General features: G+C 43.3%; 7 protein-coding genes, 1 long non-coding RNA gene and 1 other non-coding gene across 12 annotated transcripts; 4 read left to right on the plus strand and 5 right to left on the minus strand.

The window, feature by feature from the left end:
• On the plus strand, positions 3,353 to 10,104 carry LOC8084381 (60S ribosomal protein L18a-like protein). 3 transcript variants are annotated; one of them, XM_021457903.1, is made up of 6 exons: positions 3,355 to 3,684; positions 4,463 to 4,554; positions 7,863 to 8,032; positions 8,354 to 8,486; positions 8,563 to 8,680; positions 9,836 to 10,104. In XM_021457903.1, exons 3-6 carry the CDS (start codon positions 8,023 to 8,025, stop codon positions 9,902 to 9,904), a joined length of 330 nt encoding a protein of 109 aa, XP_021313578.1. In that variant the 5' UTR covers positions 3,355 to 3,684; positions 4,463 to 4,554; positions 7,863 to 8,022; the 3' UTR covers positions 9,905 to 10,104. The 3 variants fall into 3 exon arrangements, with proteins under 3 accessions (XP_002455051.2, XP_021313578.1, XP_021313577.1); XM_021457902.1 differs by lacking the exon at positions 4,463 to 4,554 and adding an exon at positions 7,087 to 7,185 and having other exon boundaries at positions 3,385 to 3,684; XM_002455006.2 differs by lacking the exon at positions 4,463 to 4,554 and having other exon boundaries at positions 3,353 to 3,684.
• Positions 11,871 to 14,095, minus strand: LOC8078759 (alkane hydroxylase MAH1). The gene has a single exon (XM_002457179.2). It carries the CDS (start codon positions 13,692 to 13,694, stop codon positions 12,159 to 12,161), a length of 1,536 nt encoding a protein of 511 aa, XP_002457224.2. The 5' UTR covers positions 13,695 to 14,095; the 3' UTR covers positions 11,871 to 12,158.
• Positions 15,365 to 17,856, minus strand: LOC8084382 (noroxomaritidine synthase). Its single transcript, XM_002457180.2, has 2 exons — positions 16,034 to 17,856; positions 15,365 to 15,930 (listed from the first exon to the last, which is right to left on the minus strand). The coding sequence occupies exons 1-2, from the start codon at positions 17,152 to 17,154 to the stop codon at positions 15,519 to 15,521; spliced, it is 1,533 nt and encodes a 510-aa protein (XP_002457225.1). The 5' UTR covers positions 17,155 to 17,856; the 3' UTR covers positions 15,365 to 15,518.
• LOC8084383 (nuclear transcription factor Y subunit C-2) lies at positions 18,084 to 18,933 on the minus strand. The gene has a single exon (XM_002457181.2). The coding sequence runs from the start codon at positions 18,856 to 18,858 to the stop codon at positions 18,205 to 18,207; it is 654 nt and encodes a 217-aa protein (XP_002457226.1). The 5' UTR covers positions 18,859 to 18,933; the 3' UTR covers positions 18,084 to 18,204.
• LOC8084384 (type IV inositol polyphosphate 5-phosphatase 3) lies at positions 33,100 to 36,661 on the plus strand. Its single transcript, XM_002455007.2, has 7 exons — positions 33,100 to 33,374; positions 33,619 to 33,745; positions 33,848 to 33,919; positions 34,513 to 34,600; positions 34,730 to 34,843; positions 34,936 to 35,940; positions 36,020 to 36,661. Exons 1-7 carry the CDS (start codon positions 33,339 to 33,341, stop codon positions 36,498 to 36,500), a joined length of 1,923 nt encoding a protein of 640 aa, XP_002455052.1. The 5' UTR covers positions 33,100 to 33,338; the 3' UTR covers positions 36,501 to 36,661.
• On the minus strand, positions 36,919 to 36,989 carry TRNAG-GCC. The gene has a single exon. It is a non-coding gene; the product is annotated as a tRNA-Gly (tRNA).
• On the minus strand, positions 39,391 to 44,951 carry LOC8078760 (probable choline kinase 2). 2 transcript variants are annotated; one of them, XM_021455299.1, is made up of 9 exons: positions 44,882 to 44,951; positions 44,392 to 44,468; positions 41,171 to 41,604; positions 40,943 to 41,064; positions 40,655 to 40,850; positions 40,241 to 40,358; positions 40,094 to 40,141; positions 39,900 to 40,000; positions 39,391 to 39,807 (listed from the first exon to the last, which is right to left on the minus strand). In XM_021455299.1, the coding sequence occupies exons 2-9, from the start codon at positions 44,444 to 44,446 to the stop codon at positions 39,706 to 39,708; spliced, it is 1,176 nt and encodes a 391-aa protein (XP_021310974.1). In that variant the 5' UTR covers positions 44,447 to 44,468; positions 44,882 to 44,951; the 3' UTR covers positions 39,391 to 39,705. The 2 variants fall into 2 exon arrangements, with proteins under 2 accessions (XP_021310974.1, XP_002457227.2); XM_002457182.2 differs by lacking the exons at positions 44,392 to 44,468; positions 44,882 to 44,951 and adding an exon at positions 43,159 to 43,379.
• LOC8086449 (probable WRKY transcription factor 12) lies at positions 51,968 to 58,893 on the plus strand. The gene is made up of 3 exons (XM_002455008.2): positions 51,968 to 52,570; positions 52,674 to 53,000; positions 58,181 to 58,893. Exons 1-3 carry the CDS (start codon positions 52,185 to 52,187, stop codon positions 58,353 to 58,355), a joined length of 888 nt encoding a protein of 295 aa, XP_002455053.2. The 5' UTR covers positions 51,968 to 52,184; the 3' UTR covers positions 58,356 to 58,893.
• LOC110433362 lies at positions 68,824 to 69,388 on the plus strand. The gene is made up of 3 exons (XR_002450762.1): positions 68,824 to 68,889; positions 68,977 to 69,093; positions 69,187 to 69,388. It is a non-coding gene; the product is annotated as an uncharacterized LOC110433362 (long non-coding RNA).

Raw genomic sequence — 70,249 nt, forward strand, 5'->3', positions numbered from 1 at the left:
GAGTATTCTCTAGCTCAAAGTATGTCTCAAGTAATCAAATGTGCAAGAGTTGACCTCCCAAAGCCGGCCACCAACTATTTATAAGCCCCTCAAGAAAACTAGCCGTTGGCTGTTTTCACTGGGCTGTAAACGGGGGCACCGGACGCTACTAAGTGAGCACCGGACGCTCGACACCCTGCGTCCGGTGCACTAGAGTTGGCCACGTGTCCTTTCTCGATTTCGCGTGTCAGTTTCTAACGGCTACCTGCAACACACCGGACGATGGGCACCGGACGGTCCGGTGCTCACCGGACTCGTGCGCAGAGAGTTTGTCAAACTCGCGACCTCACCGGACGCTAGGCACCGGACGGTCCGGTGCTCACCGGACTCGTGCGCAGAGAGGGTTGCAAAAACCTTTCACACCGGACGCTAACCACCGGACGCTCTCAGAGTGCGTCCGGTGCTTAACCCTAGCAGGGTCAAGCTCACCGGACGCTGAGGCCAGCGTCCGGTGCCTCTGCACTCAGCGTCCGTTGAGTGTTTCTCAGTGAGAAAACACTCCCGCGACTTCTCTAAATTTCCCACCGGCGCAATAGAAAATATACACTTATTTTTCTCAAAAGCGCCGAATCCCGCCTCGCAAGCTCGGCGGGAGGGAGAGAGAAACCCACACCTCTCTCAACCCTAGGAACTCCACCTCCTTTGCAAAAGTGCTAACACCAACAAGTGTCCACCACCAAAGTGCAAGTGTGTTAGCTTTTCACAAACATTTTCACCAAAGGAGTTAAGTTAGCACTTTACTTGATCCTAATGCATATGCTCAAGATATGGACCTAGTAGCACTTGATTCGAGAGATGACCGTGATTTCCCTTCTTGATAGTCGGCTATCTATCCTAAACCCGGTCAATCACTTCTCTACTCATCTTAGACCGGCAAAAGTAAAACCCTATGTTTATACCTTTGCCTTGATAACTTTGCTCCTCGTCTATCACCATGATCTCCACTTCATGCTTCATCCCTTTGTGATCGTGTGGCCACCTTTCCATGCCACCATGCTCCTTCACCACATGTGTTGCTATGCCTAACTCAAGTCACTTAAACAAAAGGCATTAGCAACTTGGTGTCATTAATTACCAAAACCAAACTTGGGCTTTCAAACTGTCAATCAGCTTCCTAGTCATGCTATTTGTTTTTATTCTTCCAAACATACTCCTAGAGCGATAATTAACACTGTTGATTAACCCATTGATAATTCGACGTAACTACGAGTGGGAGGTCAAATATATTGACAAGCAAAAGTAGTACTTCTTCCGTTCTAAATTATAAGTCATTTTGATTTTTTGGTATATTCATTTTGTTATATATCTAGGTATGATATCATATCTAGATACGTATCAAAATGATTGAATAAAAAAAAGTCAAAGTAACTTATAGTTTGGAGCGGAGGGAGTAAGAACAACTCCAGCACTTGGAGGCCTCAAATCCGCCAAGCCATCATTCATAGGGTCTCTTTTGGAATTTGGACACCTTTTCTTTTATTTCCTCATTGGTGCGATTCCACTTGTGCGTCTCTTGTATGCCGCCCTCGTCATCACTTGTCTCGATTCTGTTCGTCAGATCTGTCCTCAACGTTTGTTGGAATAGAATCCATATCCTCTCCTCACCCATTTCCCTCCTTTGCTTAAGGGATTAAGGATCTTCGGCCATCTTACCCACTCTTGACCACACAAGATCCACCTCACCAGGTCGTTTTTTTCCATGAGTGCCACCTCTTCAACTGCCTTTCTCTCTTAGCATGCACGCCCCACCCCACCAACAAAGCTTTTGAGTGGGCCTTGCCAACACTCCTTTCGTTCAGCTTGCCCTTCCCAACTAGCCAGTTGTCCTCGACTAACGGTGGTAGACAGAGCGATGGTGTGACTTAGTTGTAACCGAGGTCAGCGTCGAAGGAGTTGCCCTTGCGGTCAGGGTTTGAAAAGAGAAAGGAGGACAACGAAGAGGGGTGATGGAGGAGTCCGAGAGGCGGTAGCTAGATGTGGGGAGGGAGTGAGATGCGGAAGGAGAAGATGAAGTAAAATAAATAAAAAGTTATGTCAATTACATATGAAAGTCCCACGTGTCATAACTACTAGAACTGAGTCTAGAAAAAACATGTCCAAATGTAAAAAGTCATAAAAATAAAACTAGAGGCCCTAATTTATGGGCTAATGGTAGAGATGCTCTGACTAGGCATGATCCCAGGTTGCTTGCTCATCATCGATCACCATGTCAATTAATTAAAGGATTACGATCTTGAACCGACCAAATTTATATATAGCCCAATACGCTAATGATATCGTGAAAGCAACATCCGCGGTTGTCTACTAGGCATTCTTCTATATAGGAGTCTGTGAATAATAATATATACTATTATCTTCATTTTAAAACTTGATAATTTAAGATTTAAAAAGTATCCATATTTTAGCTCTTAAACACTTGGTTGTGTTCATATCAGCCTTCTTACTACTACTTTTTTTTTTTCTTTTTTTCCCCCGAAAGAGCCTACTTACTACTTCTGTCTTAGAGAGATGTAGTTTTAGATCGTTAAATTAAACTATTTATATTAATAGAAATCATTATGAACATGACTCGTAGTTCAATTTATAAGTTATTTAACTTCAACACTATTTAGGAATTATATCCTTCGATCGATGGAGAGAGCATATGACAAATCTGCACAGTGGGAAGACGATTGGTCATGCATTAAGCTGATGTGATAGCCCATTGTGCTATAAAATCATGTCACTTCACCGTGTTTTCTTTGAAGGCCATTTCGAAAGGCTGTGTATTCCTATTTTATGGCTTTAAATAATAAAAAGATTTTTGCCTTTTTAACTAAAAAAGGTTGAACGGACATTTTATGAAAAACACCATGCATAAAACGGGCATTGTTTGGAGAAATTTGCAGAATACTCGTGAACTGAAGGAGACACCTGACACATATTCCTTTGAAGAAAAGCAAATCTATGATAAAGCGTTGTACATGTTTGGTTTTGAGATCTAAAGCTATTCACAACTTACGTATAATTTATATTTTTTTTCTAAATATTTATATAATTCAGAGCGCTTGTAACGTATTCATGTACCCAACTATTATCTAATACAATTATATTTTTGTCGAAAAAACCTTTTTAAAAAATCAAGCAATTTTAAATTTAATAAAATATATATAAGATTTACTAACATCTGTTATACCTAATAAAAATTAATTCTAGAATATTTCTTACAGTAAATTTATTTAGAGACATAAATATCTAATACTATTTTTTATGAAGTTTTGTTAAATAAAAATAGCTTGTTTTTAAATATAGAATTGTATTTTTTTTCTTTTTTGGACGAGGGGAGTAAAAGCACAGCGAACGCGCGTGCTGCCCCCGACTCCCCCCCGTCTACTCCATTGAGCTTTCTGAGGCTTCCATGGCCTGATTCATCCTGCGGTCTCCAACAAGCCAAGCAAACGGACAAAAGACCCCGCCGCCCCGCGCTTTCTCCAGTTCCTTCTTTCCCCTCAAACCCCCTACGCCGGGACCGGAGAGAAGGGGGGGAGCCAGAGCCAGACCTGGCGGCGCTCGGCATCCAAAAACGACGCCTAAAGATCCCTCCCTCTCTTGTGGCGTCCATCAACCTGACCGCGGCGGCGCGTGCTGCTTCTTTCCGCTCTCCACGTAAGTCTGCTATCCTTTCCCTACTGTCCGGCTCCTGCCCCCTGCGGGTGAGTTTCTTGGATCCTTTGGTTGTTGGTTGGAAGGCGGCGTCGGGATTGTCTGTTCCCGTTCTTGATTTCTAGCGCGGAGGCGGATTGGATTCGAGTTCCGAGTTTTAGCTTTTAGTAATATTTGTGTGCGGTGGGTCGAGTAATCGAATCTGGACGGTCGTCCTTTCGTGGGTAGTTGGCTGTTGCCTGTTAGCCTGTTTTTTTTTTTTGACAAAGGATCATGGACAACATTAAAGGCAGCAAACTGCTGCTAGGTGATTACAATGTCTTAGGAATACATCTTTCAGAGCCTCAGATAAGAGACATTCAGACTTATGTGTAGAATTGCTACAAGTGAAATTCACTGTTCCTGAGAGGAGTTCAGGAGTTTTAAATGCCTGAGTCGCTAAGGAGTGAGCAGTGATGTTGAGTCTTCTGTCGATTTTGAGCACTCGGATGTCCCTGTCCTTGCCGTTGTTGATGAAATTTTGAGTGTAAGGTTTAATCCTCCAATCTGGTGGAGATTCCAGATTTCCCCCATTAAGGTAGGAGGCAAGAACTAAATTATCTGTGAAGTAATTGATCTGGCGTAAACCCAGCTGAGCGTTGATTTCAGAGGCAAGGGACATGGCTAGAGCTTCAGCCATGAGAACTGAGGAGCAATTCTTCGCTTGAGCTCTGATGAAGAGTTTGAGATTCTTCCTGGGATCCAGAATGAAGATTCCTAAACCTGCATGTCTTTCTTCCAGGGATTCGCCATCAGGGACAAGGGATGCATCTGTGTAGCATTTCACCCCTTCAAGCAATAAAGGGAGTTGCTGTTCAACTTGGCTGCTCTCAGGTGTCACCATGTTGTGATTCTCGATTGCACCTACTCCATTATGGTCACCTGCAGAACACAAATTCTTTACCTGCAATGGGGTGCTTGTTTGCACCACAGCCTCATGTATTTGCTTGTGCTGTTCGCCTTCATTTTTGAGAGCAGAGATCATGGTGTTGATATGAGCTTGTACGGCATAGTGAACCTGCATAACTGACCATTTTTGTTTTCGAAAGCGAAGATCATTACGAGCTTTCCAAATATACCATAAGGTCGTTAGAATTCTGAGCATTGTTTGATCTGAGGTGCAAGGGGTTATTAGAGATTCAAGAGCTACCTGTACACCGTCATGTTCAGTCGGGAGGAAAGAGGATCTGAGAGAAGGTCTAGCAGAGAACCAGACAGCTCTAGAGAAATCACAGTGAAAGAAAAGGTGCGAGTCGGTTTCTGGCATACCGCACTGAGCACAATGGGCCTCTATTTTCGAAGACAATTTTCCTGCTCTTTCTCCAGTGGCAAGCGCCCTTCTTATGAGTCTCCAAAGAAAGGTTTTTATGTTAGGCGAGACGTACCTTTGTTTCCACACAAGCCGAAGAATGTGCATAGCCCCTGGGGTGATGCTTCTGGATCCTTGTGAGGGAAGCTGTACCTGTAATTGTTTGTTGAGGAATTTGAAAGCTTCTTTGGTGGAACATTCACCTTTGGTTGATGGCTTCCACTTGATTGCATCTGCACATTCAGAGGGAACAGGAACTATACTCCTGATGGAGTTTGCAACATGGTCATCAAAAATTTGATTGATGAGGTTAGCATTCCAAAGGGAGGTCCCAGGATTCCAAAGATCAGAGATGTTGTTTGGTAGAGTATCAACAGTAATAGGCAGTTTGAGATGGTTATGAATTTCATTCCAGATATTACACCAAGGAGTGGACCAGATGCTAGAGTTGCCTTTGTGGATCTGAACAATACAATTTTTAACTAAAATGTCTTTAACATGTGTAATGGAGGACCAAAACGCTGATTTGGTATTGTTGGTTCCTGATTTCCAGAAGCTAGTGTGAGGATAATATTTAGATTTTAGGACATCAGATAGGAAATTGTTCTGACCTGTAGCGATCTTCCAGGCCGCATTAAGAAGAAGACTCCTGTTTACTGTCATCAAATCTCTAATTCCTAGCCCTCCCTCATTTTTGGGCCTGCAAATATCTCTCCAAGATCTAAAATTGAAACCTGAATTGTCCTTTTCTTCTTGAACTCCAGACCACCAGAACTTTCTTATGATAGATGTGATCTTCGAAATAAATTTTTTAGAAAACAAGATAGTCGTCATGTAGTAAATAGGGATCGAAGCAAGAACCGAATTTATATAGGTCAATCTCCCAGCATGATTAAGCTTGTGAGCTTTTAACTTAGTTAATTTAGTCCTGAATTTATTGATGATAAAGTTATAAGCCTGAGTTCTGTCACTATGTTTGAAAATCAAAGGATGACCAAGGTAAATAGAGCTAGGAGACATATCCTGAACAGGGAAAATGTTTTTTACCTCCATCTTGCTTTGAGAATCAACATTTTTACTGAAAACAATGGAGGATTTAGCCATGTTTGGGATTTGACCTGAAGCTGCACAAAAAGATTGTAAAATAGAATTTATCTTACTGGCCTCCTCCTTTGTAGCTTGACCACACACAATGAGGTCATCTGCAAAAAGCAAAGAGTGGATTCGAGGGCATTTGGGACCAAGGGTGATACCCTGAATCTGATGGGAGGAGGAATGTTTTTGCAGACAAATTGAAAGCTCATTAACTGCTAAAATAAAGAGGTAGGGAGAGAGAGGACAACCTTGTCGAACACCTCTTTTGGGATGGAAGGAAGGAGCAGGGTTACCATTGATGATCACTGACATAGTAGTCGTTGAGATGCACTTATAAATTAGATCTATAAAATTCTCTTTGAAACCCTGTCTTTTGAGAGCAGAAACAATGAAGTGCCATTCAATTCTATCAAAAGCTTTGGCAAGATCCACTTTGAGTAAAAAAGCTTTTTGTTTCCAACTTTTAAGATTAAAGCTATGAATAATCTCTTGAGCAATAATAATGTTCGATGCTATGTGCCTACCTTGAATAAAAGCAGCCTGAGTAGGGTGGATGATATGAGGAAGGTGGCATTTAATCCTATCAGCCAGAGATTTAGCAATAACTTTATAAGACACATTACATAAGCTAATAGGTCTATAATCTTTGGGAGTGACAGGAGTATTCACTTTGGGAATCAGGGTGATATGGGTCTTATTAATGTCCGAAGGTAAGTTGCCAGTTTGATAGAAAGCAGTGACTAAGTCTAGAACATCTTTACCTGTCCATTCCCAGGAAGATTTGTAGAAACCTGCACTTAAACCATCAGGACCTGGGGCTGCATTGTTTCTCATATTTTTAATGATGTTGTGGACTTCCTTCATATCTGGGGTAGAGTCTGTGAAAGGGTCATCCTCTATACTTTGCACATGATTTAATTCAGCACTCCAAATTTGATATTGATCCCTGCAATTTTCATCAGATTTAAAGATATCCATGAAGTAACTGTTAGCTGTGGCAGCAAGCTGATCATGAGTGGAAGCATAGGTGCCATCGGGATTGATGCCTGTTAGCCTGTTAGGTCTGTGGTCAGTTCATAGCTGTTACTCCGCTCGATGATGTGCAGTGATCTCAATGTGTTCGATGAAATCGCTTACTCAAGTTACCTTATCTAAGGAAGTATTGCTACGGTCAGAATTCTGGTTTTTAGGTTGTAGACTGGCAATTGTGTTTCCAAGCTTGAAATCTGTCTGACGGCAGGACAAGCAAGATAAGTGTGTCTTCAGTTTGGGTATAAAGAAGTGGTCACTTGATTTTCTGTTTTGTTGGTACTTGTAGAATTCAATACTCGTGTTCACTTTGTATTACTTCACTGCCTCTAACTGGTGGACAGTGTGCTTGCATGTGTTCTGTGTTCTGACATTGTCTTTCTAAGACAGGGAAATCACATGTTTATACTGGGAGTTAAAATTCCTTGCTCTGTATTCTGTAATGACGACAGGCAGTAGTGCTAACTCTTGACAGCCTTGTAGGTCTGGTTGTTATTAGACCTTACATTATTAAACTTTTGTGTACTGGTATTTGAAAGTTTAGACACGGCACCTGCTGATGTATGTAGAACTAATTCCTACGGCCCTATCAATTGCAAAGTACATGCATTTGTGCCTATGATCCTATTTGTTACAAATGAATTTATGCATTTTTCATGCATCTGTTCTTATCAATTTGCTCATGTTTGTATATTTTTTCCCACTGCAGCGTCATGAAGAGTCAGGGAAACTTGCATGTTTGATGTACCCAGCTGCTTTCTGTAACAAAAACTCTTGCGATCAAATTTGTTGAATTTACTCACTATCAGGGAGGAATCTATTTTGTCAGTTGTCGGTATTAAGGCTGCTGAACGATATCTGCAGAATAAATGGGAGAAGGTAACAATTTTCAACTTTATATTGTTTTTTGTGAATCAATAGACTGTAGGCACCTTTACAACACTAGAGTTCATCATTGTAAAATTGTGCTTTCTGTTACCTTCAGAACTGGATGTTGGTATGCCTGTCATGTGTAAACATCAGCATGGCATGAGCTAACTTCAATCAAATATATATGGTTCACTTCATGCTCATGAAAATATGCTCCTCATTAACACTTCGAAACAGGATGTAGGAAACTTGCTCTATACATTATCTTAGATTGCCAGGTTTAAAAAGAAACTTCAGTTGCTGATCATATTCTTACTTTGCTTTGCATAGCACACTCGGATGAATTTTGCCACTGCCAAGGGTGTGCTGGCAAGTATACACTGCTCAGAGATGAAGAAAACCCACGGTTGGCAATCTTTGAGAGGCGGCTTCCTTGCTGTGGTTGTGGGATAGGATGGTCTTCGTAAGTATGCTTTACTACTCCAGTCTTCATCTCAACTTTGGTTCAGAATTGCGCGTTGAACATGCTGTGTTTGCAGTTTTCTTTTAGGTTTCTTGTGTCCTTTGATTTGGTACTTTGCAGCCACTCTTTACTGCTGCAAGTACTACAACAAGGATCCTCGAGAGCGCCCTGGTCTAGCTGCATCAGCTGTTGCGGTTTGTCCTAAACCCTGAACATGTTACTTCCCAGTATTAAGAAAATAGATGTTCGATATGTTTCCTTGTGAAACCGCAACTATTCATATCCATAAAACATCATGTGTCCTGGTAGTTGATATAGCGATATGATTTCACTTGTGTTGATTTGTAGTTTTGCTTGACAGTGTGTTGGCAATTTTTCTAATAAATTGAACTCTAAAATATTCTGTATCGAATCTAGGGCCTGGGCGATTAAACTAAATTTCCCTTAAAAAACTGTACTTTATGCTGTAGGTTTTCTCATATCAGAAAGTCCTATATATGCCACGGATGTGTGTAGCTTTTGTTTGGCTGGGTGTGCTTGGCTGCACTTCTGCAGCCGCTGCTGTCACTGTGGTTGCTTGATTTGCAGAGTAATTACTGAGTGACGCAGCTGCAGCCAGCAGCCCGAACAGCGCTGTAAATCAGTACCGATCACTGTGCTTATATGATGCAATAGAACTTAGGCTACGTTTGGATCACTACCAGACATTGACATGCCTTCTTTCCTGGAACATGCAGGAGAGCCGCATGTCATTTCATTAGTAGGTAGAAAACGGTCTGATCACGTGCCAATTCCACGGCTTTGGTTAGTGATTTGTTACAGTTGCACCTTTGAATCTATAGAAACACAATCATGTCCTTTTCGCCAAAGTGTTCTAAGATGTGGCCAACAAGTAGTCAGCTAGCAAGTTCAGGTTAGGGAGGGCAAATTCGTTATTGAATATCAATAGACCCCCCCCCCCCCCCCTCCCTCCCCCCCTTCCCTTTGTACTAAAACTGCTTTTCTCTTAATACAAAAACACGCATATCTTTTGCGTGATCGAGGAAAAAAGGATGTGGCCAACAATGTCTTCACCACACCTTAGGCAAGGTTTCGGCAAATAAATGGGTCTCTGACAGGTGATAACCATACACCCAGCTAAGAAAGTGAGCGGTGCCTAATGTCTGGTGTCACAATGTTAGAACCTGAATCACTGAACTTAATATAGTTCTTTGCATTCTGTACTTTTGTTCTGATGAACTTGGTTGCTTGAAATGCGTGCTCAGACACATGCTCCAAAGAAAATCTTGCTTGCTTCCTGATATAGTTGGATTCCAGTCTAACAGCCTCATTCTGATCGGTCCTTGCAGGCACTCATCTTCACAGTCCTGGCAACCATCGCTCTCTCTGTGGCACTGATAATCTGTGTATACAAGTAGTACCCAAAGCGACGAGGAAAACGCGGTAGCTGGACCTGGCATTCAGAAGGAACTTGTAATTTCAGTGATAGTAGCATGTCTTTGCAGTCATCCTTAATGTATCACTATAGCAAGTTGTGGATTTAAATGCTGGTACCGTCCCGGTTGACCTGTCGGCTGCCGTTGTTTATCAATGAGGATGTTCATTGCTCTATCGCAAACTGTGTGCTCCATGATCTGTGATGCTTCTGAACTCATGCTGTCTTGGCAACCTTTAGAAGCAGTTTTCTCCCTTTTTTTTTTCCCCAGAAGGGGAATGTCAATGGCAAAGAAGCAACTAGCTGGCCCCTCTGCCATGTGACGTACACAACGCCGCATGAGTTGGTGCTGTCTGGCTCCGTCCTGTCGCGGTGCCTGTCTCCTTTCAGTGGTCGAGCACGGCGAGCTTGCAAATTCGTCCACTGCAAAGAGCCTGCTGTGACTCCTGAAACCAACCTGTCGATGAGCGAAACAATCAGGCCTGTAGCTTTCTACGTTTCCTCACGTAATCGGCCTCTCAAACACCGAGTGTCACTCTCATAGCCTCATAGGAGGAAAGAAGCGGCACATCTACTTAGCGCCCTTTGGTATGGCTCCAGCTCTGGTTAACGTCTATCTAAAAAACGGTTTCTTGCAAAGGAGCACGGAGAGACCGGAAATGTTTTTGTATTGAGCCGTAACCGCAAAAATGTGGTTTCTCCCTGCTCCTCACAAATTTTGACACAAATTATTACTAAGCTGACTCAACAGCTGTTTTTGTCAAATATTTTTCAAAATGGTTTCAACTTCATCAAAGAATCCAGAGCCGAAGCCACCACAAAGATCACTTGAGATGAAAGACAAAATTGCACTGTTGGCAAGGAAAATCCCCAAAAAGTTTGGAAACATTTCGTTGACACATAGGGTTGAGGAGAGATGTAATCACATCATTACCTTACTTCATTTCTAAGGCGGAACCAGCACCGAGTAGGATGGAGCCCCTAGCGATGAGGTAGAGTTGGAGAACGGAGGGAAATAGCTCCCATATCATTTGTTTGTAGAGCCGTCACTGTCATTTTCTTTTATGAAATGTCATTCTGTTTCTTTTTTTTTTCTTGTTTTTGAAAAGTTTAATTTATCAAATCTCAGAAGAAATACTGCAATACATATTCCAGTCACAGATACTAAATCTAGGACATCCAAACAATCATCAAAACATATCCGGAAGCCAAAATATATTTATAGAGATACTTTAACATAAATCTGCTCACCACCCCGTGTCAAGTTCTTCTGGCCTGGTCATGCATGGCTGTTGCTGGACGGCGCACAGAAGATGTCGCCATGGGCTGCAGGAGAGCGATGCCTACATTATTTGTGACCAGGCCGTAGAAACGATGAATCACATCATCCTAGGATGCGTCTTCAGTCCGGAGGTTTGGGCATCATTGTCTGAGAAGGTTTCTTCTCGGTGATCTTGTGGTTGTCCACGAGGGAGACATCATGCTGTGGTGGACAAGCTCTAGGAAACGCCTGCCAAGGAAATTTGTCATGGTTTCGACTCCCTTTTCTTCCTAGTCAGTTAGAGAAATAGAGGAACCTTTAGTAGGATTATCGTGTCGCCTATATAGTTATTTGAGTCCCGAGGTACAGACACCTAGGCATGCTTAACTCGCGGCGTTGGTTAGTTTGAGTTGGTTTATCGCCTCAGTCATAAATTGGTTATTATTATGTAATCACAACCACGTGCGAGCTGCGTGTGGGGTAAGGGCAGTAGGTTTTGGTAATCTTTGGATTACTATACCCTCATAGTTTTTGTAACAAAATATTCTACTCCCGCTTAATAAAAAATGTGCCGAGCCACGATCTCGAAGAAAAAAACATAAATCTGCTCAAAGAATTTTAATATTCTAATCATACATAGTTTGAAAGATACCGATAGGCTTTTTTTTTTCTCTAAAATACCAGAAACTTATGCAACATATCATTTATTCATTCATGACCAGAGTAGGAGTATATAGGTTTAGAAAATACCAAAAGTACACATGCCCTTCTCATACAGACTGCACATCTCGTACGTATGCACGTACTGCTTGCAAAGACATATCTTGAGATCGAGGGCGCCGCAAATGTGCATTCCACACGTAAATATATATAAGTATCATGCATGCTTTTGAGTTCTGAAAATAGTTGACCGACGATATTATAAATCGACTAACAGTATTATTAACAACAAAGATTAGTGCAGTGCTTAACATGGCTAAGCTAGGCCATCTTCTTCTCTCTTGTGCACCCTCACCTTGAGGCCATCCTTCATGTGGAGTATGATGGACAGCTTGGGCCGCACCACGGCGCCGGCGTCCACCTCCACCCTGAACCGCGGCAGCACGGCGGCGACCACGGCCTTCATCTGCGAGTACGCCAGGTCCCTGCCGAGGCACGTCCGGGGCCCCACGTTGAACGCCACGAACTTGTACGACGGCTCGTGCCGGAACCGCCCCGCCGCCGTCAGCCACCTCTCCGGCCGGAACTCCGAGCAGTCCTTGCCCCACACCGCCTCCATGCGCCCCATCGAGTAGAACGACACGATCACGCGCCGGGACGGCCCCACGCGCGCGCCGCTCGGCAGCGTGTCCGGCCGCGCCGCCGCCTTGTGCTCGAACGGCACCGGCGGGTACAGCCGGAGCGACTCCGACAGCGCCGCGTGCAGGTACACCAGCTGCTTGAGCTCGGCGGCGGTGCGGTGGCCGTCCGCGCCGGACGACGGCGGGTGCGCGCGGAGCTCCTCCAGGATCTTGGCCTCGACGTCCGGGTGCTTGGTCAGGAGCCAGAAGAACCATGTCAAGGCCGAGCTCGTCGTGTCCCGGCCGGCGACCATGAGGTTAAACGTGGTGTCGCGCAAGAACCGGTGGAAGTCGGCGCCGGACTTGCCAACCTCGTCCTGGCACGCCAGGTACGACGTAAGCAGGTCGACCTCGCCCTCGGCGGCGCGCTCTCGCCGGAGAGAGATGAACTCGGCGATGGACGCGTCGAGCACCCGTCGAGCGTTCCCCATCTTCTTGATGTGCCCGATCTTGAGAAACTTCTGGAGCCTCAGCCACGGCACGGGCGTGACGTGCCGGTAGAACAGGACCTCCTCGATGGTGTCCATGGCGGCGGCGAACGGGACGTGGGGGAAGTCGGCGGCGAGGCATCCCGGGTCGAAGCCGAACACGAACATCGCCGTGAGGTCGAAGGTGAGGCGCACGAACACGTCCTGCAGGTCCACGGCGGCGCCCGAGCCCGACGCGGCGAGGCCGTCGAGGAGCGGGACGAGGCCGTCGCGGAGCTTGCGCGCGGTGCTCGCGGCGACCCCGGCGCGGAACCGCGCGTCCGACAGCAGCGCGTGCGCCTTGCGCCTCTGGAACGCCCACGAGTCGCCGTCGGCGTTGAAGATGCCGTCGCCGAGCACGTCGAACAGCTCGGCGAACTCCTCGCCCTTGGGGTAGTTGCCGAAGTTGGCCGTGAACACGTGCGCCACGTTGGCCGGGTCGGCCGTCACGATCACGTCCACCGGCGATCCCCACGGGCCCTTGATGACGTACGACAGCCCGGCGGCGCGCAGGAACTCCGTCAGCCACTCGTGGATGCGCCCGGCATTGATGGTGATCGCCGGGAGCACGCCGACCACCGGCCAGTTCGTCGGCAGCCCGTCCCGCCGTTTCAGCCTGTGAAACAGCAGGAGAAAGCAAGCGAGGGACACCATGAGCTCCGGGTACCTGCCGAGAAAGCCGAGAAGCCATGACACGACCTCCATTGCTCTGCTTTCTTGAAGCTGAACGAAGTGCCTAATTGAAATGCCTTCTGAGCTAGTGACTTTGAGTTCTTGGGGTAACCTTTTTTTTAATCGATTTTAGGTTAGTGTGGTAGCAAGACAGATTGATGTTTGTGACGTTTATATAAGTGATTGTGAGGGGTTTGGGTTTAGGTGTGCAAGAGTAAGATAAAGGGAGTAAGTTTTTGTCATCTGGTGCACGGCAAGGTACCTGAGCTGACATCAAGAAAAAGAGAGAGTAATCTTTTCTTGTAACCCACATATCATCATATTGAGTTCACAGTCACCACAGATCGGCAGAAATCCGGGTTGTTCCACAAATGTACACGTAGATATTCATTTGTTCAAGTAAGCTCCTGGAGTTTTGATTGGTGCATGTTGTACTCGTGCAAATTACAAGTAAGCTCCTTGATTTAAAAAGTAATTGCAAATTGCAGGTGTCAAAAGCTGCAGTTTCACAGTTTACTTCGTCCAATCCACTGATCCTTTCTACTTTTCTAGTAGTGTAACAAGTTAAAAGTTCCCAGGTAAATTTATCTGAATATGATACTAGAATAAACCTTGTTGGTATGCCGAATGAAGCTTCTTGTGATGAGGAAAGGCTGCCAAACGGCCTCAAAGATACATTATCCTTATTAAATCACCAGTATATATCACCTAGGTCTACCTAAGTCTGAATTCTGAAGCCAGTGGTAAACATAAAGTGCTTTCAGAAAAGTTGTAAAACTATGCAGTGATGTGCTCTACACCCCCACCATTTTAGTTTTGCTCTAACTCAAACTTCTCCAACTTTGAACAAATTTATAGAACATATACAAGTATCAAGTTAGTTTCATTAAATCCACAACGAAAATTCCTTTATAGTGTATTTATTTGGTATGACAGATGTTAACATATTTTTCTATAAACTTGGTCAAAACTAGAGAAGTTCGATTTAGAAATGAACTAAAACATCTTATATTTTGGAGCAGATGTAGTAGTTACGAATGTTTCTTTGTACGAATTATTCAAAGCATAAGCAAACATACTTGAGCAATTCAAAGTGTAAGCAAGCATACTTGAATAATTCGTGTACTGCCTCAATCGTTAGAGGGCTTTTTCACCACAAAGTTCAGATTTATACTGAACACCAATCACTCTATGTGAGTCTGACATACTGCAAAGGTTGGCAACTTGGGCCGTCCTGCACCAGTAAATTTTGCTTGGCAGATGAACGTGAGAGGCTGAGACAACACGCCAATTTGTGTGGGCGCAATGCGATGTTTCTTTTGAAGTGAAGAAAGCTTGTGATACGATGACAGGTAACATCTGAATCTGATACTTCAGACCAGGTCTTGACAAGGAAATGTCAAATGGAAAAAAGAAAAAGAAAAAGAAGAAAAGAGAAACTTGTACTATGATGGATTGATGGTCACTCTTAACATATGTCAGCTGCATCATGTATACACCGTGTGTACCCTCCTGTGACAAAAGATGGGATTGTTTGTTGTAGGCTGACATGATCCCAACCAATTCAGTTGGTGTTGGAACATATAGGATTAGAGAGGTCCATAGACACAGAAGGAAGACAGAATGTAATTTTGAAATGTTCTTAACAGATCTAGAGATTACATAGAATCAAGTAAGAAGCCATCACACATTGACACCAATAATTACCATACTTTTTGCTCCTATATCAGAATAAAAGCATTCACCACCATTGTATATATGTTCATATCACACAAGCTCAAATTCTAATAACTCCAGATATATGGTTTCATGTCTACATGTGCATAAGTGGGTTAACCGTGTAAGTGATAACAGACATCAACCTGCCACCCTTCTCTTGAGACTAACCATCATTCCGTTCTGAGTGTGGAGTATGACAGAGCTCTGCGGCATTACTTCATGCCCTTTGACCAGCTCGACCTTGAAGTTGTATATGATGGATGCAGCCGTGATCTTCATGTTGCTGAGGCTTACGTCCTTGCCGATGCAGCTCCTGGGCCCGGAGTTGAAGGACATGAACTTGTAGCTTGGCTCGTGCCGGATGCGGCCACTCTTGGACACCCACCGCTCTGGCCTGAACTCCATGCAGTCCTTGCCCCATATCCCTTCTATTCTCCCCATGGCGTAGAGTGAAAAGACGATCCTTGTGCCCTTTGTCACCTTGGTGCCATCTGGTAGGATGTCATCAACATGGGCCTCCTTCTCCTCAAATGGTGTTGCCGGGAAAAGCCTGAAAACATACAGTACTCAGCAGTTAGATAGTTAAGGTCAGACCGGCTTGTTTCCAAGATAGTACCAGCCTAGGAGACTGACGGAGCAGCAGAAAGTCTCACCTAAGTGTCTCGAGGAGGGCAGCCTGGAGGTAAACGGCAGACCTGAGTGCGTCACACTCAAAGACAGAGAAGTCCCCAGGCCAGCTACTGCTCTGCAGGTCCTTGAGCTCCTCAAGTATCCTTGCCTCGACCTTTGGGTGCTTGCACATCATGTAGAAGAACCATGTGAGCGTGACGGCAATGAGGTCTTTCCCAGCAAGGATGAACCCCGCAGCCGTGTCACGGAGGAAGTCTGTCTTCTGCTGCTCGCTCATGCTGGGATCCAAGGTCACTTTCATGTACATGGAGAGTATATCTGCTGGGCTTCCATTGCTCCCCTGTGCCTTCCGTTTGGCAATCTCCTCGTAGATGAACTGATTGATCACTACCTTTGCATCAGCAAGCTTCTTCTCTGTCCCAACATTGAGCCACCTCATGAGCTTCCACAGCTTTGACGGTACCATGTGTCTGAACAGCATTGCCTCTTCTGCTTCCTTTGTGGCACAGCCAAACACAGGCATGGGAGAAGACACTGATAAGCAGCCAAGGTCAGTTGTAAAAACTGTACAGTATGAGATATCGAGCGAGAGCCTCATGAAGACATCCTCCAGCTCAATCTCTGAACCATGCTTGGCCATGTGGTCAAGGTAAGGTAGCAAGACATTGCCGACCTTTCTTGTGATTGTGGACATCACAAAGGATCGAAAGGCACGGCTACCAAAGATAGTTGTTGCTACACGGCGCTGATATTCCCAGGATTCAGAATCTGCCACAAGGAGACCATCGCCTAGAATGTCAAACATCTCAGCAAACTCTCTGCCTTTTGGGTACTTCTCGAAGTGGGTATTGAGACAGTGGTTGACTGTGGCTGGATCACAGGTGATCAGGAAGTTCATGTCCAGCAACCATGGGCCAAAGAAGAAGAATGTGCACCCTGCCTCGCGTAGCAGACCCATGACCTTGTCATGAATGCAGTGCCTACTCACTACGATGAAGGGGAGCATCCCAACAACAGGCCAGTTCAGAGGGATGCAGCTCTTCTGGATCTGCTGGATGAAGCGAAAAATGGAAAGCCCGAAGAAGCAGATGATGGCTATGCAGACATCTGGATAGGAATGAATTAAGCTCCATAAGGAGCCCATTGTTGTGCAAGGTTATGAGTTGCAGAGGGAAGAAGCGCATGCAGCAATATGCCTAGGCTTCACTTTTGGATTGCAAATTTCAAATGTATGGCTTCAGGGTACTATAAGAAGCTACCTATGTGCATTGAGTTTCTTGTGGGATTGGTATCCTTGAGTTCAGGACTCATGACATTCATATGCCCCAAAATGAGATGCTAAAATTATGGAGATCCAATTATTTATATACCATACAACATTTAAGTTTGCCTGGCATTTGATTTTGTGTTGAATTATTAACCATTTAGGAAGATGCCGTTAGATTGGCCTGGATTGGCTTGGTACATACAATTGCCGTTAAAGGACCAGCTAGCCATTTGATGTAGTTAGTACTCTGTTTGGTGCTCAAGTTGGCACTTTGTTGTGGCTGGGAGCATAATTTTTTCTGAAAGCCTAATAAATAAGCTCAACTAGTGTCCTGTGCGAACACTCAAAAAGTGTGGTATTCCGAGATGCAGACGCAGAATTCCTCATGCAAATTTTGTGGTGGTGTAGTCTGTCCCATTGCAGGTATGCTATCTGCTTGCTCGAATGATACCGATACGCCTTTGTTTCCTAATCAGAGACACATTGGCTACAAGGGGAGCGTCATATCAAACTCTCAAAGAATTATGGTTCACAAAAATGTCATCAATTTTCCATGTGAAAACCTTGCTAGTGCCAACCTTACAGCTAGCATCATGCGCTAGTCGAAAAACATTTTTTATTAACCTTATTACAACTATCATCATGTGCTAGCTCTAAACATCCCCAAAAGTGATGCACACATTGAACCGTTCAGTCTAACAAAGGAGAAGAGCCAAATTGCCATCAAATATGCATCGCAGGAGCAGCTGCTCAAGTCAAGGTACATGCTCAAACAGTCACCGCAGAAAATAAGCAATAACAACGAATCAGAGAAAGAGAAATCTGTAATTTAATTGCCAGTTCATAGATTCATCACAGCACGCATACCATTTTGATGTAAACATTTAGATCATCAATCTGGAAGCACATACGCAGAGAGAGACACCTCTAGGTAACCTTCTGGAAGAAGGCATCGATGCGGCGGGTCCCACGCGGCAGCGGCTTCGCTTCTCCTCCTCCTCCGCCGCCGCCACCGGCTGATCCCGCGGCCTTGCGGACGCGGGGAGCCTCCTCTTCGGCAGCGAGGCAGTCAAGGAGGAAGTCCGCCGTAGGCCGGTGCGCGCGGGCCGCGGCCCGGACGTGTACGGCACGCACCGTGCGCTTGCCCCGCCGCGCCGCGGCGGTGTGGGCCCCCGTCGCGAGGCTGCCCAGGAAGAGCTCGGTGGCGGCGGCGATGAGCAGCGTCGCCTCGCTCGTCACCTTATTGATGTCCCGGTCCACCCGCATGATCCGCTTCACCCTCCCCACAGGCAGCGCCGGTCGCAGCGACGCCCCCTCTTCGGCCTCCGCCTCTTCTCCATCCTTCTCCATTGCCTCGGCGGGGTCGCCGCCCTCCTCTGGCTCCTCCTCGATTTGCTCCATTGCCTCGGCGGACTCAGTCGCCTCCTCGCTCTCCTTTCCGAGCTGCTCTTCCATTGCCTCGGCAGCCTCCTCGCTCTCCTTCTCGAGCTGCTCCTCCATTGCCTCGGCGGCCTCCTCGCTTTCCTTTCCGGGCTGCTCCTCCATTGGCACGGTGGGTTCGTCGGCGGTGGCGGCGGCCATGGCTAGGGCTTGGGTTTGGAGGTTGTTGGGGGGTGGTGTGGTGCGATCCGCCGTTGGATTCGTCGGTGTGATTGGGTTGGGGGAGAAATGGCGGGGAACTTGGGAGTGTTTCCCGCGCGATCCCGACTCCGATCGCCGCCGCACGCAGGCGGCGCCGTCTGACGGGTGCAAAGGCCGTAGTGGGCCGGAAGGTGCTTACAAAGCCCATTTAGTTTTATTTGAGCAAAAGTAGCCCATTTTATTTTTATTTTTATTTGAGCTGATCATCTTCTTATCATCACGGCTTATCGGCTATTGTATAGTATTTTTCTCTAAGAGGTGTTTAGTCTCTTCTATTTCAAAAAAAAAAGGTTTTAGTTCATCATTTGCATAGGCCTTGTTTAGTTCTTTTTTTTTGCAAAATAGATATTGTACCACTTTTGTTTATATTTGACAAATATTGTCCAATCCTAGACTAACTAGGCTCAAAAGATTCGTTTCTCAAATTACAAACAAACTGTGTAATTAGTTATTTTTTATCTATATTTAATGCTCTATGCATGTGTCGCAAGATTCAGTGTGAAGGGAAATCTGAAAAGTTTTGCAAAATTTTTTGGAACTAAACAAGGCCATAATGGAACTAAAAACCATACAAAATTTTTGGTAAAAAGGTAGTTATTCTTCATTCTGGATTTTGACCTTCAGGCCTTGTTTAGTTCGCAAAAATTTTCAAGATTCCCCATCACATCCAATCTTTGGTCGTATGCATAGAGCATTAAATATAAATGAAAATAAAAACTAACTGTACAGTTTATATATAATTTGTGAGATGAATCTTCTGAATCTAGTTACTCCGTGATTGGACAATGTTTGTCAAATAAAAACAAAAGTGCTACAGTAGTCAAAAACAAAAAATTTTGCAAACTAAACAAGGCCTAAGATGCCAAAAAAGCCCTAAAGAGCCTTAAGAGGCTTTTATGAGGGTAATAAATTCTACGTTTTGGATTAAACTAAATATAACTTTGAAAATTTTGGCATTATGTATTTCATCATTCCAAAGTAGTTAGTATTTTGTGTGGAAACACCCCCTCACAATAAATCAGTGCATAATATCAGCATCGGCCTTTGCAGGGTTGCACCCCTTAGGCCTTGTTTAGATTCGATTTTTTTATTTTGACATTGTAGCACTTTCGTTTTTATTTGACAAACGTTGTCCAATCATGGAGTAATTTAACTTAAAAGATTTGTCTCGTGATTTACAGGCAAATGTGCAATTAGTTTTTACTTTTATCTATATTTAATGCCCTATGCATGTGCTTCAAGATTCGATGTAACGAAGAATCTTAAATAGTTTTTGGTTTTTTGGTAAACTAAACAAGACTTAGTTTCTAAAAAAAACTGACTGATGTTCTCCTCAAAAAAATTTCACCATCCGATGTTATGCTGACGTTGTGGCCACGTTAGAGATCAAGCAACGGCAAGTTTTCGAATTTGTTTTGACGGCTAGTCAGTGGATTAGCTAAGAAGGCACCGTATTGTTTTCCTCGTGGTTAAATTATTGGGTGTCACTATCTGACGTCAATTTTCTTGGGGACAAAACTTAATTTGGTCGTGATTTCATCAAATGGTCAATTAACGATGTGTTTATCATTGTTCTTGCCTGCAAGTAGGGTCATTAGCATTAATCTCGCCGGTTTAAGTAACATCATATAAATAGAATGTGGTATGGCATATGTACAAGGACATGCCGAATTGACTTCAAATTCTCGACAATTTGTTGTTGGTTGTGCACAACATGCAGCTAATCTAGCTAGTGCGAAAACAATGTGCAAAAGTTATCCCACGTCTCTACGCAGAGCACATGACCCGTGCCCACGCACCTGCAGGTAGAGTTCCGGTATAAGACCTCATCGGTGTCGAAGACAACGATCTCGCCAACGTCGAGTAAGTTCAGTTCCCTCTCTCTCCGACTCTCCCTCGCTTCTTCTCGAACTTTGGTGGGCTTAGATGGAGTTTTGGAGGGAGGCAAGGCGGCAAGGTAGTAGTTGGAACAGCACAAGGATGGCGTTAGACCAGTCTCAATGTATGTTTCATGAAAGTGTCATGTATATTAAATAGGGTGTCATATAAGCAAAATTGCTGATTTGGCAGAGTCATTAAATGAAGGAGTTTCATCATATGAGAGAGGAGTTTCATCTCTATAAAACTTCTATGGCTCGGTTGCCTAGTTTATAGTCTTGTTAACTATACCATGAAACTATGCATTGAGACCGGCTTAGGATTCTGATGGCGATGGAGGTGAGGTTACGTCACGACGGGCCAAACAATCTTGTCATGCCATTCATACGCTGGGGACTTGGGGTCTGGAAGGATGCTAAAATGGACGGCGTGCAGTCACTGAACTTGCAATAGCAGCAGCAGCAAAAAAGCAATTCAAAAGACCGGTTCTGAAGCTTTCCCCGTACGGGCCTTTGCCCCTTTCAAAGGCAGCCTAATCTCTGTAAATCATGGTTTACATAGGCAAACACAAAAGACCGGTTCTGAAATTGAATGTTCCAGGTTAAGACATCCTTCTCTAGAAATCGATAAAAAAAATAAAATAAAAAATACAGCTACATCTTTGGGGAGTTCTCGTCGCCGGCTCATGCTTTGTTAAAAGAAACTGGTATTTGGGCCTTGTTTAGTTCTTAAAAAAATTTGCAAAATTTTTCAGATTTTCCGTCATCTTGCAACACATGCATGAAACATTAAATATAAATAAAAGAAATAACTAATTACATAATTTACCTGTAATTTGCAAAACAAATCTTTTGAGCCTAGTTAATCCATAATTGGACAATATTTATCAAATACAAACGAAAGTGCTACAATGTCCATTTTGCAAAAAATTTTGGAACTAAACAAGGCCTTGATTATATTCTTATTCGGAGAGTATTATCTTTTTTCCAGACAATGTAAAATTTCTCCAATCTACCTATATGTGTTTTTTTGATAAAAACAGAGACACTCTCTTGAGTGCTCAGCATCATGTAGGAACGGAACCCATTTTGGCAAATGATGCGACCGTGACAAATCTTGCCAGCATTTCCTTTGCTCCAGCAGTATAATATGTAGCCTTTCTGTATAATATTTATTCTCCTCTGACATCTTTTTTTTTTCGGTTGGCCAAACCTTTTTTTTCGACTTGCGAGGAAAGCCTTGCATTGGCCAAACTGTTTGGTGTACATGCACTGCTGCCTCTGTGATTACGACTTGGGCGAGTGGTTATTACTCCTATTAATTATTGGCCACCAGGTGATGCCGTGATGGCCAGCAAATTTTTTTCCTGCTGATTCGCAGTATGCGTATAATTTAGTTGGTTTAATAAATATATCCATGTATCACATCAGTTTGTGGTTGGACATGGACATTCACATTCGACTTAAAAATACGTTGGAATTTTATCTGCACATCATTGTTTATATACGAATCTCTTAGGACCCCATTCGGATGTGGCACTTTTTGCCTGATAGCACGAGGAGCAACTAATTATTGTCATCGTTTCTGAAATTTCTGCCTTGCGTTCGCATATTTCACGATTGGGTTCATATTAACTGCACTAATCTGCCATCATTATAGCACCTGGAAACATCAGAATTCAGCAGGGAAATGACTCCAGCATCACACAGTATCTACTATTAATTCCTAGGTGGTTTTGTACTCAACTCACAGCATATCGGCGCCAAAGAAACCAACCAAACACAAAGGTTCTTAAAACCCACTTGGGTCTGCTCGCACAAGATGAATAGAGACATCGGTGGCTTCTATGCGTGTCTATGCGTGTCGTTAGCTATTTTATATAAAAAGACTCAATGTTGTCTCATCTAACCAGCCCATCTAGTTTTGCATCTTTACCAACAGAAAGCAGAGAAAAATCAAGCTTTCTACTAATTTTGCAGGAACAACCTCAGAGGCGATTTTGTGGAGAAGCCCCTATCTCTAACCTAGCCGTTGCTACCCCTTGCTCGCCGCATGCATCTCCTGGCACCACCTTTGCTCGAGCTTGAGAAGCTACGCCAAATCGGTGGAGCGTAGATTGGGCGGAGGTTGCGGATCTACGCCGACCCGCTAGCATCGTCGGCTCGTCGCGGCGTTGACACCGTCACCCACACATACGCTGCTGCTCGCTGAAGATGTACGCCCTTGGGGCGACACAAACACTACTGAAGACGTATGCCCTTGTCTGAAAAGTCATGGCTGAAAGTACCGTTTGCCGATTTGTTGTGTGAACACTGTTGAATGGCTGCCAGATTCGATAGATAAGCTTAAGCGAACGAGCTCTAAGAGATTAGGGACTAATGTCATGCAATATGAATCAATCAATCAATCAATCAAAATGTCTCACTTCTGCAAGTCTTGGGACAACAAAAACACATTGGACATCCTAACAATAACTCAAATACTTTAATTTTTTTGGCATAAATATATTCACGATTGTTTAGGTTGATTGTATGATGAGGATGATAGATGTTTACCAAAACTAATGTGTGGCCATTATTATTTTGTTAGACTTTGAACATCTAGTTGGTTTGTGTTCTGACAGACAATATAGTTGGTTTTGAATATGTAGCTGGGGAGCATGCTAGCCGCCATGTTTACCTCCCAGTCTCCCACTCTTGGCATTTTTTTTGCGAACAAAAAACTTTAATAATTAAATAGTATTATTACAAGCAAGCGACACGACAAACTCAGAAAAAGAAGAAAAAAAAAAGACCTAACTACTACTCGACAGACTCATCCGTGCTATATCCTAGAACCATGCAGTGGCATCGTCTATCTGTGGCGGTGAGGAGAGGACTTGGCGGCAGCTCTGGAGCATGATGATGGGGTTCATCGTTGAGGAGATGACTCATAGAATGATCTTTCTCGTGGATTGGATTGGGTTTAGATTGGATGGGTTGGACGGTGGGTTGCTAAACACATGAACACCCACCCCTATCAAAGCCAACTGTAAACCGAGATGGTCCAATTTTGGCTGAGAAGTATCGGTGAGCAAGTCTATAACCTTCTCTGGTCCGGTTGGAGTGAACTCAAAATGCACTTGTAAGTTGTGACCAACATAAGTTGTTCCGAAACATTTTTTGTCTTTTCCTTGGAGCAAAATCCATTAATCTTTTCCTCGTGGTTAAACTATTTGTTTGGTGTCATTATTTGAAGTGATTTCTTTGATTTGTTCTGTTTTTTATTAAGTATATATCCACATCGTTAATGTGGTCTGACATGGACATTTCAGATCCGACTTAAATTATTGTTGACGTTTTGTTGGCTAATTGACATCGTGCAAGATTCACGCCACCTAGCTAGTGAGAAAACACTGATGCCTCATTTTTTTACCCTTGCTTTAAAATTACACACGAGGAAGAATCTCATATGTTATTATATATATGTTGTGTGTGAAACTTATGTGTTCGAAACACCGGTTTTTTCCTCCTTTCATAAAGAGTAAAGATACATGTATTGCTCGACCCTCTGCTGGTCTATGTGTAAAGTGAGCCGTCTGTGTGTAAAGTGAGCCGAATTTAGCTTGGTACTAATATTTCAGTACTGTCAGTTAGGTCAGTAGCTGGATTCGTGACTGACGTGATGGAATTCCATTTGTGCTTAACTGAAGCAACTTAGGACCGGATAATGAACCAGTCTGGCTCATTATTAAGATTTTTAGCTGGCCCGCCTTGTTAAAAAATGAGATAAAAAACTTTAGTATCTCGTCTCGTTCAGCTCACGAGTTAACTAGTTTGGCTTGTAATAAGCTTACTAGTTAATAGGTTAACCGAAAATCAATATATACTATAAATAAGTTCCATAAAATAGTTTGACTTGTAAGTTGATTCGTTAATAGCTTATAAACCAATTCATATATCAATAGCTACTATAAATAAGTTCCATATGCAAACATAAGCCAAAAGATAGATACATGGATAAATAAATAAAATATGTATCATACATCAATTAGGTTTATTTTAGTGGAGCACATGTCCACTCAGGTTCAAATCCTCTACTTGGCACGAGCGCTTGTGTTTTTATGGATTTATTCTAAAATTTACAATGTTATTTTTTAGTGATAGATGACAATCTATCAACAACGAGACATAGATTTGTATAGTTACTTTGTCAAATTTATAGGGGTGACTATACGTGTGTAGATGTTCATTTGTATCTATACTATGTAATTCGTAAAAGTAATACCATGTGTGCAACACAACATATATCAAGTCTAATTATTGTTAGTTTAGATTGTTAGACAATAAAATACTTATTAGCTCATTAATTTAACTCGCGAGCTAGCCTACAAGTCAGTTCTCGAGCCAGCTCATTGAGTTAAAGAGCTAAAATATGGACTAGTCTTCTTAGAGAGAGAGAGAGAGAGACAGAAAGCCAGCCAAGCGGTTTAGCAGTCACAAGTTTTTTTTTTTATCCGTTCCTAATTGAAGCCAAGCTGCCCAGCTAACAATAGTCTGTTAAGTGTTGAATTGTTGATTATTTGCTGACAGGAGAGAGGTAGACTACTTTATCTTTGTTATGTATGGTTGATCAAATCGATAGATGACGTGTGTTGTACTGAACATTTCTGTTAAGTGCACCTATTCTAAATTCCAATGGTCGGTGAGTGGATTTAGTACTACGGTTCTATAAGGCTGCTGGGATTAGAAATAGAACAGGGAGAAGGACCTCGTCCAAGTTTAATCTATATTTGTCAACTAATAATGCTAGGACGGTGCGATTAATGCACTAGGCAGCACCAAACACTATTCATTTATCTAACTATTTGGGAAAAGTGGCGACAAATAAAATTGACCAGGTTTTTGGCCGACCTGAGTAGCTAGCTGGCTAATTAATGGAGTACTATTACACAAATCAAATATTTGATCAAACTGCCACTGCCTGTTGAAGGTTGACATCAGCTCCCACAGCCGGCCTCTGGAGCAGTTAATTCTAGCTAGGCGCGCGGTTTCATTGTTCCTGCACGCGCAATTAGGTGATTGAGGCCTTGTTTAGTTCCCAAATTTTTTTAAGATTAGAGTACTGTAGCACTTTTGTTTTTATTTGATAAACATTGTCCAATTATGAAGTAACTATGCTCAAAAGATTCATCTCGCAATTTACAAGTAAATTGTGCAATTAGTTTTTGTTTTTATCTATATTTAATAATGCTCCATCATGTGCCGTAAGATTCGATGTGACAGGGAATTTTGAAAAGTTCTTATCCAAAAAGTTTTCACTCATCACATCAAATATTTAGACACATACATGAAGTCTTAAATATAGTTAAAAAATAAACTAATTACACAGTTTGGTTGGAAATCACGAGACGAATCTTTTAAACCTAGTTAGTCCATGATTAGTCTTAAGTGCTACATTAACCTACATGTGCTAATGATGAATTAGTTAGACTTAATAAATTCATCTCGTAGTTTCAGGCAAGTTATGTAATTAGTTTTTTTATTAGTATTCAGATACTCCTTCCGACATCCTACCAAACATTCGATGTGGCATCAAAAAAAATTTGACCACCAACTAAACAAGGCCTCACAAAAAATAGACTAAGAATTCAGATTAACCAGATGCATTGGTGTTAAGTTTAGGCTCACTCCTATCTTAATTTTGGCATGTGTTTGATTTGAGGATGAGATAAGATGTGATGGTCTTATTCTAGTTTTTTTTTAAGTTTAGGATCGTCCCCTCTCTGTTTGGTTGAGTGGAGTTATTCTATTTTTTTATTTGGTAGGATGGATTGGAGTAGATGGGATTGGCAATCATGTCTACAGGATTACTATTGGTTGTGAGAAATAAGGTAACGATGAATCAACTCACTCCATTTCACAAACTAACTCAGGTCTTGTTTAGTTCACACCAAAAATCTAAAATTTTTCAAGATTCTCCGTAACATCGAATCTTGTGGCACATGCATAAAATATTAAATATAGACGAAAATAAAAACTAATTACACAGTTTGACTGTAAATCGCGAGACGAATCTTTTGACCCTAATTAGTCTATAATTGAACAATATTTGCCACAAACAAACGAAAATGCTACGGTAATGAAATTAAAAAAAAATTCACATCTAAACAAGGCCTCATTACTCAAACCAAACACCTATCACTCTAGCAAGTTTTAGAAATCAATTTACATCTGGTACACCACCTCATCTAAAATAGTCGTTCTTGGAACCAAACATTGGCCTTGTTTAGTTACAAATTTTTTCGCAAAATAAACACTGTAACATTTTAATTTGTATTTGACAAATATTATCCAATTATGGACTAATTAGGCTTAAAAGATTCGTCTCACAAATTACAGATAAACTGTACAATTAGTTATTTCTTTAATCTATATTTAATGTTTTATGTATATGTCATTCGATGTGACGAAGAATCTATAAAATTTTTACAAACATGTGACTGACGACCAAAATCGGGACCGCTCGGCTGGGCCGATGCATGGCTTGTTTATTTTGGGAAAGAAAACCAAACAAAGCACTACAGCGACAAAAGGAAAGGTTTCTACATGCCACTTTATGGGTTGCATGATTTATGTATGGTTGCTGCTCTCTTGACTCTTGATGAGCCAAATAAGGCAACGTATTATATGCAACCCAGCTTCGTGTGTAACTTATACAACCACCAATTAAAGTCACATGATCTAGATCCAACGTCTGAGGTTTTTTTCACTTAAACCCTCCCATGTGGATACACACGGGTTAGATTTAAACCCACAGGTGGAGGGATTTAATTGAAAAAAACCTCAGACGTTGGATCTAGATCATGTGGCCTTAATTGGTGGTTGCATAGGTTGCACACGAAGCTGGATTGCATATGATACGTTGCCGCCAAATAAAGTGCCAATCTATGACCGCCGCAAACACATGTACTACAAGCCTCAGCTCGTCGCGTTCGTGCACGACCATCTGGGCTTTGTTTAGTTCCACCCCAAAACCCAAAAATTTTCAAGATTCATCATTACATCGAATCTTTAGACGTATATATGAAGTATTAAATATAGAAAAAAAATAAAAACTAATTGCATAGTTTGATCAAAATTTATGAGACGAATCTTTTGAGCCTAGTCAGTTCATGGTTCGACAATAATTAGTACAAACAAACAAAAGTGCTACAATGCCGCAAATTTTTTTCATCACCAACTAAACACGGCCCTGATGAGCTCAGAGCTCTCATGCATAAACCATTAAACCAGTGGCAGCCGTTCTGTCGGAGTTCACATCTACTGTTAGTAGTATTTCTTGAAGTGCCATGTTACTTCAAGAACGTCGTAGTGCCATGTTGTACTTTTGACAAATCGTAATCTTTTTTAGAAACTTCAAGGTTTGTTGCATCCCATGATCTAAACCGACAACTTTTGAAAGCCGAAGTATATATTTTACAAAATCATAATATTCATCAATATTCCAAAAAATTGCTTGCATGCAAACAGACCTTTAACAAAATGCGAGCAATACGACCAACTATTCAACCAATGACACCTGTGTGTCCACCTAGCATGATGAATAGTGGGGTGTTCGGATGACATAGACCGTGGAGACATCTGGAGTTCTGGACAGTGCAGTGCACGTTTTTCACACTTTCCACTGGATCAAAAAACTGTAGCCACAAACAGCTAGCAAGGCGCCAAGTGCCACTATTTGCCGTTAGCCTAAAAAGCATATATGTCCTGTGCCACAAAAACCTAAAACCAGCACTATACTAATTCCTCGTTAACAGTAAGCATCTTTTTCAGCATCTTATTATCATGCTAGTGGGCAACAGCGCGAATTAGACACTGCTAGAAATAACGTCTACTCCCTCTGTCTTATAATAATAACGTTTGTTCCCTAATTTATTGTGAAAAAAAAAACACGGCTAAAAATTGATAGATTCCGCAAATAAGTTCAAATGAACAGAGTTGGCAAATTACCTTTCTACCTCTATGCTGCCATGTTGTACAGCTCAGACAAACTGTCAGAGTAACAGCCCATATTGTCAGCCAAATATGTGGTCTGAGGCGAGTTCCATGTCGAGTCTATTTGCTGGTCTAAAAAATTATAGCTAAAATTACTGTTAGCTAATTTATTGTGAGAGAAAAATACTGTTGGCTGGCAGAAAAAATATGGCTGATAAGACAAGCGAACGAGCTTAGACGGATGAGTATGTATGTGTATATATACAACCCAGTGGCGGAACTAGAAATTTTTTGAGCCTTATAGATATGGGCCTATTTGGTTCCCCTTACTAAATTTTAACTAGCTAAACTTTAGTCATTTTTAGTAGCTAAACTTCCAAACATATTGAAAAGGATCTAAAATAGTTTAGCTCCACTAATCATCTAAGAGTAGCTAAAATAATTTTAGTTGGCTAAAATTTAGCAAGGAAAACCAAACATAACCCTCTATAGACACTAGTTTATGAAAATGCAACGAGGGACAAATGGTCCCCACCTGATTAGATTATTATAGATCCTAGGAAATCCTGGTGGGTGGGGCGGGACCGCGGGGCAGTGCAAACGCCACAATTACAAGGGAATCACAGAGATAGAGGGAGCAATTACATCAGACGAATGAAACTCCAAAAATTAGCTAAGGGCCTGTTCGGTTAGGACTTTTTCCAGCAGAAATAGTTTCTGTGCTGAAGATCTAGCTATACAAATTGCACAGCTATTCCTGGTGGGATTGGTTCCAGGGCTTGAATCCTTGGAACCGAACGGAGCCTAAGGGCACTTACAATGCAAGACTGATCTATCACAGAGTCCAAGACAATTAATTACATATTATTTATGGTATTTTACTAATGTGGCAGCATATTTATTGAAGAAAGAGGTAGAAAAAATAAGACTCCAAGTCTTATTTAGACTCTAAGTCCACATTGTTCGAGGTAATAAATAACTTTAGACTCTATGATAGAGTCTGCATTGTGAGTGCCCTAAGTGATCCAAATCGGACGACGAATGGCCTTTGTATAGACACTGTTAAACACGCTACAGGTAGCCATAGCAATGTGGTTCGCCGACGAGCCCTAGCGGATTTCCTAGGGTGGCGGGGCCTGGGCTCTTGCCGCGGCCGAATACAATGTGAACTATCTTGGAAATAACTCAAAAAAAATTCTTAGAAGTTACTTTTTTTTGTATCATCATGGAACCTGTCTTGTTTAGGTATCATAACATTCCACCATGGACCCATGATCACTTTAAATCTGCACGAAACAATAACTCAATAAAGTTTGTTTAAGCACTTTGCAACATGAATTTAAGCACACTGCGAGCTTTGTAACATGACAGCAGAATTTTTTTTTTTGCTTTCTCTCTGGCTTTTCTGGGTGTTTCTTTTAACTTCTCCATCAATAAAACAGGCACAATATCTCATGCCATCTGTCAAAAAAAGAAAAAACTTTTAGCCTTGCTACATGCAAAAAAAACTTATAACCTTGTTTGTTTAGACTTCTTTTCCTTAAGGATAGGCACATCTTGTGCCTCTTTGTTGAGAACAGTTGATCAAGTTGCTTTAAGGGTCCCCGTGACCTGCTGGGAATGTCACTTCAAATAAACAGTTGATAAATTTTAATGACAAAAAGTCAGGAATAATTGGTTCAAGTATTATCTTTATTTTTGCAAACCAAATATAGTTCTAATAATTAATGCCGAGCGGCGCAGCCCATTTGCTCAAGAAAAACCAAATATAACACTATATTCTGCTGTTGAACCTTCCAGGTGATGAACCGTGGCTCCATGCATGTACATTACATGCATGGAATTCGCCATGCAATGCTGTGTCAGGGGAAGTGACAATTTTGGCAGCAAGTGCAACAAATATACTTAGAACCTTATGAAAAACAAGCATGCGACAACTAATAGAGGGCCTACTAACTTGATTCTCTGCATCATGAGTCAGGTTGTTAGGAACTGAATGTAGTACAGACATACAGTATTATGAGAGCAAGTCAAACACGGAGGCCAGAGAAAATGAGCAAAATCCTGAGGGCTACACAGGTGTCAACACACACGGTATAAAAAAAAGTGTAATCGCGTCGTCATCGTTTGTTCAGCCCAATAACATAACACAATCAAAGTGCGCCGATTAGAGTGTCTCCTGCACATAATTCAGCGAACTCTACCCACCACATGAATAGAATAACCACGTGTCACAGCTTAAGACAAACTGTGGTGAAATTGTTTATTATTAGAGAACTGATTACATACTCCCTCCGTACCCATATTAGTTGTCGTTTTGGGTGATGCTTGCGTTTTCACAAAGGATGTCGTAGCGCAAGTCCACTTTCACCCGCAAACACCAAAAAAAAGTGCCCCCACCGAGAATCAAACCGGCAACCTCACTGGTTGGAGCCTCGGCGTGGCTGCGATAGCCATCTAAACCATGATTGTTTCACATAAAGGGTATACCTGCAACCATATTTAATAGGGGTAGATATGGAAAAAACACCTCTAATCAATGACTCCTTGGTAAGTACAATTATGTCCTAAATGTCAACTAATCTGGGTATGGAGGGAGTACGATGTGGCCGCCTTTGAAGTTTATGATCCAAATGTCACACTTGTGCTGATCTTGGGGTATCCCAAAGCGCATTAATTGACATCTTAGCTGAAATAACACTTTGTTTTCCTGGGCAACAATTTCACTATTATTTTTGTTTGATTTTTTTTTTGAAAAAAAAAACAGCATAGCACTGCTAAATCATAATTATATATATTGCATTGATGATCCAATACAAGCAAACGATACAAAGTAGAAATTCCCAACAGCTAATTTATTGCAAACGTAACTTTTTTTAGTCCTATTTTTTAACCTTTTATTGGCTTCTGCAAACTAGAAGCACAAATAGTCCAATACTCCAATTGTCGAGCTGGGTTTTGAAAAGATAGAAAGCTAGCTTAAACTAAAAGCTGAAAAACATGCTAAGAGGATCTTTCTTGACACAGAAGCTAAGAAACAGGAAGACAATTTTTGACAATAAACATGCCTTTATAGGTTGCTAGCTTGTCCCTTTGCGCTAGATTTTGTGGTCCGACCAAACACAAAGCCAAATAAAATTAGGATACAGCCTGATTGACCGAGCAAGTTTTTTTTTCGATTTTATATTTTAATCTCAATAAATTGATAAAATGCAAACATATTATTATTTCAGTGAAATTCAGAATTTCACCGTGTATACTATCTTTTCGAAATGACGGGGGCGAGACCGCAAGAGCTCTGTCTAGTCTATATTCGTTGAAACAAAAGACCTATAGAGATGGCTCCAAAGACGAAGAAAAGTATAACAAGGATAACAACAACTTCTGTAAGCCTATAATCTTATTTGTTACGCACCGCTACACGCACCAGGCTCTTACCCTACCTACAGAGAGAGCGTAGTATTTTGAGAACCCTATGCCAGCTAGGGATTACTATTCTACACAAGGCAACAAAGCCAACAACCGAGGGAAATCACCGATTGGGCAACGATGTGATGGATAAAGCCAATTCAATTAATTAATTAAAACTAGTGGCAACTGACTTCACAAACCACCAACAAAACCAATCGTACACATACGAGTGCTCTCAATCCAATGGAGAGTAGGAGTATATCTACACCAAGAGAATAATAAAAACTTGTAGCCGTGTGATGGGTACGATCATAGTACTTTCTCTATCCACAAAAGTATGCAATTCTTAATTTTCGAGAAATCAAACTATTTAAACTTTAACTAAATTTATATAAAAAAAGATATTAATATTCATGATATAAAATAAGTATTATTAGATTAGTTATAGACTTTATTTTTATAATAAATTTATTTATAATATAATCTTTTTACGAGATCTAGTTACAGATCTAGATATTAATACCATTTCATATAAATTTGGATATGCTTTTTATAATCACCTTCTTTTGCGGAAGGTCCATATATATGTGTGTGTGGGTGTGGAGCATGCATGCGCGGGCTGGCGCGAAAAGGAGAAAATAATAAAACACTATCCACATCATTTTCACCGTGGCTAATTAAAAGCACGCTGCCAAACAAGACAAGTCAGCTGCGGTTAACTTAAACTCCCTCCCCGGAAACTCACCACCGCCGGGGCGGCAGCAGTAGACGTCAAGCAGCAGCCGCGGTGGAACAGTCTGGGCGTCTGCGTCTCCCTCCCTCGGCGAGCACACGCGGGGAGGCGGGACCCGGCCGTCAGGTAGCTAGCGCAGCAGAAGGTTTCCCGGAAAGGCCTCCCGCAGCACTGTCCAGAGTCCAGACGACCCCGCATTCTGCTGCACTTGTTGTTGGTACTCCTATATAGGCAGCTCTCCCCCGGCTCCAAGCTAGTAGTACCTCTTGTCCTTCCTGCCACACTCAGACTGCACCAGGACAGAGGAGCCAGCCAGCCCACGGGTGCTGTGCTCGTACCGGCGACGGAAGAAGCTTGCACCACAGGGCGCCATTGGAGAGGATCAGGCAGGGGAAGGAGAGGGTCAGAGGAGCGGAGCGGAGATGGTGGTGCAGAAGCAGAGGAGGGCGCCGGCCGAGGTAGGAGAAGCTGTGTGCTTTCAGTTCTCTCCCCAATTCGCTTCTCTCTTGGCGTTGCGGCCTGCAACTCATAAACTCGATCAGAATCTGCCGAGAGCTTCCCGACAGTTTTTTTCCCCTTTTTGTTCATCTCGAAAAGAAAAATCTTTCCCGTTTTCTTTTCTTGATTGTTTGATTGAAGCAAGAACTTGCAGCCGAGAGAGGTTGCTAGTATGATGCTGATGCTGATGCGTTCTCGGTGCAGGTGTTCTGGCCCAAGATTGTGCTCAAGAAGTGGCTCAACCTCAAGAGCAAGGACCTCGACTTCGGCGCCGACGACGACGAGGAAGACGACGAAGAAGACGACGGCAGCAGCGACGTTGACGGCCAAGGTATACGGTTGGCCGAAATCTCCTCTTCTTCCCCCCGACGCATTTCTCTTCTCGCCGTCCACTAACTTCCTGCTCCCTCCTCGCTTCAATTTGCTCTGCCAGAGAACTGCGGCTGTGACGACGACCGCGGCGGCAGCGCTCGCCGGCCGGCCGAGGACGGCGCCCACATCACCGGTAAGGTTAATTACTTAATTAGCATATACTAGCAATCTAAAATTCTGCAATCCGTTTGTTACGTGTTGAATTGAACCGCGGCTCAACTGAAAAGCGCGTTCAGGGTGTCCGTCCATGTGGTGGTGATCTTATCTACAGCAGTAGAAAAGTGCAGCTCCGGACTATTCGTCGTCGCCTTCTTCTTTGTTGTGGTAGCCTGGTAGTAGGAGGAAGAAAAGATGAACCAATTGGCCGGGCCCTCCTTCCCTTCTGCCATTTTAGTGCGTTTGGTGCGTCGCGTCAGCCCCGGGCCCCCGGCCAACCTTGAATCTTGTCTCCAGTCAGTCACTCGAAATGGCTTTCCCAACAATTGCCTAATCCGGCACACCGGCCAGCCTTTATGATCCTGTTCGCCTCCAAAACTGAAAAGAATTCATGATAAGTAGTATTGATTAGCAGTTTTTCAATTTTTAGGTACAATCGAACTTCGTAATCGGTTTTTTTAATCTATCCCAGTGAAGAAAATAATGTGGTTTTGACTGTGAATTCGCTTAAATTACGTTGCTTCTGCCGAATTTTTCACTAACATTTGCTTGCACCGGCGGCGGCGGCAGATGAGAGCCTGGAGAGCGCGCCGTACAAGCTGCGGCGGCGGAACTCGGAGACGCTGCGCGCGCAGTACATCAACACCAAGGAGCTGAGGTGCGCCGGCCGCCGTGTGACTGTGAACTCTGAATTGTGATTCCTCGTCGCCGTCTCGGAATTTGAGCGACGTGCGAGGGGTTCTCTCGGTTCGACGGTGACTAACCATGCATATCCGGCGGGTTGCAGGGTCTGCGTCGGCACCTGGAACGCCGGCGGCAAGGCGCCGCCGGACGACCTGGACATCGCCGAGTGGCTCGGCACCGGCGGCGACGCCGAGCCCGCCGACATCTACGTGCTCGGGTACGTCTAACTTGACTTGACTTGCCGCCGTGCGGCAGCATGCTAGCTACTCGATCGATGGTGAGCGAGCCTGACGCCGTGGATGAATGCAGGTTCCAGGAAGTGGTGCCGCTGAACGCCGGCAACGTGTTCGGCGCGGAGGACGGGCGGCCGGCGCTGGCGTGGGAGTCCGTGATCCGTGGCGCGCTGCGGCGGGCGCAGCCGTCGAGGCCCAGGTACAGGTGCTACAGCCACCCTCCGTCGCCGTCGCGGTTCGACCCGCCGGTCGACGCCGCGGCTGCCGCCGACGAGCTCCTCCCCGGCGGCACGGACACGGAGACCGACACCGATGAGGACGTGCCCTTCAGCTTCCCCGTGCGGGCCGAGGAGTACGTCGCGGCCACACCGAGGAAGCTGAGCAGGCTCAACCACTTCAGCGTCGTCGTGGATGAGAAGGAGAACGGCTCATCGGAGCTCAACGGCGACGAACTGGACGACGGACCTGATCAGCCGCCGCCGCCGCAGCAGCAGCAGCTAGGCCTTCAGCAACGGGCGCTCCTGAGGTCGCTGAGCAGGGCGGACAGGGTGGGGCTGGTCTGGCCGGAGCAGCCGCTGGACCTGCTCCCTCCGCGCGCCATGAACGCCGCGTCGTCGTTCAAGGCGTCCAAGTCGTTCAAATCGTTCAGGGGTTCGTTTCGGTCCCGTGTGGCCGACGCGGCGGCGGCGGACGACCTGCCCATGATCCCGGACCTCGACCTGGACCTGGACGGCGCGCTGCGGAAGAAGAGCCGGTCGCCGTTCGTACGGATCGTGAGCAAGCAGATGGTGGGGATCTTCCTGACGGTGTGGGTGCGGCGTGGCCTGAGAAAGTGCGTCCAGAACCTCAAGGTCTCCACCGTCGGCGTCGGCGCCATGGGCTACATCGGCAACAAGGGGGCCGTGTCGGTGAGCATGTCCGTCTACCAGACCATGTTCTGCTTCGTGTGCAGCCACCTCGCCGCCGGCGAGAAGCCCGGCGACGTCCACAAGCGCAACGCCGACGTGCACGAGATCCACCGCCGCACGCGCTTCGCCGCCCCCGGCGACCTGCAGCTGCCCAGAGACATCCACGACCATGAGTGAGTACGCTACACAGCATGCAGGGATCAGCATCCATTCGCCATCGGGAACCTGATGACGATGCTTTTGTTTCTGCAGCCGGATCTTCTGGCTGGGCGATCTGAACTACCGGCTGGACGCGTCGTACGAGCGAGCGCACGAGCTGATCTTGGAGGGACGCTGGGGCGAGCTGGCGGAGACGGACCAGCTGAAGCGGGAGCTGAGGAAAGGGCGGGCGTTCGACGGGTGGACGGAGGGGATCCTGGAGTTCGCGCCGACCTACAAGTACGAGCTGAGCTCGAGGAGGTACGTCGGCGTCGGCGTCGGGGACGACCAGAGCCACAGGGGCGGCGGCGGGCGGCGGACGCCGGCGTGGTGCGATCGGGTGCTGTCGTACGGCAAGGGGATGAGGCTGCTGGGCTACCGGCGGTCGGAGCTGGCGCTGTCGGACCACCGCCCGGTGACGGCCACGTACGCGGCGGAGGTGGAGGTGTTCTCCAGCCGGAAACTGCAGAGAGCGCTCACGCTCACGGACGCCGAGGTGGAGGGCGGCCAGGTCGTGCCGGACCTCGATTTTTGACCGGGGGTCCAGTCTTCCTTCTATTTTCGCGCGCGAAATGTTATTAGTGTAAATATGGGTATCAGTAAGCATTGGCAGATCGATGTATCAGCGTTTAATCGTGTGCCTCATCATGAATGAAAGCGTCGCTATGAGATTCTTCCTCAGAGGCACAACCGCAACAAAGGCCTTGTTTACTTCTAAAGAATTTTGCAAAATAGAAATAGTAGCACTTTCGTTTGTATTTGACAAATATTGTCCAATTATAGATTAACTAGGTTTAAAAGAATCGTCTCGTCAATTTCAACCAAACTGTGCAATTAGTTTTTATTTTCATCTATATTTAATACTCCATGCGTACGTCTAAAGATTCGATGTGACGGAAAATCTGAAAAATTTTGCAAAATTTTTAGGAAACTAAACAAGGCCAAAAAAAAAATGCACCAGCCGGGAATCGAACCCGGGTCTGTACCGTGGCAGGGTACTATTCTACCACTAGACCACTGGTGCTTCTTGTAAGCTACGCTGCTTTGGACACTTAAGCCGGTTTAAATGCCTCGTAAAAAAGAAAAAAGGCTAGTGTAAATGAACACATATAACACAAGGGCAAGGAAACCAGCAAAGTTCCATTGATTTGTGTAGTCTTCTCTTCTCAAACTAAAACGCCATGTGTTAGGATCTAAAATGGGGTTGGGTTATTGGTTGTTCGTAAAAGTATCTCCCCCAACAATAATCTAAAAGGGATATTGAGCCATCTCGATTACCATGTTTATTGGCAAATTTGTATTGGGGAACTATTTGAGATGCTCCGAGGCAATGAGGTAAGCTTCAATGGCGACTACTTTATGAGGCGTGGACAAATAGTAATTTTGAAGAAACATAGGGTCTACTTGGTAGGGCTCTAAGTCCAAAATTTCCAATTCGATCCACAAATCTGAAGTGCACTAGATCCATGTTGGGGCTTGATATTGGCTATACAGCTCCACTAAAAAACAAGGGATCCAATCCTAAGAACACCAGCTCAAGCATAAGATGGTAAGTACATTGGCATATGGCGGAGCAGAGCGGGGAGGCAAGGAACCAGGGAGCGGAGTTTGAGCCCATGATGATCAACGGGAGAGAAACTACTGCTTCAGTCAAGCAACAAAAGATCCAGCATGTGGGAGAGCGTGCTTAGTCTATGCGTCCTTGTTTGCTTGAGCTTATCAGCCGAATCTACCAGCCATTCAATAGTATTTTTTTTCTCACAACAAATCAACCAACAGTACTTTCTGTAATGACTTATCAGCCAAACGAACAACAAGATCTACTGCTGATGGAGCAAACTTGGCCAAATGAGGAAGGAGAGAAAGGCGACAACAAAGCTCACGATGATGACCGCCTTCGTATTTGCATCGACAACTGTGAGGCAGGCGCCTTTGACCACGTAGAGGTCAAGCCACTACATGGAGGTGAGTGAGATTGGTGGGGTAGAACTTATTACATTCCACGATGAGGGGTACTTGCGGCAACTTCACAAAAGTGGATGGGAGTACAAGTTGACTTGAGCGCTCGAGAAAGGAGGGGGTGAGTGATGCCAAGTAGATCCATAGGTTTCTATATGCTTATTGGTGGTAAAAAATTCACAAATATACATACTCAAAACATCGTCAACAACATCGGTTTCAAAGGAAGAATAACATGACATTAATACATTTTTATCAATAACAAGTTCCACTTGTACTTTAGGTATTTGTATGTAGGACATTGCAATATGGAGAAATATGAGCCTATGGACCCACCATAGGGGAGCCGCCTCACGCCCCTATGGGACCATTAGGGTGTGCTAAGGTTGCATGATCCATGTGAAGCCTCCCAAAGTGATCTTTAGCCCTTAGATCAATTATGTGTTTTCTCTCAATGGCTCTACAAGAGTCGCATGGATCCATGGGGCCACAAGTGAAGCAAACCGACATGACAACCAAAGTTCGAAGCTCACTTATTTGTCTGGACATGTTCTAAAAGCATTATGGAGGGCCCACACTCCATAACGGGGTTGCCCAATGGCCAAGTGGGCCCAGGGGACCTCCACCACCTTAGTGCATGCTCTCATGCACCTAAAGAGATCCACACCATTGATCAATGGCAATTCTATGGCAGTATGATCCAATGTTTGAGGTAGAAAGGCACATGGATCGTTGACATGGCGCCCCCTCTACCTCCACGTATAATAGAGGCTCACACCATCCCTCTCCAAGCATGATTCATTTAAGCTTCAAGTAAAGAGTAGTGTAGTCCATTTCATATATATTTCATATATATTAGTAGTGTAGTCTAGTGTGGAAGTTAGAGTACAGTCGAGCTTGCGCATATAGTGTATACTTAACATTAAGAACTAAGAAAGAAAAATAGGGAAAAAATGAAATCGTTTTTTTTTAAAAAATTCTTGCAACATACGCCTCATGCCTGTACTCCTACAACACAACTGCCCTCCACCCAACCCGGTTCACTGACTTTGGACTCGGGCCTAAACGTCCAAAGCCGAAACGCCACTTACATGGGCTCTCAGCCCAAGTTCTCCTCCCCCTCTGCATGCACTACTCTATCCTCTGCTCCAAGCACCTACGAGCGATTGCTTGCAAGTATTACGAGTACCAGTGGTAGCGAACTCTGATCACTGTTTATAACAATGATGATGATCACTGTACCTCTTATCTCTTCAGTCGTCTCAGTATTTGCAAGTGAAAAAGGCCCAACACAACACCATGTCCAAACTTGGCCATAACCTGGAGTTCAGGGGAAATCGTGCTTTATTTTCCAACTCGTACTTGTTGATAACTAAGCAGGAGTGGAGAACTATTTGAATAGCAGTTTTGAATAGTGGCATCCCCAGTTGAAACTTGCACTTGCAGGTGTCCATGGCTGGCCGAAGTGCATCTCAATAAGCAACATGCAAATCACATGCCGCCATGCCATACCTTGATCACATGACCGCATATGAAAATTGTCAGAATAGCAATCAGTTGAACCGCAAAACGATCCGAACTGTCAGCCAGGAATTTTGTTCAGAACCGTGTAAGGCTACTGGGTAGACATTAATTACAGATCGCGTACTCTAAGCCAAGAATATGGTCACAAGTCACAACGAGCTGAACAAACTGTAGTAAAAAACTGGCAGCTACTAGCCGCTAATGACAAACAGAATTCACAGGACTAGCTAGCCAAGGACCCCCAAAACAATGACTAGTCAGTTGGGCCCAAGCATTCCAGGCTTTGTTTGCCAGTACTGATCCAAGCGTTGCCTTGCATATTCCTTGTACTCGAAGTCGATATTATTGTTTACATGTGCCTGACGACACAGTAGAGTAACCAATAAGCTTTGATAGATTTTGCTATTAACAAACTGAATATGCACATTTGACCATAGTATCGACAACTCACCGAGATTATTCCCCACAGGCCCCAAAAGAGATGGCTTGCAGGAGTGTACTTTGCAATCAACCCTAGTAGTTTTTCAACTTCCCCATCTGATGGCTTTTCACCTGATGAACATATACAGAATATATACACTTCTTAAAGACTGTGCATTAGCACAGCATGACTGTGCAGCATTTCTCAAATTGCTTTGTGATTACCTGCAGAGCAAAGGTATGTCTGAACAAATCTTCTCTGTTCCTCAATGCCTGAAATAGTGTAGAGCAATAAAATCAAGCAGCAAACGTAAGTTAAACAGCAAGACATTTATCAACACACATGGCTAGTTGGTGACAAGTAAAACTAACCAGGATATTTTGTAAAATCCAACTCGTGTGGTGTTGCTGTATGGTAATCAGCAGCCATCTCACAAAAGTGATTAGCAATGTCAAATGCGATTGGGTTAAAACTCGCATATTCATAGTCCTGCAGAATATGAGATCAACAAAATAGCATTCAGTTACAGGAATAACATGGTCTAATGTGTGGTACAACAAGAACTCCTAACTGGTCTATCAAGTTGACCCTATTGCTAGCACTGCTCAGCAAACCGCTAGAAATTTTTTGTGTGTTTTACTAACCTGTCCCCATTCCTAAAAAATTTCATAATAACATACAGGAAGTTCATAATTCTTCACATTTTACCCAGAATTATGCAAACAGGTACTAGCACAGGTTTAAATAAAAAATGAGAACAGCTTATATCTTTTATAAAAACTTACAATCAAGGTGACTTGTCTGGTCTCTTCATCTATCATAATATTCCCATACTGCAAATCATTATGGCAAAATCCTACGGACTGTTCGACCCCCGAGAGCGTCTTCTCCAGCACTGCAATCTCATCGCCTAGCTTATCCAGCTGAAATTGGTTAAACTCTTGCTCAGAACACCTGCCACGAGCCTCCTCAAGCCACCTCCTGATTCATACAACAAGCGACCAGATTCGAATCAGAATTCAAGCACATTTCTCACCAAAATCAGAAAGCAACAATGAGAAAGCATACCATACCTGAGCCTCTGCCACAATGACACATCCCTAGGTCCAGGCATGTCGAGATCGTGAAACTCCCGCAGCTTCTTGGCAATCAGCGCGGATATCTCCGGGTCGCGCAGATCCGCCGCAGAGAGCGTCTGACAAAGCGAGGACGCGAGAGTGAGCCATAACATGACAATAATCAACTGACAATTCCCCATTTGATTCGAGCAGACGCATTGAGGTGGTAGAGGCGTAGCGTACCCTGGCGTAGATGAACTCCTCGACGCGGCCGTTGGCAAAGCGGCCGAGGAGGCGGGGCCCCTGGCCGTGGCGCGACATGCACTCGAAGGTGCGGACCTCGTCGGCGCGGTCGAAGAAGACCTCGACGCCGCGGCCGTAGATGCGCACGAGCACCTTGCGCGGGTCGCCCTCGCCGCCGGGCCAGGTGATCCGGAAGACCTCGTTGGTCATGGCGCCCTTGAGCTGGGACACGGTGAGCGCGCTGGGGTCCACGTCGCTGCCCCAGAGGTCGCCGGCGAGGCGGTGCAGGATGCGGCGCGCGTCCTCAGGGATCCGGTCGATGCTGGTGCTCCGCTTCAGCACGGGCGCGGGCGCGGGCGCGGCCTCGCCGCGCGGCGGCGGGTCCACGGCGGCCATCGGCGCGCGGAGGAGGGGGCCAAGGAAGCGGCGGCGATCTGCGGAGGTGGAGAGGCGCGGGGCGGTGAGTCGTGTCGGTTTGAGTTTGATTTGATTTGATCGCCGGGAGGGAATTGGGATTGGGAATGCCCGCCTGCCGCGGAATCGGATCCGAATCGGGATCGGTGGCAAAAACAGAGGCAAGAAGGAAGCTTCCAGCAGGGCGATTGCCTGCTACCGGCTGCAGCTCTAGCGCCACGTCAGGCGCCAGCAGTGATTGCAAAGTGCACACGTGGAGGCAGCCGGAAGGAGCGACGCCACTCTCGAGTTTTAAATTGTGATTTCAACATTCCTGTAACTTTATACCCAGACACTCATAGAGTTTAAAGTTATTTATTACCTCAAACAATGTGGACTTGGAGTCTTATTTTTTCTACCTCTTTCTTTAATAAATATGTTGTCACATCAGCAAAATACCGTAAATAATATGTAATTAATTGTCTTGGACTCTATGATAGAGTCTTGCATTGTGAGTACCCTTAGCGCACTCCCAATGCAAACTATGGTCCCAATACCCATTAATTTCTACTATATATATATAGAAACTATAGTCCCAATGAATAGTTTCCAATCACATTCATTCTCTCTCCATTCTTAGCCAATTATATCACTTCATGTCTTGGATTTTGTGTAGACATGGTTTCTAATTTAGACCTAGTTTCTATGATTTTTACTCTCTCTCTTCAATAACTACATTGTCACATCAGTAAAATGCTTAGGTGGCACGTCTATAGAAACCACAATGGTTTCTGCATTGAGAGTGCTCTTAGAAACCTACACGAAAGGTGTAAAAACACAATTAAAATAAGGTTAATGAGATTATATACGTTCAACTTACTCTCATCTCTCTAAAAAAAATAAGGTTAATGAGATTTTATACGTTCAACTTACTCTCATCTCTCTCAAAAAAAAATATTGGATGTGGAGCACATACGAAGTTCCTCTCAATTGTGAAAACCTATGAGATAGAGAGGATATACGATAACTTTTTATTTTTTAAGAAACTTTTTTACTGAACTATTGAAGATTTTTTTTCGTTTTACTAAAAATAAATTATAGAACTTATAAAAGATGCTCTAAGAAACTTGATTACAGAATTTTAGACCGAGGGATTTTTTTAACGCCTAATCGGCGCGTCGGCTACCATTAAATAAACAGTATATATAAGTCTTGAGCTTGACAGATAGATCCAACCGAACCGAGGCATCAAACTAGCTCAGCTCACAAAACAATACTGTTCAGGGGCAACAAAAAAAAAGGTTAGAAACGAAAAGAAAAAACGATCGGTATTCGGTAGCAAGGAGCAAAAATGCGTAGATTTGTGACCCGTAATTTTGTGTCGATCCAGATTGTGATGGATATCTGCTAAAACGGATAATCCATTCATCTAAAACCACCCGTTGTCATTGCTGGAAGACTACGACAGGAACCAGAGAAGGCAGGGCAATCATATCTAAACTCTTATCCACTCGTACGCTACTCCATTGACCCAGCGAAAAACACTAGACGAACAGAGAGAAGAGAGACCACGAGTTCGAGTTCAGTGGCGTTACATCTGCAGCTGAAGGAGTTGGCGTCGACTCCGGCAGCGGCGGCCGGTTGCGGCGGCCGGAGGCGAGGAGGGTGCGCTGGGCAGCGCGCCTGGGTGACTGGAGCTATAGAGTGCTCCGCCATGGCTGAGATTCGCCGAGGATGCTACGGCCCCTCGTGATGATGTGTGAACTGTGAAGTGTGGTTCGATGGTTGGTGGGCAAGATCCAGTCTCAGGCCTTGTTTCCAGAAATTTTTGCAAAATTTTTCACATTCTCCGTCACATCGAATCTTTAGACGCATGCATGGAGTATTAAATATAGACGAAAATAAAAACTAATTGCACAGTTTGGTCGAAATTGACGAGACGAATCTTTTGAGTCTAGTTAGTCCATGATTGGACAATATTTGTCAAATACAAACGAAAGTGCTACAGTGTCCGTTTCCCAAAAATTTTTGGAACTAAACAAGGCCTCAGTTGAGCTACCACTGCCTGGAACTGTTAGGCATGGACTGGAATCTTTAAAAATGGGTTATCAGAAGCTAAGCCTGTAGTGCCATGCACATGAGCCACATGACTGTGACTGTGAGCAACAGCAATTGTAGTATCTTGTATGTAAAAGTTCAGTTGGCTGACTGTTTCTCAAATGCTAGGGCCTTGTTTAGTTCCAAAAAAATTTCGGATTTCGCTACTGTAGCACTTTCGTTTTTATTTGACAAATATTGTCTAATCATGAACTAACTAGAATCAAAAGATTCGTCTCGTGATTTACAGACAAACTGTGTAATTAGTTTTTGTTTTCGTCTATATTTAATGCCTCAATGCATGTGCCGCAAGATTCGATGTGACGGGAAATCTTGAAAACTTTTTGGATTTCGGGGTGAACTAAACAAGGCCTAGCTAGGTTCAGAAAATGGGAATCCCAGTATTAGTTTACAAGTTGGAATAATTGCTGTTATTCTCCTTATAAGAGCTTCCCCACAGTTGAACCACACTTCAGAGTCTCTCCATAACCAAGTCCTAAGATAAAATAACATTCTGGCTTTTGGATCACGGTAACGCACAACTTTTACATGGACAGGGATGCATGGGCATGGACAAACGCAGTATCTATATAGTTCGCTGATTCAAACTGAATCGCTACCTCACACTAGTAGAAAGAATTAAAGAACAAATATATAGTCAATGTTAAGTAATCACGCCCCAAACCTCATCTACGACAGCAAGAAGATGAGAATTTGATGCCATAACTAACCTCTTAAACATCCTGCCAACGAAGTTCTCAACAGAGCTGTCCGCCGCCAAGGCATCTCCAGGTTTGTTCTGCAGTTGCTATACAGAAAAAGCATGCAGCCCACGATTTGAAAGAAAATCTCAGTAATTACTAAGTAAGAACTAGATGGAGTCTCAGTAGAAATAGACATGGTGGTGGCTAATAATAAAGCATATAAATCATGAGTTCATGACAACATGTAGTACATACTGTAATTTGCTTGATGACAATAAACAAACAGAGTAGCAGACATACTAAACGAAGTCTATGACCCTCAACAAAAACTACTGGGCACCTAAAGGTTACTTAGTCTAACTAACAGGGACGAGGCGCGCAAATGAGGCAGATGATCCCCTTGTTCAAACCCAATTCGATAAAGATTCGCGCCTAAGAAGGCGCAAAGGTGCTATAAACACATTCAAAAAACGCAAATCGCCAAACAAACGGAGGCGAGCACAATCCTGGATGGAACCTTTGAATTCGCCCGGCCGCCAGACCTTGACGAATTATTCCAACTCTACACGAACCATCCCAACTCGCCAATGTAGATACTGTATGTAGAAGAAAAACGTAGGTCTTAGAGAGCGAACAGCGAAGCAACGTTGGTGTCAAAATGAGCCCCAATTCAAACAGCAAGTCGCGACGGCGCCGCAGGCCTCGGATGGATCACCCACCAATCCCGTGACGCAACAGACGGAGGTCCGCGGGATCCCGTCCGCGCACCGTGGGGCGAGGGAGGAAGAGGTCGGCGGCGAGCGCTCACCTCGGAGGTCGTGCCGGCGGGAGCGCTCCCCCAGTGACGCGACAGACGGGGACGACGGCCGCGACGGCGCGCCGGTTACGACTCACTCGAGAGACAGAGAGGGCGCGGGGCTGTTGCTCTGGGCTGGCGGAGATCTGGGCTTCCCGATGGCGATTCTATATGGGCCTGCCTAACGGGCTGGGCTGGAAGCGAATCAAGGGCCAAGGCCCACACACGTGGTGCTTGCGTACTTGCTTAGCCCAGAAAGTACTCCTCCTCCCTAATCCCTAATCCCTAAAAATAATAAGAGACAAAAGGGGGAAGGAAAAGAATGGATGCATTATGGCCGAGATGGCATGAGTGGCGAGATCCGGGCGATAATAATCAGCTCACGTGCTGCATGCATATTATAGATACGTATAATCATGGTCATAATAAACTCATAATGCAGCAGCATTGCAAGTAGATGCATGGTGAGTACTGAGTACTACATATAGATCCATCAGTGCTCTATGATTAATAATATGTACACTTGCTCAGATCATATATAAGGGCACTCGCAAATCCCAATACATACATAGTGTTTATGGGTAGTTTCTTAAGGAGGGAGAGTACAATTTAGACTTAACCATTCTAATGTATAGTTTCTACAGAGAAGATAATTTAATGAACACTTGCTCAGATGATAAATATATATCATTTAGGACAAGAATTCGTTGAACCCTCAAAATTATATAAACATCATGGGCTTTTATTTAGCTTAGAATATAAACAATATTTAGTTCATTGTAACGGGAGCGAGTACTCAAGAGGAGTGTTTAGCCTTATTTTGAAACTAACGCAGAATAAAAAAAAGAATAGGTATTTAGCTTTTAGCTCTTCCATATTGGTTTACTAAAACATCAAAAAACTAAATAAATGTGGTGTGCGTGAAATTTTGACCCAAGCTATCCCAAGAAACCCTAACAAATATCAACCACAAGGAAAACCACAAGACGCAAAAAACAAACAGCAAGAAAAAGCAGGGAGGGGGAGCCCTCGCCAACAACACCTAACAATAGACTGAGGCCTTGTTTAGTTTCGAAAACTTTTTGGTATTTGATACTGTAGCATTTTTGTTTTTATTTGACAAATATTATCCAATCATAAATTAACTAGACTCAAATGATAAATGGCGACGGCCGACAGGGCGTGCTCGCATGTAGTAATGTTCACCCGTTTCTTTGTATAGTAACATAGACCTTATTTAGTTTCCATTCTAAAACTTTACACTCTATCCCATCAAATATTTGAACACATGCATAGAGTATTAAATATTATAAAAAAATAACTAATTTTACAGATTACAAATATTTTTCGAGACGAATCTTTTAAATCTAATTAGTCCATAATTATATACTAATTGCTATAGTAACACATGTGCTAATGATAGACTAATTAAACTTAATAAATTCATCTCGTAGTTTATTAACAGATTCTGTAATTTATTTTTTACTAGCAAATATGCCCGTGCGTTGCAACGGGAGAAAAACATCAAATAGCCATAGAAAGTGATGGCATAATGTTACATATCTATTTATATTTATCCTTTTTATAAAATTTAAATTCCATATTTTTTTTTATTGATAACCATGACATCTATAGTATTAAATAGTTAATATTTACAATAATATATAGCTTGAAAACATATTTATTTAATAATAAAAATATAAATTAGGCAAATCTTATCTTACTCTAGTATTGTCTCTTAATATACTTTAGTATTATATTAAAACATGAGAAGTTTGTTGCTAGCTTTAGTTTTTTATTTAGATTATGATTCCTATAAAATATGATATATCAGTTAAATGTATGTATATTATGAACACATAGCTTATGAAGTGTTCATATGACGTAACAACACATCGTGCAAAGGTAGTGGAAACATCTTTTTTATATTTTTACATACTTAAATTGATTGTAAACTATTTAGCAAGCATAAATTTAGGTAAATTAGTAAATCAGTGAGATATGCAGGAATGGTGCTAAAACTTTTACCACAAATCAAGCATCACATTAAATAGGATACCATAAAATTTTTATAATAATTGGAGCAAGATAACTACAATTTCAATTTTACACTAAAAAGCATAGGCAAGCATCTCCAACAAAAAAATATACTAAAATTTGTGATATTTTTTGTTTACTATATGGATCTACATATGTGGAGCTGAACAAAATTTGTTTTGTAATTTTTAGATTTTTCTATGAATTTTTACGCATTTACCAATTTTCAATTGAATTAAAGAATAAAATAAAAACAAATTAATAGGACAGACATTTTGCATCTATTTTTGTTTACTACATGGATCTACCTATGTGGAGCTGAACAAAATTTGTTTTGTAATTTTTAGATTTTTCTATGAATTATTACATTTTTATTAATTTTCAGGCGAATTAAACTAATAGGATATATGAGATTTTGTATTGGGAACCTCGAAAAAAATTCTTTTTTCGTTTTCTTTTCTACATGCGGGCTAGCGATCCTTCAGGCAATAATACGAGATTTTGCATTGGGAATCTAGAAAACACTATATTTTCCTTTTCTCTACAAGATTTTGCATTGAGAACCCTAGAAAACATTATATTTTCCTTTTCCCTCTTACCAACGGACGGAGGTTTTGGAAGCCGGACAGCACCGAGGGAGCAACGGAAGAAATATATTGGCAATCTTTATATATAGGTATAGATTAGTGTGCGAACACCCTATACAATATCCTCATAACACCTAAAAAAAATTACAGCCTCGAATAACTAAACAAACTCAAAGTCGTCTATGCATGGTCATGGAGCATGGAGGGACAATCGATGCTGATGATGGCCTGCAGCTGCTAGCTAGCTAGTAGTGCTGGGAAGACGACGAGGCGAGAGGAGGCCCGCCGGCCGGCCATGATGGCGCCATCTTGCGATTGCGAGCACTGCGAGAAAGGCAGCAGGCACCTGCTGTGTGTCCGATCCGTCGCTCGTGTGAGATCGACGAAGTGCTTGTTTAGTTCATCACGAAAACCAAAATCTTTTCAAGTAGAACATATGTACGAAGTATTAGATATAGACGAAAACAAAAACTAATTACACAGTTTGTCTATAAATCACAAGATAAATCTTTTAAACCTAGTTAGTCCATAATTAGATAATATTTATCAAATAAAAACGAAAATTCTAAATCTTTTCGAAACTAAACAAGGCCGAATTCGGAGCATGAGTGAGTGCCAGGCCAGCAGCAGAATCACACTGCATGCGCCACCGATATATACGGTCCGGCCGGCCGGTCGATGTGCGCATCGATCCATATTCATAATTTGCTCATCTCGGAGGCGCACATGCACGCCTGCCGCCGGTGGCAATGCACATGCACGCCTTGGCTGCTGGTTATTATCCCCCTCTTCCGATCCGTGCATGAATGCATGCATGCATGCATGCATGCGAGCGCGCCGCAGCCCCTCTCTTTATCTCATTCTCCCCGTATATTCTTTGCCAATTATTGAGCACTCATCTACGCGCCCTAGCTACTACTCTACTAGAATATTACTGCGAGGATGCTACATGTATTATGTATATGTATACACACTCAATCTATATATATATATATATATATATATATATATCTTCTGGCAGCGCTATTCTACACCCTAGGTATAGAATATTATTCTACACCGCAAGTTAAAACTGAGCAGAAAAAATACTGAGCAATACTGAACAACGTTCAGTATCATCCAGTCTTACACCCAGAACCACGAAATACTGAATAATGCTGAAACACGGGTACTGAACAATACTGAATTTTGTTCAGTATAACACTTTAGTGTATAATAGTATTCTACACCTAGGGTGTAGAATAGCACTTGTATAGGAGTTATATACTATGATACTATGTAGAAAAAAGGATCTTCCCAAAATCATGGCACGGGCAGGTCTAGATAGCAATTGATGCGATGAGGAATAGAAATGTGTAAGAAATAATATCATATCATAAAAAAACTTTATTGATAAATTATTGTATAATTTGGCTCTTAGATCATCTCCAAGAGTTTTCAAAAATCCACTCAAAGTCTTGATTTTTTGGTAAGTTGAAAAAAAACACTCTCCATCACCACCTTATCTCAATTCCAATCTCTTTTCACACATACGAAATTTGATCCAATCACATGGAAAGATACACGCGTATCCAATATGGAGGTGGGGAAGAATAAGAAGAAAAAAGAATGATAGGGTTTCCAATGCAAATAAATGTCATAGCAACACTTATTTAGGGACATAGAGAGTACATCTCAAACTAACCACCTAATTTATTTATACATTATTAATTTGTTGATCGGACCTATTGATTCGATTTGGTCCCAATCTTAATTCATTCTCTGCTGATAGACATCACTATCTATCTGTCTACCTATTCCCTTTGTCTAGGAAAGAATACAGATAATTTCACATAACGATCGAGATAGGAAGTTATAGCCAACAACAAAACACACACATATCTCTCTACACCTTTTATTCTCCCATAGTGCTTCTATTAGACAAAAGCTAGATTGCACCTACAAACTCTATACTTTATTCAATAGAATATCTATATGGACCTTTTTAGATAGCACATCACATATTCCCTCTATCTTAAAACAAGACTTATCTCGCATTTTTGAGAAGTCAAGTACTTTTAATTTCGACTAGATTTATATCTCTAAATAAATTTACTATAAAAATATATGACGTATATTTGGTATTATATATAAACATTAGTGATTTCATATAGTTGGTTAAATTTGAGATTACTTGACTACTTAATTAAAATGTGAGATGAGCACTTATTATTTATGATGGAGAGGATATACTTGTATATTCCTGGGGGCAATACATAAGTGTTAGAAATGTATTTTTTTTCAGGACGAAGGGTATTATTCCAGATTCTACTCTCAATGTATACATCGTCGTACTAACAAAGAAAAACCATCATATTCTCGCAAAAAACGAGAAAAAGGTCATCATATGATATCTGCCATGGTTCAAAAGAATGTCGATCAGATGTGTCCAAAAGACTCAGAATAATTTTTGGCTTTACAAAAGGGAAGCTCTTTGCACAGCGGGGTCAGCCTCTGCCATCAATTCGTGACAAAAACTACTGCTGCTACGACGGAGCATGGGGTAGCCCTAGCGAGCTTTCTGCAGCGCGGCAGGGTAGACGAGATGGATTCGATCGGGATCATACAACACTACAGACGACATGCAGTTGCACGCAATGCAATCGACCGCGCCCTGCTGCCTGCTGGTGCTCGCCTTTGGTTAATTTCAAAGGTTGCCATCGACGACATCGTCCACTATATATGGCCCACCTACGCGGAACAGATTTGACCTGTCGATCTACCTGGGATACTGGTGTTTCTAGCTTTCAGCTCATACGTCGTCCAAGCCAATCATGGAGGAAGTCGTACTGAAATACTCCTACTGAATTGTTCAGTCAGGTGTCTAATCTAAGGCAAACGTTTAGATCGGCGGAGCTTAGCTTGACCATAGAAATAGGGTACTAGTTCATAAAAAATTATGATTCAAACAACAACAAACCATAGAAATTATGATTTTTCAAGTTAGATGCTAAAATTAAGCACGATCCATTTGGTTGGATCTAGTTCGTTAAGATGTTCGCCCCCAATGGCTTTAAAAAAAAATCAAGGAATAAATTATCTAAATTCACGGCTTAGATTTTGTCATCTCATTTAGGGCATGTGTTTGGTTATCCAATTTTAAATGCTACTTTCTAGTTTCCAAACCATGAATTTAGATTATTTCTCGTGGATTTTTTGGAAGGTAGTATCTTTTTATGGCAAACAAGCTTAATCGAAGACTCAAATATAGTATCTCATGAAAGAATTCAAATTTGAAAACCATAGAGGACGAACTTCAATTTCCAAACAAGAACTTCAAATGTGCTAAGCAAGTAAAACGACAAGCGCAAGTAGTTCCTCCGTGCCACAAAGAATGTCATTCTCGCTTTTTGAGAAGTCAAATATTTAGAGCTTTGACCAATTTTACATAAAAGGATATTAATATTTATAATACATAATTAGTACCATTAGATAAATCATGGAATACATTTTTATAATAAGTATATTTGTAATATAAACATCACTAATATTTTTTTATAAAGCTAGTTAAATTTGAGGAAATTTGATCAGTGTTGAAACTGTGCTAGAGCTAGTTCAGTCGGCAACTGTTTGCCATGTCCTGAGCGCGGTGATCACGTTCCCACGCTCCCACACGTCGTGCGCCTGTGCGCGGCTGAATATACTGGCTCGATCTATCCCATTCTACAACCAGATGCTGCAGTTACCAATAATTCTGATCGTGCAAAGTAATCTGACAAGAATTGGCACCATCATGAATATTAGTCGGACGTGACCGTGATGACACTGCTGGTGCTCTGAATTCCAGTCTTTTAGGTCTTGTTTATTAGTTTCTAAAAAGTTTTGTCAAAAACTTTAGATTCTCTGTCACATCGACTCTTATGGCACATGTATGAAGTATTAAATATAGACAAAAATAAAAACTAATTATACAGTTTACCTATAATTTGTGAGACGAATCTTTTAAACCTAGCTAGTGACAATATTTGTCAAATATACAAACGAAAGTACTAAAGTACCTGAAATCCTAAAATTTTGCCAACTAAACAAGGCCTTACCCAAGAGCTAGCTAGCCAGTGATGATGAGATGGCGCGGCACTGTGCATAGGTCCGGCCATATGTCACCCTTTGCATGCTCTCCACAGCTGCTCTACCACCGCTTTCACAAAATTATTTCATTTTTTGTCCCTAATAGCTCCCAAGTTCCCCAACAACAACAAGATCGAAGCAGTTTATATCACACACGGACACACCTCACTTTGCTCCGAGATCGATCGATCCTCTAGCTACCGCTACTCCTGGGGAAAGCAAAGCAAAGCAAAAGCCAGAGAGAGAGACGACTGAGAGACAAAATAGAAAGGAGAAGAAAGGGATCGAGGACCATGTTCCCGTCGCCAGGGAGGACGGTGATGGCGCTGGGCCACGGTGGCCAGCACATGACCTCGTCGTCCACCGCCGGAGCCGCCGGCGGCATGGCGGCCGCCTCGTCGTCGTCCACCCCCACCATAACCTTCGCGTTCCAACCGTCCCCTCCGCCGACGAGCGGCCTCGCCCTCGCCCACCATGGCGTGCTAGGTTACGGCTCCTCTTCCCTTCTCCTGGACCACCACCACCACCCAACAACCACCACCACCTCCTCGGCGGCCTCTTCCTCGCACGCGGCTTCGTCCATCACCCTCCACCACCACCTCCATGGCCATGCAGCAGCAGCAGCGCCGCACGCTTCCCTTTCCCCTCCCACGAGGGCGTCGCCTCCTCCTCACCCATGGTAAGCTCGGCTCGCTAGCTCATCATCAGATCTCTTTTCTCTCCCTCCGATCCCCGGCGCCGCCTACTTCTCATCCTCCATGTCAATTAATTCGATGGATTAGGTCGACGACGACGACGGCCTGCGAAGAAGCAGGAGGGCCGGCGCCGGCGCATGATCGCCAAGCAGGCCAACAAGGCGGGAGGCCGCCGAGGGGGAAGGGAGCTGCTGCGGTGATCAGCGAGGGGTCGGCGGCGGCGGCGCTGGGGGTGGGCGCCGTGAGGATGAAGAAGGCGGGCGGCGGCGGAGGAGGAGGAGGAGGGAAGGCGCGGCGGAAGGTGCGCGAGCCGCGGTTCTGCTTCAAGACGATGAGCGACGTCGACGTGCTCGACGACGGCTACAAGTGGCGCAAGTACGGCCAGAAGGTCGTCAAGAACACGCAGCACCCAAGGTATATATGTACCTCCTCTCCTCTCCTCGATCTCGCTCTCATCATCATCATCATCATACGCATGCATGTTGGGTTTGTGCACGGACGTCGAGGACGCACTAGCTAGCTATAGATGCATGGCATGCAGGTTCTAGCACATTAATTATTACATTTGCTCGCTCCCGATCAGCGATAATTCACGTACATCTCCGTTCCATGCCATGCCATGGCTTGTTAACGATTACATGCACATGCATAATTGCACTGCTCTTTAGTTTCAAATCTGTCAAGCACGTTGTTGATTCCATGAGATCACCCTCTCTTCAATTCCTTTGCAAAGTCGTCATCGATATATATTTTGAAGATTTTGGGATGCTTTTGCATTTGTGAGTCGTGTGAGATCAGCTCAAATTAACTTACTATAAGCATTATATATGTCCGTTCCCGTTCTAGATATATTCATGTAGCATGGAGTTAGTTTTCATTAATTTGCTCCTAAGACTCCTAGGCAATTAAGCTAATCACCCCCCCCCACACACACACACAATTCATAAAAAAGGTAATTAATCTCCCTGAAGGCCTGAAGAATGGTTTTGTTAATTAATTACACCAGCTATAAATTAAACTTCACATATTCTTTGGCCAAGGATATATATAATAGTTTAAGACTAATTTGGTTTTGTATATACAACTAAATTAGTTTCCTTCTAAACTGATCCACATTAATATAAGCAACAATTACTGGATTTAATATGCCTTGACAATATGAGCGACACAAAAAAAATCTTAAATATAAAACAAGTAGAGTGGGGAAGAGAAATTCTGTGCACCATCTACTTGCAGTGTTAGATTGAAGTTACATTAAAATAGAACCAACTAATAATCTATATTTACCGTTCCTTTTGTTTACTAGGGAGACTGGCTTGCTAGTGTTAACTCAAATGTGAATATTACTCTAATTCTTGTGGTTTTTCTGATAAAGTGTAATGTGATAAAAGGTTCTTATAGCCGGATATTGTTTTATCCCTTGTCTAAAAAAATATGTCATAATGCAAACACCACATACCTCCTTTGTGCCTTTTCGACTTTGATAAAAATTCTCTTTTATCTTACCTTCTCCGGTAAGAGAGATTACAACAATGAATTTACAATTTATTCACGGGATGGTGTGCCAAAACTTTTATGGACAAATGATACCAAGTATAATCATTCACAAATATATCTTTACTAGCACAAAAAAAATTGTTGATTTCGCATGTGCTCTAGCAAACACTCAGAAATACTTTTTTGCCGCGCCAAAGGTACAATTTCTGCTATTGAATCTAGTCAAACAACTTTGATCATATATGCAACAAAACATATGGCACCGTATCTTTTGATCCTAGTTAAAGAATAAGATTAATTAAAATAAAATGTATTCTTATTATTTATCATGATCGACGATGCTTTTATTTATGTAAGTAGTTATTTCTATGGACAACAAGTGTGACCCGAATTGTGATTGGAACCATGTTATATTTTGAAACAACTGCATAATATATTTATGCAGCGACGGAATTAGAAGGATCATGAACTTATTTTGTTGAAAACCCACCAGATTCATGAATTCATTTTGTGTGATTATTTGCAGTAATTTTATTCTGTCAATATATTCGGATATTTGTTTCTTGGGAAGTAGTGATAGTATGTAATTTTGTATACGATAGTAATTTAGCGCCGATCAATCATTTGTTCTCAATGGCCATTTTCATCAAAAGAACAATATCAGTATTTACATATATTTCTACATTAACTAAGAACCAATCGAACACTAAGGTGCAAGATACATTGCAATGTAACATTATTAGTTCATCATCAGCTATATGGCTAGTTAATAATAATCGATCATAACATATTTTTCTAACTATTGCTCGAATGTATTTATGATATGGCTGTGCTTTGAATTGTTCAGTGCAATTTCTTAGCATAATACCAGCCTAGGGTTGTACCGCCAAAAAAAAAGGAGAGAAGAAGCAAAATGTTAAAACCTGAATATCCACATAAAGCTTATTTTGTAAATACAGAGTTCAGTGCACTTCTGCAAGAAGCAAACGAGAGAGCATTTTCACAAGCCTTTCCACTCTCCCACAGTTGCTTTTTCCTAAAGTGCTAGTCATTGGATCTGAAAAGGAAAAAGTTCTTGCAAAGCTGGTCCTAAGATGACTTTGTTGTGTGTCTGGTCCCCTTCCTGTTTATCCCATATCTAATTAACTAAATTCAATTCCCCTAATATATATCATGTAGTTTCTCTCATTAATTAAGGATAAGATATTTTGCTCAGAGTAAAAGTAACCATCTGTTGGTGGTGACATTCGTGTGCCTGATATTTATTTTATTTAATGAAGGTATAACATATATCAGATAATATATATATATATATATATATATATATATATATATATATATATATATATATATATATATATATGCTAATAATAAGCTTAAGGATCACCAGTACATTTCATGTGGGTCCTGAATATTGGCTCTTGCATTGTGCCCCAGTGCATGTAGAGAGAATGACGTGCATCCTAACAAATAGTAGTAGCAGTAGTAGGTTGAATACTCATTGCACCATCTAACCCACTAACGTCCACTCGTCCATGCCTACTACTGTAGGCAACGGCGACTCTAAAAAATTTTGCAAAATTTTTCAGATTCCCCGTCACATCGAATCTTTAAACACATGCATAAAATATTAAATATAGACAAAAATAAAAACTAATTGTACAGTTTGGTCGAAATTGACGAGACGAATCTTTTTAGCCTAGTTAGTCCATGATTGGATAATATTTGTCAAATACAAACGAAAGAGCTACAGTGTCGATTTTGCAAAATATTTTGGAACTAAACAAGTCCCAAGTATATATGGACGAAATCACATTTTGTTGAGAGTGCAAGTATATTAAATAAAAAATTTTATTGTAGTTATTCTAAAAACAAATCACTTGTTGCTTATTAGGAGTGGACACGTACGTACTTGTAGTCACAAGTAGTAGTAGGAAGTTAGGCCCTGTTTAGTTCGCAAAATTTTTCAAGATTCTCCATCACATCGAATCTTTGATCGTATGCATGGAGCATTAAATATAGACGAAAATAAAAACTAATTGCAGAGTTTACCTGTAACTTGTGAGATGAATCTTTTGAGCCTAGTTACTCTGTGATTGGACAATGTTTGTCAAATAAAAACGAAAGTGCTACAGTAGCCTAAAACCCAAATTTTTGCAAACTAAACAAGGCCTTAGTCACAAGAAGTAGAGATGACATGACAATATATGACATGATCTATATCTTCTCACGTGAGCAGAGCGAATTAACCAAGCTGATCCAAATGATGAAACCACCACACGTACCTAGAAGCGTGTGTCGTGTGTATGCGTGTGAATCCGATCGATCCCTGAATTGGCTATCATGGCAGGCAACGCCAAGCATTGACCCACCCACGCTGCAGCAGACATGAGCCCAGCATCCAGTCCAATCTGATTAGCCATCTGCAATGATGCCACTAAGAAATAACCCTCCTCCCCTACCTCGGTGTCTGAATCACACCATACCCATGCCCCTTTTTTTCCAATCAGTTGGCTAATCTTGGCAATCATCCATCTTTTTTAAAAAAAAAACTCCATAAATAATAAAAAAAACTCAACGGGACGGTTAAGATTGTCATCATAGCTTTCAAATTAAGAAGAAAATGTCTTCTCGTCCGGCGAGAAAACCCATAAACTCCATCTATACACGATGGTCTTTCTGTCGTCCAGTAAGAATTAGGTTCAGAGGGCTCTAGTACTTTAGTACGAGGATGGGTCTAAAATTTGCTCTCCCTGAAATTCGAACTCAGGAGATGCCGTCGGAGTGTCTAAACCAACTGATCTAGCATCATTTGGCAACTCCGTAATAAATAATAAAAAAAGAGCATATACATATACATAAATAATGGATCACACTCCGCAAAATTGTGAAATAATATATAACATGTAGTTTTTTTACAAAAAGGAAAATATTACAATAGTCTTTATTAGTTTCTCCCGTGTGGGATGAAGTGGCTGGCCGGCCTCGGTAGGAGAGAATCTTTACTGTTTGGTAAAGGGCAAGATGATGATGAAAAGGTGGGTTTGAGCTTTGCAAATTGGGCCCCAAGTTTTTTTGTTCTTGTAATTATTACCGCATCTTTATCAATCTACTAGTATGGCCCTTAGGCTGAGTGAAATGATGCTACCTGGGTAGCCCGGAATATTATTATTATTACTCACTCAGATCAGTATCTCTACATTTTCCTTGTTGATGTGTCAGGCCATGATTGAGATTTCCAATCGGTGTACTTTTAACTACCAGCTACTAGCAGGAGTTGTACATAGGAGCAGTACCTCTGTATAACTATATTAACAATTATTAATTATATGATGATAATTATACTAGTAAAAGTGCTAAGTGCAAACTAAAATAGAGCAGTACTAGCTAGTTGTAGAGTTGTAGTGAACAAACTATTAACACGAGCGATCTACAGTCTACACTAGCTTGTCTACTGTGTCGTGTTGTGCCGTGTCCCATGCACATGCATGTGTCCATGTGTGTAAAGAAAAGTTAGCAGTGCTCAAAGCAAATATCCATGAGAGCTGTTAGCTAGGTTAGGTCAATTAGACAAGCTAGCTACTATGCACGCCTTTAAGATTGAATTTATATTAACGTTGCAGCAAAGCTACATGTCTGGAATTAATTTTCAAATATCGAAAATTATGGTGATGGTCGTAAGAGATATAAATTGATCTAGGCTTAATAAGTCTTTTTTTTGCGAGTAGGCTTAAGTCTATTTGTTGGCTATACTAGCACATTTTGTCACAGTTTATGTGGCGACCGTTTGATTTAAGGCCAAGCTTGTTGCGGCTCTCTCGGGGCTCCGTCTCCTCAACTGTGTAGCAGGAGCCGAGAAGTCGCAAGAAGCTAGCTCTATAGTTTGTTTGGCAGAGCTCTTCTCCGGCTCGGGCTCTAGTTTTTGGAGAAGCCGGCCACCCTCTCGTCGTTAGCAGCAAATTAAATGACTAATCAAACACCATACCATCACAGTTGATCTATCGTCTATATATACAAATGCATGTATATATAATTGATTTGCATCCATTTTACTATTAGTACGTAGAGTACTTGAATTTATGATATGATGCATGCAGGAGCTACTACCGTTGCACGCAGGACAACTGTAGGGTGAAGAAGCGGGTGGAGCGGCTAGCTGAGGACCCTCGCATGGTGATCACCACCTACGAGGGCCGCCATGTCCACTCCCCGTCCCGCGACGATGACGACGACGCTGCGCGCGCCAACGCCGAGATGAGCTTCATCTGGTAGTAGCCTGCAAATCCGGCCATCTCAATGTCATCGTCGTCGTCGTCGCCAGTAAAGTTTCGCCAGCCAACCAGCACAGCTGATCAATCCTGAATTATATATCCATCCATGCAATCATCGTGTGTGTCTAGCCATTGCAAATGTTGATCGCTGGTACGTAGGATGTAAACTGCACATGCTCCTACTGTTGTAGTTAATTAGCTAAGTAGCGCGCATCAAGGTTATGGTGGACCAAATAATATATATAGCTAGCTGAAACGTGTTCTTCTAGAATTAGCAATGTTTATTGCACTGCCTAGTAATACTTGCTACTTTAAATTTAAAAGGTTAATTAATAAGTTTGTTGATGATATGATGCTAGGTTGTTCTTCCACCTTCACTAGTTAGGTTAAGGTGTCATCAGTAGATATGGCCATATATATGGGTATATCTGCTGTGAGCAACTTGTGGAATCTTCTGTGTAGAGGATAGACATCCTCGACAATATATATAATAATGTGTATGAATGTATAATGCCATGATGTATGATTTCTTTACCTTCGATTTTATATGCATATACAATTCTTTTTAATTTAATTTGGTGAATAATTATTAGTTTTGTGTGTTTTGAGTAATTTAGCAGTCAGGATAATGATGATCTTCGATGGATTTTTTTTATTCAGTTTATCTAACTAGCATCCACAACTAAATCAACCCTCAATTCAAAAACTCAATATATCGAGCAAAACCGGTGAAGAGGGGATAGAGAAAGGGAAGAACCAAAACTTAAATCATCTCTTAGAATCAAGACTTGGATCTCAGAGAACATGATTTCTTTAACTAAAACACAATCAGCAGTCACCCGAGCTATGAATCTCAATATATCAGTAGACTTAGGCAACTTTAGAATGAGAAAACCTAAAGTCCTTGATCGCCTCCGCTTGACTTGGTCAGCCACCATCTTCACTTCCTCAACACAGTCTACTCCTTCTCATGTGCTCTTGCTTGTTGATCTCCCCAAGTGTCAGCCACTACGGTGTAGCCATTTTGATCACTCAGTCCAAGTCTCACATCCGTACTTTACCGCTCCCAATCCACCACACGGTTTCTCTCTACTTGACCTTTACCATGTTCGTCGACTGTTTATGTAATCCACATCCGCACACCAAAACAACCAAGCAGAGACATATTGCACACACATATTCACGCCATGGTTAGTCTCCAAACTTAATCAAATTAAGCTGATAATCTCTAACACTCATCACAACCTTGACACAGAAGGGCACATATCATTTAGCTTATAAACATCATTTTTTGCGTCATTTAATTAGCTCCATCAGATGGGCTGCAGGAACTGGTGTTTCAAACGCATTACCTTATTGAAAGTTTGTTTGAGCACACGACGTGCAATATAATGCAAAGCATGCACACACTGCAAGGCTCTATTATATTATTGAAGAATACACGATCGAGCATGAGAGGACAGCGGCAGCATGAACTACGTAGGCCACAGCCGACTGCGCCTGACGTTATCCAATCCAAGTTTCACCCTCCTGCTTGATCAACCGCTAGCTGCATGCAGCAGCTAGAGATTGGCATATGACCTGTTCCTGAAGGGGTCGTTCCCTCCAAAATATCGACAGGGCCATCAGACTGACAAAGCCTTCGCCGCTGTCGCCTGTGAATATGTAGAATTAATCTGTACGATGAGTACTCTCTCCCTCTCTCTCTCTCTCTCTCTCTCTGAAAAACATAGTACATTTATTTTTTTCTAAAAGTCAGATTTTTAAAATTTGAATAAATATATTTAAAAAAGTATAGTTCAATAGCCATTCTCAAAATTATGAGCCTATATCATCCTGGTCTATAAATTCACAATCGACTGTCGTTTAGGATCTTAAATTTATTCATCCATGTTATCCTAGTCTATCTCTAGACTCGCAAATCATCTATTTAGATCCGAACACTTGTTTTAAACTGACCAACACCTAAAAAGATAAATGTATGTATATATATTTAGTTAAAATTCTTAACTCCGCACCGTCCATCCTGAGTTATTGTGGAATTCTAAGATTTTGGGATACATGACTTGCTATTTTAGAAAGTCAGATATAATAGTTGTTGGACTCTCTCTTTTTTTCTCAAAATAATCAAATATAAATTACACATACAATGGATAGCTCTTATGTTGGAGTTAAAAGCAAGGGGGTGGGGGGTTTGGGTGTTTGAACCTACTGGTTGATAGCGTGACGATGTGGAGATTATAGGAGTTGTTTGGTCTCCAGCCAACACCAATCACACCGATTGTATGGCGACGCCGAAGCATAGACACAGAAACAACAACCGTCACAAGTGTGAATGTGGCGAGACTTAACAACCAAGGCCTTGTTTAGTTGGCAAAATTTTGGGTTTTTGGCTACTCACTACAGGAAACGCGAGATTTGCCTGGTGTAAAATCATTTGCCTGGTTCTTTTTATCGGGCACCCGGGAAATAATATATTTGTCTAGTGCCCTACGCAGAAGAACCCGGCAAACTAAAACACCCGGCAAAATATGGTTTGCCTGGTGTTTTCTAGACACCGACACCCGGCAAAAAAAAAACACCCATCAAATATATAAAATTTGCCTGGTGTCGATACCTGGTAAAATAAAACACCCGGCAAAGAATCTGCCCGTGACGGGGCCACCAGACGGCACGATTTGCCGTTATTCTTTACCTGGTGCCTTGTTTCCTGGCACCAGGCAAACATTTATTTGCCTGGTGTCTTTGAAGACACCAGGCAAATTAATTTTATATTTTTGTTTGTTTTTGCCCTAGTTTTTTTTGTGACCTTTGTACAGTAATTCAAACTCACTATCAAAATTTGAGACAAGTTTCACTTTTCTAAGCATATTTGGTTAATTTTTATTCTTTCGTTGCATTTTTCGGACGACTCCAAAGTTGAACTACAGGTACATGAAATAATGCACTAGGGTCATTCGAAAAATGATATCCATGGTGTTTGGGGTATGTCGACGCCGTACCAGAAGCTCGCATGAAATTACCACCATCATGCCGTCGTGACATGAGGAGGTAATCGCATACAAAGAGTATTTAAATTATAAAAAATCCAAACGACGTCTGAAAATCACGAAACTTGTCGATGTGTCTTGGTATCCCATGTGGAGACTATGATAAAAATTTGAGGAAGTTTCGAGCAAGTAGTAACGTCGGATGCTTAAAACCTAGACATCTCCACTTGTCAAAGTTTTGTGATCACATGTGGAGAAGGATGGCTTTTAAGCATCCGACGTGTCAGTACTTACTCGAAACTTCCTCAAATTTTTATCATAGTCTCCACATGGGATACCAAGACACATCGACAAGTTTCGTGATTTTCGGACGTCGTTCGGATTTTTTATAATTTAAATACTCTTTCTACGCGATTACCTCCTCATGTCACGACGGCATGATGGTGGTAATTTCATGCGAGCTTCTGGGTACGGCGTCGACATACCCCAAACACCAGGGATATCATTTTTCGAATGACCCTAGTGCATATTTCATGTACCTGTAGTTCAACTTTGGAGTCGTCCGAAAAATGCAACGAAAGAAAAAAAATTAACCAAATATGCTTAGAAAAGTGAAACTTGTCTCAAATTTTGATAGTGAGTTTGAATTACTGTACAAAGGTCACAAAAAAAACTAGGGCAAAAACAAACAAAAATATAAAATTAATTTGCCTGGTGTCTTTAAAGACACCAGGCAAATAAATGTTTGCCTGGTGCCAGGAAACAAGGCACCAGGCAAATAATTATTTTTTTCCCGGATGCCACTCGTCCAGACACCCGGCAAAGGCCCAGATAGGAAATAAGCCCATCCGGCCAGCCCATTTCTCCCAAACCCTAAGTCACAATATCAAAAAAAAACGCACACACTCACCTGCGTCGCCGCCCTCAACCCGTGCCTTGCTCGCATCGCGCCGCCGCCCTCACACCCGCGCCGCCTCCCCGCGCAGCGCCGCCCTCGCGCCCGCGCCTGCGCGCCCGCCCTCACCGGAACCCCACCGGCGGGAGCGCTTCGGCATCTCCTATTCGTGCCGCTGCTGAGGATCCTCACCGAGTGGAAGGCGACTGCTCCGAGCCCTAGCTCGCGATGGCCGAGCGCATCGGAGGACAGTAACCTGCGACGTCCTGCGGAGCTCGCTTCCGACGAGCAAGAGGTCCGTATCTCTCTTCCTTTTTCTCTTTCCCGTGAACGATCTCTTTCCTGGAGCAGATGGATGAGGAAAGAGAGAGCAACAGTTTGATTTTTCTCTGATTTCTACAACATAACCACGTCAAGATACTAGCTGGAAGTTGTAAAATAATCCCATGGAAGTTGTAAATATCTTGGATGCTTCATGCTACTATAAGTAATTGAATTGGTACTATAAATATTTGAATTGCTTCATGCTGCCATATTGGGGCTTATTTCGTTATATATGTGTTTGTTGGCCTTCGTGCCCATGTCTGCTATATATGTGATTGTTGGCCTTTGTGCCATGTTTATTGCAGGTTTTGTGAACCTCCCCGTGCAGGGGAGGTGCTGTTGAAATTTCTGGTCGACACTAACCTTTTTTGTCCCTTTTTTTTCAGGAGGACCTGTGGGAGGGACTCGACGACTCGCCAGTGCACCGGCTCTCCACTGACCCCCTTCTCGGACGTCATCGACACCCTAGGTATAATCTCTGTATCCTTATGTGGTCGGCGAAGCCCAGTTAGGCATCTCCCGTCCGAAAGAGATACGGTCAGAGATATGCGGATCTCTGCATATTTGCGACCGTATCTCCTTCGGATTGTCCACGTTTTTTGGACAGCCCGCGGATGTGTGGATGGGTTAGTTTCCATGCTCCGCTCCGGTTCGAGATAGAGTTTCGACATCACCTCTCCGTTGTTCTCCGGATACACACTCTCCCTTGTAGGACGTGTATCGGGAGAGCAGCGGGGAGGTGCTGCCGAAATTCTGTCTCGAATCGGAGCGGAGCATGGAAACTAACCTCATCCACACATCCGCGGGTGGGATTAGGACCTATACTCACCTAGTAGAGAGTAGGAGCACCGCTTACATGCAATTTATTGTATTCATGGATATGTTATATATGGTAGAGGATGGAGGACCGTCAGTGGATGTACACAGGCTGGCATAGTAAGAATGTTGCAACCGATGAATGGATTCGAAAGACCAATCAATTCTTGAATCGTGCATTTGGCAAGGGCCCGAATAGCAAGAAAATGGCGTCGTGTCCCTGCACGAGGTGTGGTAACATGAGATCGATAGACAAGGTTGAAATGGGTAGACATCTGCACAACCATGGGTTCATGTCGAACTACACCCGATGGTTCAAACATGGTGAAGCCAAGCGCATGAGAGAGGAGGTGAGACAACAAGTCGAGGCGTTCGATGCTGATGCCGGGGTAGCTGGCTGGCTAGATGATGTTCACCAAGCACAGTTTGCTGACGGACGTGAGGAGGTGGAGATGCAGGCAGCTGTAGATGCGTTCAAGTACATGATGGATTCGGCAAAAAACCCCCTTCACGCTCAATCTGAGGTCTCCCAGCTGGATGCCATAAGTCGCTTGATGGGGTTGAAGTCCGAGTTAAATTTGAGTCGAGAAGGCTTCGATAAGGTGTTGGCCGTGGTTGGCACCCTGCTTCCAAAAGACCATGTTTTGCCGAAGAACATGTACGAGTCACAGAAGCTCCTGAAAGCACTGAAGATGCAGTATGACAAGATAGATGCTTGCCCGAACGGGTGTGTCCTATTTCGGGAAGACCTCAAGGATGAAACATACTGTCCGAAGTGCAAAGCCTGCAGGTTCTTGGAGGTAGAGTCTGGTGACGGTGATGGACAGAAGAGGCCTCTAAAGATACCCGCCCTAGTCCTACGTCACCTTCCCTTCATGGGTAGGCTTCAAAGGCTATTCATGACTGAGGAACGTGCAAAACAGATGACGTGGCACAAGAATGGAAAACGCTATGCACCTGACAAGATGGTGCATCCATCTGATGGTGAAGCATGGCAGACATTTGATCTCAAGCATCGATCCAAATCCGATGAGGCTCATAATGTACGTGTCGCGCTGGCAACAGATGGGTTCAATCCTTATGGCATGATGTCTGCCCCTTACACATGTTGGCCCGTCTTTGTTATCCCCCTCAATCTCCCCCTTGGAGTCGCCTTTCAACAACAGAACGTGATCTTGACCTTGATAATTCCTGGGCACCCGGGGAATCATATGGGTGTGTTCATGGAGCCTGTGATTGATGAGTTGATCAAAGCTTGGAATGAAGGGGTATGGACATATGACCGAGCTAGAAAGGAAAGCTTCAAAATGTATGTCTGGTACCAGTACTCCATGCATGATTTCCTTGCGTATGGGTTATTCTGCGCCTGGTGTGTTCACGGGAAGTTCCCGTGCCCAGTATGCCAGGAAGCTGTGAGGTTCATTTGGTTGAAGAAGGGTGGCAAGTATTCTTCGTTCGATCAACATCGTCAATTCCTAGATGAGGGTCATCAATTTCGAGCGGACACCAAGAACTTTAGGAAAGGTGTCACAATCACTGACCCTAAGCCGCGCTTGAAGACTGGTGCCGAGGTTCATGCTGAGATAGATGCTCTCGTGCCCAATGAAGAAGGTGGTTTTGTGGGATATGGTGAGCAACACATGTGGACTCATAAGTCCGGCTTGACGAGGCTGCCCTATTACGATGACCTCCTACTGCCCCATAACATCGATGTAATGCACACTGAAAAGAATATTGCCGAGGCACTTTGGGCAACACTCATGGACACCGACAAGTCTAAGGACAACCCTAAGGCTAGAGTGGACTTGGCAACGTTGTGCGATAGACCACATCTAGAGATGCAGCCTCCTAGAAACGGCAAGAACTGGAGAAGGCCTAAGGCCGATTTCATCTTGGAACCCGAACAAAGAAGGGAAGTACTACGGTGGATCAAGGAGTTGATGTTCCCTGATGGGTATGCCAGGAACATGAGTAGGGGAGTCAACTTGAGCACTATGCGAGTCAATGGGATGAAGAGTCATGACTACCACGTATGGATTGAGCGGCTTCTTCCGGCGATGGTTCGGGGCTATGTTCCTGAGCATGTCTGGCTAGTGCTAGCGGAGTTGAGCTATTTCTTCCGCCAGCTCTGTGCCAAGGAGCTATCTCGTACCGTGATTGCAAACTTGGAGGCAAGGGCACCTGAGTTGGTTTGTATGCTCGAGAAGATCTTTCCACCCGGCTTCTTCTTGTCGATGCAACATTTGATTGTGCACCTCCCGTATGAGGCACGCATGGGGGGGCCCGTGCAGGCCCGTTGGTGCTATCCAATCGAGAGATGTCTGAAGGCGGTTCATAAGAAATGTAGAAATAAAGCCAAAATTGAGGCTTCTATTGCAGAGGCAACCATTGTGGAGGAGGTGACAAACTTCACACAACTATACTACACGGAGAACCTTCCCAATGTGCATAATCCACCCCCTCGGTACAATGTTGATCAAAATGAAGGCAACCTAAGCATTTTCCAAGGGCAACTCGGCAGGTCAAGTGGATCGATCAGGAAGGTGTTGGAGCCTGAAGAGTGGCGCACGATCATGCTATATGTGTTCCACAGCCTACCCGAGATGAAGCCGTTCATTGAGTAAGTTCTCAAAGAACTTGTTTCATTACGCCCTCAATGTTATGCATCGAACTAATTCTTTGTCGTTTGCACAGAGAATTTATTCGTGTATCCTGGCATCATCAAACTGAGCCTACCCAACGACAAACCGACACCCTTATTGCAAGGGGTCCGGGAGCAGGGAGGCCCGATTTCATTTCTTGGATCAAAACAAAGGTAGTGTCGAATTGACCTCTTACCTCGTTCTAGATTTCGACTTTCGCATACTTAGTCCGCAATCTTTTCTTCTCTCACTTACAGGCCCAAACCGATGCAACAATGAGTCAGGAGTTGAGACAGGTTGCAAATGGGTTCAACAGAACGGTGGAAGCTTTTTCAGGCTATGATGTAAATGGATATCGGTTTCACACAAGACGGTACGAGCAAGCTCGGCCAAATCGAAAAACCACAAACAGTGGAGTTTGTACTCCCGGCACTGATGACCTCGAGTATCATGGCATACTTGAAGATATCTACGAACTTTCATTTTATGGTTCAAAACCTCTTCGTCTCGTCGTGTTCAAATGCCACTGGTTCAATCCTCGACTGACGAAACATGCACCTAACATTGGTCTAGTCGAGGTTCGACACGATTCTATATATGAAGGAATAGATGTCTTTATTCTGGCGGATCAAGCCGTGCAGGTTTATTATTTGCAATACGCATGCCAAGGCAACAACGCTCTTCAGGGTTGGTCTATTGTGCACCAGACATCGCCACATGTTAGGTGTCCTGTCCCAAACGATGAAGATTACAACTTTAACCCGAACACATATGATGGAGAGTTCTATCAAGAAGATGGGCTCACAGGGAGGTTGGTGATAGACTTAACCGAGACGATCGGAATGGAAGTAGACAATGACGTGGTCGAAGGAGATGAGGTGCAAAATGCCAACGACATAGAAATGCTTGAGCGATTACATTTAGACGATGACCAGGAAGAAGGCAATGTTGTTAGTCCGGACAATCTTGTTTATTTGGACAATTTTGATAGCGATGATGAGACATATGATCTAGATAATCCCAATACTAATGATTACTTCTAATACATGTAATGCTATCTTATTTTGTACCTATGTTTTGTTTACTTAGCTTCTATTTACAATACATGTACTATGTGTTAGGGTCGTGAGCAAAGGACGAACGTGGCCTCTGTGTTTATGAGGCCCCGACCAAGAGAGGAGGAGGCCGAGGACAGGAGCAGGACGAGGGGCAGGGGTAGGAGAGGCAGCGGCACCAGGAGGAGTGGCCGACCTCCTCTAGCCAGGACGCGTGACGCGTCCCAGGGGGAGCGGTGTACCTCGGGCTACTTGCAGGACGAGGAGCGTACCTCGAGCTACTTGCAGGACGAGGAGCGTACCTTGGGCTACTTGCAGGACGAGGCTCAGCAGGGCCTGGGGACGGACGACGAGGCACAGCAGGGCCTGGGGACGGACGATGAGGCAGACGAGGGCGCCGAGGATGGAGCTGTGGCCAGGCCCTACTTGCGAGGTGCCTCAAAACTCCGTGCGCCTCCGCTTCCTCACCTACGCCCAGTGATCCGCCCCCAGGGGGATAGGTAACTAAGTTCAGTTTTTTTCACGGCTACTTCTTATAACCTGTTCAAAATTGCCAGAGAAACTAATAATGTTTGTTAATCACTTGTGTAGGCACTGGGAGGTTTTGTCGCCGGGGGGTTCACGCAACCCCAACCACATGTTGGGGCTTATTTGCAGGCACTTTTACCCTGGCCTTGTCACGCACAAAAGCAAGGAGGGGCCGGCCAAGACGTGGGCCCACTACAAATCTGCCCCCGACCCCGATTACGGAGACAAGCAGGAGTGGGTAAAGGCCGAGTTCTGGGTAAGTCACGTTCGCACAACTATGATCAATACATCGCATTCATTTTCCTTTTTGTTGACACAACGAATTGATACATTGTGTTTGTCTGTAGAAATTGTTCAAGTGTGAAGACGGACAGGAGGAAAGGGCGGATAAGCACATTGAGAAAACATGCAAATCAAGAATCTCCAACATGCACTACGAGGAGCGCATCACTCTCACCATCAAGTACTACGCCGAGCACCTTGGTCAGAAGATCAACAAGGCAGAGGCAAGACAGTCGCTTCTGACCTAGGAACAGTTCCTGGAGGTAAATGAAGAAGCAAGATACTGATTTGTTTTTAGATTAAGTAGCTTTAGTTTGGCCGTCTTATATCTGAAGTTGTTTGTCACATGTAGATGATTCCATGGTGGTGCGCGTTATATGCCGACTGTTGGGAGAAGATTGTGAACAGTTGGTTTGTGGCGGGAGCAGCCGAGGATCGCGACTCCCACCGTGACCGGGCTAAGCAGAAGCAAAGCCCCACACACCATCAAGGAAGCAGCAGCCTCAGCGGGTACCAAAAAAGATGGGTACGGACTTTATCAACATTCGATGCATTTATAGTATTTAGATTAGACTATGTCAAATTTCTTCTAATCATCTTCTTGTCTTCCTCGCAGTCGTCTTCGCATGGTGGCCGGACTTTGTCAAAGTTCCAGGCATATGGAATGGCCCGCAAGGCAAAGGCGTCTTCCGATGTCACCTTCAACGTGGATGACCCGCCCGAGGCGTACAGCGACCCGAGCATCCACGCACGCATCACTACCTATGCGTCTGAGGTTAGGTCGGTCCGGTCAGACTGGGATCCGAGCACCGATGACATTGATGGGACGGTGGTCATGAGGGTTGGACAAGGCAAGAAGCATGGGCGGTACTGGCTTGGCGATGGCGTTCTCGATTCAACCCAGGTTCCCTCCCTCTCCCAGATCCGAGCTGAAACCCCGAGTGGAGGCCCGGCCATACGCCAAAGGCCGTCCCCTTCACAGCAGAAGATTGTGGCACTCGAGGTTAGTCCCGTGGCACTCGTCGTACATTGATCTTGACATAACTTAGTTGCCTTTGCATTACTGATACATTCGATTCAAATGTTGCAGGCCGAGAACAAGAGGCTAAATGAGGAGGTAGCAAACCATGCCAAGCAGCTGGCTGAAATTAAGGCGTTCCTCCAGAGTCAGAATGGGGGGGCTTTGTTCAGTCCTCATGCGAGTCCTGTGAGTACATATGAACCAAGTTGGCTTCGACAAGTGCTTTCAGTATATGACTACTCTAACACATGCAACCTCTTCTCCTTTATGCAGTCTTAGTCAACCGTGGGTTCGAATATCCCACCTCAACTGCAAGCAGGCGACCGATCTACGCCTTCGCCAGGCCATGCCAGGCAAATTGCTTCACCAGACGACTAGTTTCCCGTCAACCTCTAGTTTGCTTTCCCTTTTCGCCGCTTCATGGACATGTATTGGACATATTATGCTTGTGTGAGACATGTTTCGTTTGATGGACATGTTATGTTTGGACATGTCATGTTTGGACATGTCGATGTTCGATGAACATATTATGGTTGATGTGATATATATGTCTCATATTGTGTTTGTGATGTCAAATATGTGTCATGTATATTGTCTGTGATTTGTTTGTGAACACAGAAAAAAACAAAAAAAAAATTATATATATAGCCTTTGCCTGGTGTTTTATTGGAAAACACCAGGCAAATCTGGGAACATTTTCCAGTTCGGTTCCCAGCTTTGCCGGGTGTTTGCTGTAAAACACCAAGCAAATCTTTTTAAAATTTTTCTTTACAAATTTATTTGTCGGGTGCCAACCTCAGAAGACACCCGGCAAAGGATGCTGTCGAAAAAATGAATATATATATATTTGCCGGGTGCCTCCAGCCTGGCACCCGGCAAAAATACCAGCTAACGGAGGCACCGTGACGGTAACCTTTTTTTGCCTGGTGCCGACAAAAACACCAGGCAAAATATTTGCCTAGTGCGCGATAAAAAACACCCGGCAAATATTTCTTTGCCTGGTCTTTTTTTGCCGGGTGTTGTTTGTCGGGTGTTGCACCAGGCAAATTAGTTGCCGGGTGTTTTTTGACCTTTGCATGGTGTTTTAGGCACCATGCAAATTGCCCGAATCCTGTAGTGACTGTAGCACTTTCGTTTTTATTTGACAAACATTGTCCAACCACGGAGTAACTAGGCTCAAAAGATTCATCTCACAAATTTTAGATAAACTGTGTAATTAGTTTTTATTTTTATCTTTATTTAATGCTGCATGCATGTGATCAAAGATTCGATGTGACGAGAAATCTTGAAATTTTTTGCGAACTAAACGAGGCCCAAGAACTGAAGAATCTTGTGTGTGTGG

This window comes from Sorghum bicolor, chromosome 3 (assembly GCF_000003195.3).
Source record: "Sorghum bicolor cultivar BTx623 chromosome 3, Sorghum_bicolor_NCBIv3, whole genome shotgun sequence".
NCBI lineage: Eukaryota > Viridiplantae > Streptophyta > Magnoliopsida > Poales > Poaceae > Sorghum > Sorghum bicolor.

Coding starts and splice junctions, on each gene's coding strand:
- LOC8084381 (XM_002455006.2), top strand. Junction 8,487..8,562: donor TGTGGGATAGGATGGTCTTC/GTAAGTATGCTT, acceptor CTGTGTTTGCAG/TTTTCTTTTAGGTTTCTTGT. Junction 8,681..9,835: donor TAGCTGCATCAGCTGTTGCG/GTTTGTCCTAAA, acceptor CGGTCCTTGCAG/GCACTCATCTTCACAGTCCT.
- LOC8078759 (XM_002457179.2), bottom strand. CDS start 13,694: ATGGAGGTCGTGTCATGGCTTCTCGGCTTTCTCGGCAGGTACCCGGAG.
- LOC8084382 (XM_002457180.2), bottom strand. CDS start 17,154: ATGGGCTCCTTATGGAGCTTAATTCATTCCTATCCAGATGTCTGCATA. Junction 15,931..16,033: donor GCCCTCCTCGAGACACTTAG/GTGAGACTTTCT, acceptor GTATGTTTTCAG/GCTTTTCCCGGCAACACCAT.
- LOC8084383 (XM_002457181.2), bottom strand. CDS start 18,858: ATGGCCGCCGCCACCGCCGACGAACCCACCGTGCCAATGGAGGAGCAG.
- LOC8084384 (XM_002455007.2), top strand. CDS start 33,339: ATGGTGGTGCAGAAGCAGAGGAGGGCGCCGGCCGAG. Junction 33,375..33,618: donor AGAGGAGGGCGCCGGCCGAG/GTAGGAGAAGCT, acceptor TTCTCGGTGCAG/GTGTTCTGGCCCAAGATTGT. Junction 34,844..34,935: donor GCCGACATCTACGTGCTCGG/GTACGTCTAACT, acceptor GGATGAATGCAG/GTTCCAGGAAGTGGTGCCGC.
- LOC8078760 (XM_002457182.2), bottom strand. CDS start 43,279: ATGGCGGAGCACTCTATAGCTCCAGTCACCCAGGCGCGCTGCCCAGCG. Junction 40,142..40,240: donor GGATTTTACAAAATATCCTG/GTTAGTTTTACT, acceptor ACACTATTTCAG/GCATTGAGGAACAGAGAAGA. Junction 40,001..40,093: donor GACATACCTTTGCTCTGCAG/GTAATCACAAAG, acceptor TATGTTCATCAG/GTGAAAAGCCATCAGATGGG.
- LOC8086449 (XM_002455008.2), top strand. CDS start 52,185: ATGTTCCCGTCGCCAGGGAGGACGGTGATGGCGCTGGGCCACGGTGGC. Junction 52,571..52,673: donor TCGCCTCCTCCTCACCCATG/GTAAGCTCGGCT, acceptor TCGATGGATTAG/GTCGACGACGACGACGGCCT. Junction 53,001..58,180: donor AAGAACACGCAGCACCCAAG/GTATATATGTAC, acceptor TGATGCATGCAG/GAGCTACTACCGTTGCACGC.